Source organism: Lolium perenne, chromosome 4 (genome assembly GCF_019359855.2).
Source record: "Lolium perenne isolate Kyuss_39 chromosome 4, Kyuss_2.0, whole genome shotgun sequence".
Classification (NCBI taxonomy): domain Eukaryota; kingdom Viridiplantae; phylum Streptophyta; class Magnoliopsida; order Poales; family Poaceae; genus Lolium; species Lolium perenne.
The window spans coordinates 30,406,454-30,476,614 of record NC_067247.2 but is presented as its reverse complement, the minus strand read 5'-3'; the positions used below and the strand labels follow the sequence as shown (position 1 = coordinate 30,476,614).

Below are 70,161 nucleotides of genomic sequence, written 5' to 3'. Positions count from 1 at the left end.
ACAAGTTATGGTTTTCCCCTAGGTGGCACTAAGGATCATACAAGTATTAATCAAAAAAATAAAGACATGAAATGATCATATTATGTGAATTGGTTTTATTTTAGCGGATCATGAGCATGCATTCATTGGTTGCTTATTATGGTTGTACAGGTAAAGGAAATTCACATGATCACATGTGATAAACAATTAGGGTTTTAGGGTAAAAACAATTTGGGAAGAGCACATAAAATAATGGGATCAAGTTCTTACTTATAATAGAACTAGGGTTTCTAAATTATGCTGCAATTCTTAAAGTTTATAATTGATACTAGAGTTGAAGTTATTGATCACTTTAAAGTAATATTAATGATGGTCTTAACACTTTATAATTTTAAAAGATTTAATAATTAAGATAAATACGATTTAGGGTTTAACTCAGGAATTAGGGTTTTATAGTTGTTATTAGATTTTAAATAATAACTTGTTAACTAAAAATGTTTAAGTAAATAATTTTTGAGCTATCAAAATAATATTAACCTTTAGTATTTTCTTTCTTTATTATTATTTAAAGAAAGTAGTAAATGGTAATTTGCAAATTAGGGTTTATTGAAATTCTACTAATACTTTAGTTAATGAAAACATGATTAAGAAAATAGGGATTTCTATTTTCGTGCCCCTGGCTCCTTAGTTGTGCTCAGTTTTCCCCGGCCCCTTAGTTTTTCCTCAGTTTTCCCCAAGCCTTTGTCTGAAACCCGCAGAAGGAGCTCAGACGGAAGGAATCCGTTTATTTGAACATTCTGTGCTGACGTGTGGGGCCGCATCGTCTGTGGGGCCGCGTCGTGTGGGGTTGTGATACGTCTCAAACGTATCTATAATTTCTTATGTTCCATGCTACTTTTATGACAATACTTGAATGTTTTATACATACTTTACATCATTATTATACATTTTCCGGCACTAACCTATTAACGAGATGCCGAAGTGCCAGTTGCCGTTTTCTGCTGTTTTTGGTTTCAGAAATCCTACAAAGGAAATATTCTCGGAATTGGACGAAATCAACGCCCAGGGTCTTATTTTTCCACGAAGCTTCCGGAAGACCGAAGGGATAACGAAGTGGGGCGACGAGGCGCCGACACCACAGGGACGCGCGGCCTGGGTGTGGCCCGCGCCGCCCTATGGTGTGGGTCCCTCGCGCCGCCTCCTGACGTACCCTTCCGCCTACTTAAAGCCTTCGTCGCGAAAGTCCCTGTACCGAGAGCCACGATACGGAAAACCTTACTGTGACGCCGCCGCCACCAATCCCATCTCGGGGGATTCAGGAGATCGCCTCCGGCACCCTGCCGGAGAGGGGAATCATCACCGGAGGGCTCTACATCATCATGCCCGCCTCCGGATTGATGCGTGAGTAGTTCATCCTTGGACTATGGGTCCATAGCAGTAGCTAGATGGTTGTCTTCTCCGCTTGTGATATCATTGTTTAGATCTTGTGAGCTGCCTAACATGATCAAGATCATCTATTTGTAATGCTACATGTTGTGTTTGGCGGGATCCGATGGATATAGAATATTATGTCAAGTTGATTATCAATCTATCATATATGTGTTGTTTATGTTCTTGCATGCTCTCCCTTGCTAGTAGAGGCTCTGGCCAAGTTGATACTTGTAACTCCAAGAGGGAGTATTTATGCTCGATAGTGGGTTCATGCCTCCATTTAATCTGGGACAGTGACAGAAAGTTCTAAGGTTGTGGATGTGCTGTTGCTACTAGGGATAAAACATCGATGCTTTGTCTAAGGATATTTGTGTTGATTACATTACGCACCATACTTAATGCAATTATCTGTTGTTTACAACTTAATACTAGAGGGGGTGCGGATGCTAACCCGAAGGTGGATTATTTAGGCATAGATGCATGCTGGATAGCGGTCTATGTACTTTGTCGTAATGCCCTGATTAAATCTCATAGTAATCATCATTGATATGTATTGAATCTTTATTTGTCAATTGCCCGCCTGTAATTTGTTCACCCAGCATGTTAGTTATCTTATTGGAGAGACACCACTAGTGAACTGTGGACCCCGGTCCATTCTTTTACATCTGAATACAATCTACTGCAATCATTGTTCTTACTGTTCTTTGCAAACAAACATCATCTTCCACTCAATACGTTTAATCCTTTGTTTTCAGCAAGCCGGTGAGATTGACAACCTCACTGTTACGTTGGGGCAAAGTATCTTGATTGTGTTGTGCAGGTTCCACGTTGGCGCTGGTTTCACTGGTGTTGCGCCGCACTACATTCCTCCACCAACAACCTTCACGTGCTTCTTGGCTCCTACTGCTTCGATAACCTCGGTTTCTTTCTGAGGGAAAACTTGCTCCTGTACGCATCACACCTTCCTCTTGGGGTTCCCAACGGACGTGTGCTTCACGCGTTATCAAGCTCTTTTTCTGGCGCCGTTGCCGGGGAGATTAAGACACGCTGCAAGGGGAGTCTCCACATCCAATCTCTTTACTTTGTTTTTGTCTTGCTTTACTTTATTTTATTTACTGCTTTGTTTGCTTCCTACATCAAAAATACAAAAAAATTAGTTGCTAGTTTTACTTTATTTACTATCTTGTTTGCGTTCTCTACATCAAAAACACAAAAAAATTAGTTACTTGTCTTTATTTTATTCTATTTGCTTAGTTTACTTTTATTACTGTTAAAATGAGTAATCCTGAAGTTGAAGTTCGTTCTTTTAAGCAACAAGGTGGAGAAAGTTTTAAAGATGCTTGGTACAGAATTAGTAATGCTCATCATAGGTGCATTAAGAAACACTCCACTATTATCCTTCTTAAGAACTTTTATGTTGGCCTATCTAGCTGGAATAGGTATGTTCTTGATACTCTTTCGGGAGGTAATTTTCTAGGTACTCCCGCTTTAGAAGCTAGTTGCATCATTGAGAGTCTAGTAGGAATACCACCTGTTAATGAAGTTAAAATTGAAATCTCTCTTGAGGATGTCATGAAAAAGTTGGAGGCAATAGAGAAAAATTTTCCAAGTGTTGAAACTAAATTGGGAGTGCTACTTGATAATACTGATAAACTTGATAAATCCTTAGGAAGAATTGATGAAAGAATTGGTGTTCTAGAAACTTGCGTTGTCCATGATAATCAAACCAATAGGATTAATGAACTTGAAAAAGCTATGGGAACCTTGGGTTCAACTTTTTCTTCTCTTAAGTTTAAGGAGAAAGCTTATGTGGGTAAAGAGCAAAAGTTCATGTATGTCTCTAAGGTGCCTAAACCAAAGAATTATTATAGGCCTAAAATTGATAAAACCCCTAGCACCACCATGGGAAATTCGGATAATGGAGCATCTAAGGTACCCTCTGCAACAAGTTGTGTTTGTAAGAAAAATGATGATGTTGATGCTTCATCTCTTGATAATACTTGATTTGCACTTTCTGCGCCTAGCTGAAAGGCGTTAAAGAAAAGCACTTCTTGGGAGATAACCCATGTTTTTATTTTACTACTGTATTGTTGAGTCTTGGAAGTTGTTACTACTGTAGCAACCTCTCCTTATCATGTTTTTGTGCCAAGTAAAGTCTCTATGGTAAAGTTGATGCTAGATTTGGATTGCTGCGTAGAAACAGAATTGCTGTCTGTCACGAATTTGCGCAGAACTCTCTGTAAAAAATCAAAAAAATCTGCCAATTTACGTGCGTGATTCTCAGATATGTACGCAACTTTCATTAGTTTTGAGTTTTTCCGTTTGAGCAAGTTAAGTGCCTCTGTAAAATTCATCTTTACGGACTGTTCTGTTTTAACAGATTCTGCCTTTTATTTCGCATTGCCGTTTTTGCTATGTTGAATGGGTTTCATTGTTCCATTAACTTTCAGAAGATTTGTGCAATGTCCAGAGGTGTTAAGAATGATTATGTCACCTCTGAATATGTGAATTTTTGATTGTGCACTAACCCTCTAATGAGTTTGCTTGAAGTTTGGTGTGGAGGAAGTTTTCAAGGGTCAAGAGAAGAGGATGATACAATATGATCAAGAAGAGTGGAAGGTCTAAGCTTGGGGATGCCCCGGTGGTACATCCCTGCATATTTTAAGAAGACTCAAGCATCTAAGCTTGGGGATGCCCAAGGCATCCCCTTCTTCATCGACAACTTATCAGGTCACTTCTAGTGAAACTATATTTTTATTCCATCACATCTTATGTTCTTTACTTGGAGCGTCAGTTTGTTTTTATTTTTGTTTTGGTTTGAATAAAGTTGGATCCCACCATCCTTATATTGGAGATATTACGCTCCTCTTTTTCATATGGAACACTTGTGTTCTTAGTTGTGCTTTAATGTTCATGGCGAAGGCTGAAAATTGCTTCGTTGATTACTATTTGGTTGGAATCAGAAAATGCTTCATATGGTTTGGAATAACTGGGCAATTGTTTTGAGCTCTCATAGATCATGTTTAAGCTCTTGCATCATGTAGTTTAATCTATTAGTGGAGAACTACCGTAAAGCTTGTTAAAATTTGGTTTGCATGATTGGTCTCTCTAAGTCTAGATATTTTCTGGTAAAGTGTTTGAACAACAAGGAAGACAGTGTAGAGTCTTATAATGCTTGCAATATGTTCTTGTGTAAGTTTTGCTGTACCTGTTCATACTTGTGTTTGCTTCAAACAACCTTGCTAGCCCAAACTTTGTACTGAGAGGAAATGCTTCTCGTGCATCCAAACACCTTAAGCCAAAACCCATGCCATTTGTGTCCACCATATCTACCTACTACATGGTATTTTTCTGCCATTCCAAAGTAAATTACTTGAGTGCTACCTTTAAAATTTCATTCCTCTATCTTTGCAATATATAGCTCATGGGACAAATAGCTTGAAAACTATTGTGGTGATGAATATGTAGTTATGTGTCTTAGTTCTTATAATTTGCTTGTTGAGCGGTAACCATGTTTCTCGGGACGCCATCAACTTTTTACCTTTGTTGGATATCATGTGAGATGCTATGCATGTTCGTCTTGTCTGAAGTAAGGGAGATTTTCATGATCAAATGGTTTGAGTATGCATATTGTTAGAGAGGAACATTGGGCCGCTAACCAAAGCCATGTATCATGGTGGAAGTTTTCAGTTTGAACATACAACCTCAATCTCTTATGAGAATATTATCTGTTGTTAAATGCTTAAGCATTAAAAAGAGGAGTCCATTATCTGTTGTCTATGTTGTCCCGATATGGGTGTCTAAGTTGAGAATGATCAAAAGCGAGAAATCCAATGCGAACTTTCTCCTTAGACCCTTGTACAGGCGGCATAGAGGTAACCCTTTGTGACACTTGGTTGAAACATATGTCATGCAATGATAATCCGTGTTAATCCAAGCTAATTAGGACAAGGTGCGAGCACTATTAGTACTCTATGCATGAGGCTTGCAACTTGTAGGAAGTATTATGCATAGCACATATGAATTATTACTACCGTTGACAAAATTGTTTCTATGTTTTCAAAATGAAAAGCTCTAGCACAAAAATAGTAATCCATGCTTCCCTCTGCGAAGGGCCATTCTTTTACTTTATGTTGAGTCAGTTTACCTACTTCTTTCTATCTTAGAAGCAAACACTTGTGTTAACTGTGTGCATTGATTCTTACATGTTTACTTATTGCAGTTATTATATTACTCTATGTTGACAATTATCCATGAGATATACATGTTACAAGTTGAAAGCAACTGCTGAAACTTAATCATCCTTTGTGTTGCTTCAATACATTCTACTTTGAATTTATTGCTTATGAGTTAGCTCTTATGCAAGTCTTGTTGATACTTGTCTTGTAAGTACTATTCATGAAAAGTTTTGCTATATGATTCATTTGTTTAGTCATCATCTTTTGTTAGCAATATTTTGCTTCAGATCACTCCATTCATCTCATATGCTTTACAATAATGTTGATCAAGGTTATGTTGGTAGCATGTCACTTAAGAAATTATTTGTTGTTATCGTTTACCTACTCGAGGGCGAGTAGGAACTAAGCTTGGGGATGCTTGATACGTCTCAAACGTATCTATAATTTCTTATGTTCCATGCTACTTTTATGACAATACTTCAATGTTTTATACATACTTTACATCATTATTATACATTTTCCGGCACTAACCTATTAACGAGATGCCGAAGTGCCAGTTGCTGTTTTCTGCTGTTTTTGGTTTCAGAAATCCTTCAAAGGAAATATTCTCGGAATTGGACGAAATCAACGCCCAGGGTCTTATTTTTCCACGAAGCTTCCGGAAGACCGAAGGGATAACGAAGTGGGGCGACGAGGCGCCGACACCACATGGCCGCACGGCCTGGGTGGGGCCCGCGCCGCCCTATGGTGTGGGGCCCTCGCGCCGCCTCCTGACCTACCCTTTCGCCTACTTAAAGCCTTCGTCGCGAAACCCCCTGTACCGAGAGCCACGATACGGAAAACCTTACTGTGACGCCGCCGCCGCCAATCCCATCTCGGGGGATTCAGGAGATCGCCTCCGGCACCCTGCCGGAGAGGGGAATCATCACCGGAGGGCTCTACATCATCATGCCCGCCTCCGGATTGATGCGTGAGTAGTTCATCCTTGGACTATGGGTCCATAGCAGTAGCTAGATGGTTGTCTTCTCCGCTTGTGCTATCATTGTTTAGATCTTGTGAGCTGCCTAACATGATCAAGATCATCTATTTGTAATGCTACATGTTGTGTTTGGCAGGATCCGATGGATATAGAATATTATGTCAAGTTGATTATCAATCTATCATATATGTGTTGTTTATGTTCTTGCATGCTCTCCGTTGCTAGTAGAGGCTCTGGCCAAGTTGATACTTGTAACTCCAAGAGGGAGTATTTATGCTCGATAGTGGGTTCATGCCTCCATTTAATCTGGGACAGTGACAGAAAGTTCTAAGGTTGTGGATGTGCTGTTGCTACTAGGGATAAAACATCGATGCTTTGTCTAAGGATATTTGTGTTGATTACATTACGCACCATACTTAATGCAATTATCTGTTGTTTACAACTTAATACTGGAGGGGGTGCGGATGCTAACCCGAAGGTGGATTATTTAGGCATAGATGCATGCTGGATAGCGGTCTATGTACTTTGTCGTAATGCCCTGATTAAATCTCATAGTAATCATCATTGATATGTATTGAATCTTTATTTGTCAATTGCCCGCCTGTAATTTGTTCACCCAGCATGTTAGTTATCTTATTGGAGAGACACCACTAGTGAACTGTGGACCCCGGTCCATTCTTTTACATCTGAATACAATCTACTGCAATCATTGTTCTTACTGTTCTTTGCAAACAAACATGATCTTCCACTCGATACGTTTAATCCTTTGTTTTCAGCAAGCCGGTGAGATTGACAACCTCACTGTTACGTTGGGGCAAAGTATCTTGATTGTGTTGTGCAGGTTCCACGTTGGCGCCGGTTTCACTGGTGTTGCGCCGCACTACACTCCTCCACCAACAACCTTCACGTGCTTCTTGGCTCCTACTGGTTCGATAACCTCGGTTTCTTTCTGAGGGAAAACTTGCTGCTGTACGCATCACACCTTCCTCTTGGGGTTCCCAACGGACGTGTGCTTCACGCGTTATCAGTCGTCTGCGGGGAAGAAGAAGAAACTTCTTTTCTTCCTCGCCGAAACGGTACGGTGGACTGGGTGGCTTTGTTGTTGGGCTGGGCCTCGACTTGGGCTGCTCCGTGGGCTGCTGTGGTCGATGAGGTGGTGCTGGTGCTGGGTTGGTTTTGGGCCACTGCTGGACTGCACGGCCAGGTAAGCCTCTCTCTCTCTCTTTTTGTTATTTTCTTTTCTATTTTATTTCCTGGTTTGAATTTGGTGAATTTAAATTCAAATTGAATTCTGTTTTATTTGGCAGGTTCTAAATTATTTGAATATCAATACACTTTGATAATCATGCTCACTGCTTAGTTTGGTTGTTTAAACAAGTATTGGAATTTTGATTATATTGATATTTGTTGAGGTTTGAGTAAAATGGAAATGGGTTTAAATATTTTATCTCAATTCCCTTTTTAGTTTAGGAACCAGATTTATTTAAATGATTTGAAATTTATAACTAGTGCATAGTGAACACATGATTAGATTTTGCTAATACCTAGCAATATAGATTGTTCACACATATTTTCATTATGGCTAAAGTTTAAATTAAATGGTATTGAGATTGGGGTGAGTTTATGATTTTATGTGGATGATGGTTCTTAGGGTTTAAGAAGAGTGGTGAGATAAAGTCTACAATCACCAACCTCCATTAACCAACTTAAGCTTAAATTATTTAGGATAGTGAAAGTTCAGAGACGGTAAACCTAGAGGGGGGGTGAATAGGTTTCTACAGATTTTAATTCTTTCTTTGCAATATTAGGCTTTGCGGAATATAAAGTGAGCCCAATGCAAACTAGGTGAAACAACCTATATGAGGATACAACTAACTCGAGCACGAAGGCTCTCACAGGCAGTTAAATCACAAGTAAGGAGTTCGGTTAGAGATAACCGATAGCACGCGGAGACGAGGATGTATTCCCGTGTTCCCTTCCTTTGCAAGAAGGTACGTCACGTTTGGAGGAGTGGAGGTCCCACGAAGGATTCCCCGCGCCACGAAGGCTCACCCTATTCTCCGGAGCCTATCCCACGAAGGAATAGATCACTCACTTGTGGTAGACTTTGAGGTAGCCTCCAAACCTTCACAATCTTGTCAGGAGCAAATCCACAGCCCGGATGCTTCCGGACCACTCTTGCCCACCTAGGGTTTCCAAGGAACCCTAGAGAGCAAGCTTCTTGATGAATACAAGGGGGAATGGGATTTGGCTTGGTAGAACAGTAGATCGGGTCCTCCTCTATCGTTTCCCCGGAGGGATTTGAGTTTGGGTGGAGGAGGAGGGAGATCTGAGGCTTTTGGTGTTTCTAGCAATGGAGTATGAGAGAGAGAGCTCAAGAACAGTTTGTAATGTAGTGCCTAAGCTTTCAGAGGTAGGAGAAGGGCTATTTATAGTGTCACTTGAAATATGGCCGTTGCTCACTTGCCACATCAGCTTCCTCCCGAGAATCCAGGTCAACCGGACCACAGACCGGACAGCCCGGCGCAGGGGCCGGTCGGACCGGACCAGGGACCGGACGCGCCGGTCCAAACCGGGCGGCAGACCAGACCATGACCGAACCCTCGAAATGTCTCGCAGTACTCCCTCCGGTTGGCGTCAGCGCAGAGGCCGGTTGGCGCCGGGGCGCCCGGTCGGGAGCCCGGTCAGACCGAGCCAGGGACCAGACCCGCCGGTCCAAACCGGGCGGCAGACCGGACCCCGACCGGGGGCAGCTCTGTGTCTTCCAGTAACTCATCCGGTTGCCATCAGCGCAGAGGCCGGTTGGCACCGGAGCGCCCAGCCCAGCACTCGGCCCAGCGCCCGGTCCACCGGGCGGCAGACCGGAGGCTGCCGGCGCCAGGGCCGGTCCGGCCGGGCCTATGACCGGCTGCCTTCTGGAGAACCCCTTTTGATTGTTGTCGAAGTGGGGGGTCTCCTTTAGCCTTCTTGTTCCTTGATACACCATTTATGCCTCTTTGGCTAATACCTGGGATTATCCTTACAAACATGTATTAGGCCAAATACTCTAGCACGGTGTCATTGTAACCAAAATAATGGATAAGGGTAAAATACCCTTACAGATAGATCCTATATTCATCATGGTTAAATCTGATGATTATATTTTATAAAATACTATTTCATTTGGTTCACTAAGCAAGGTATTGGGAAAACAAAGTAGAATTTTGGATATTGGTTTCACTCTACTCACCAAATGGCATTTAGTCCTTAAGCATATATGGCTTGGTTTATACTTGTGATCCATGATACACAAGTTAGGACAATATTTTATGTGGAGTGGATCACATGGGAAAGGGTTTAGGGATTTGATGATGCTTCACTAATTGGAGTATAAAATAGGCATGAGGCATGGCAGGGTTCTACTGATCCCTCCAAGTGGTACTTGGATTAGAATTCAAATGTAGCCTAGGGTTTTAGTAGTGATCACCCATGTGATACACAAGCTAGAATTGGGTATAAGCATTAGCTAAAGTTATGTTTAATTGGCTAGGGTTACTCCTCCTCACTTAGCTAGAATTCCTGTATCAAGGCAATGCTAGGGTTGTCCCTAGTAGTTGGATAAACAAAGGTTGAGTTTATGACATTACTCCTCCATTCAAGATATGAGAAAGGTTTAGGTTTAGTTGCTAGGGATCTATCATTTTATGTGGTGGATGATCTCTGATTATCTCACAAGCTTGTCTTATCATCTAACTCTACAAAGTAAGATCATGCAGTAGGCATGATCCACTTATTCCTCACTAATCTCTCTTCTCTATTACTTCTCTCATCATACTCACTTTGATTCTTAGGATTTATGATCATCACCCAATTTGTAATGATCAAATTATTGGCCTCAAAATGGTTTATTAATGAATCATGGTTCTCCTCCCCAAGAGCAAATGTTGATCTTATGATTGGGTATACATCTTTAGTTTGAGCTCTCTTGAATAGGTAGAATCTTTCTAGGGTTTATGATCATTACCAAGGTGTAATGATCACAACACTTGCTTCTCTTGGATCTCTAGTAAAGTAGGTTCTTACTTACCATCAAGTATTGTCCAGGTCAAGTAGGGTTTAGTACTTGACTTGTACTTCTTATAGCATTAGTTGATATCAAGGACTTGTCTCACAAGGATAGGATTTTAATATTAACCTAGAGTTCTACTCAATGAATGGTGTAAACATATATAGTTAATCCTCTCCCTTCTATGAGGTTTAATAGGAATAGGTTTGAATGAACAAGTTTGAATAGTCAAGGGTTGATGAAGAATGAATATGAATGTCCTTCACGTGGATTCAAGTATGTAGTTGAAGAGATATACCATGTGAATCATGGTAGGAACATTTATTTAGTAAAAGACATGGAAAATATAAGTTAAGAATAGTTTCTTAATTAATTGCGTTCTTGGATTTATAGTTGAACAAGTATTCAGGTGTTGTAAGGAATGTCATGTTGAAATCTTTTATAAGATCTTATAATTGACCCTTACTTAAGGTGGTGTTTGTTGTAATACTAATTCCATTTGATCTAGCTCATAGATCAAATCATCTCTACCCAAAACAAGGTTTTATCAAAGATCACAGTGAAGTTTATAGCGCTTGACTTGATGATCTACTTCAATTCCAGCAAGTCAAGTGAAACTTCAGTTACTGTGGTAAGTTTTATTTGAAAGCGCGAAAATTCCCCGGATTTTCTATGCATGAATGCAATGCACACTTTGGTGTTCTCTCATTTTGTAGCCTCTAAACCTGGGATAATACAGCGCCTGGGGTGCCTCCAGCGGCCCGACGCATTTGCGCGTCGGCATGAATTGGGATGTTTCAAAACAACAAAATAAATAGTTTCAACGAAGTCATAGTTATTACATCCAAATTTTTAAAAGTCTAAATGAAAATAAGACGGTATTCCTCTAGGCAATGTCTTCGTGGCCAGCCAATGCCCACTGATGCTCAATCAGATCTGTCTGCAGGCGTTTGCACACGGCCTCGTCAGTGACTTCTACATTCATATGTAGATAGTCATTCCAAGATACTGCCCCAGGGTTTGGCGCAACCAGCTCACCTTCGAAATTCCAGTGGTGTCCATTGCGGCCATCAGGATGCTCGTTCTCAACGATCATGTTGTGCATGATCACGCAGCATGTCATCACCTCATGCATGATCTTGAACGACCATGTTCTTGCTGGGTGACCGAGCGGGAAGTTTGATCACGAGTAAACTAATTTGACTAGATATAAGTGTAGTTAGAGATACGATTGTTGCGGGTACTGTTAGAAGATCGTGGAGACGATTTGATATTTCATAGAAGTATTAGAAGTAACACATATATTTCTCTAATGATACAGATTGTGTCCACCACAATTATTAGGGGAACTATTGGAAGACACGAAGATTGGATTTCATATTTCATATGTTTGGAGTACCACGTGATATTTCTCTAAATTGGGCGATTTAGCAAATTTCACATAGCATAAACAAAGATCCGACCAACAATGGAAGGGTTTCTACAAAATCAAATTACACCAATAAATTTGATGAAATATGAAATGCACCAGCGATATTTATGTATGCATGTTAGATGAAACTCCTATGGCCTAATAAAATCTGAAAACACCAACAGCCCCACGATTCTGCCTTGGATGGAGACGAAAATAGCAACAGTCCTAGCAAACGTGATAAGAAATTCCAACCTAGCAAAAAAAAATAGAACGAATCAGACAACAACTTTCTAGTGGAAAAAATGACGGATATCATCTCAGCAGAACAACGATGGTAAATAGCGCAAGAGTAGGCATCGTTCAGTAAAATAAGAAACCAACATATTTTTTTTTGAATAACAGCAGGAGAGCTGCTGTGTTCATTGCATTAGGGGGGCAAAAATTTACAAGGAAGGAAGGCCCATAAAACGGGTGACTTCCAAAGGGGAAAAAAGACGATCACAAATCAGCCGGGGTCAAAGGGTGTTCCTCCCATCTGATCAACTAGTGGGATAGGTGCTCCTGCTGTCCTCCAAACGTCTATCTCCTCTAAAATCTTTGTGATCATCGCATTCGCAGACCTGTCCTTTTTCTCGAAGATTCGTTGGTTTCGTTCCTTCCATAGCTCCCAACAGACAAGGTTGACCAGAGGGAAGATGATCTTGCGTCTTTCTTTTGTCTGCTCCTCCAGCAGGCTGCGGTACCAACATTGGAAGTTGTTGTTTGCATTAGACCAAGAGGCCGGATGTAGTGCATTTTGATTGAACGTAGTGGCGATGGATGACCAGACATTCCGACTATATGGACATTCGGCGTAGAGGTGTGTTGTCGTCTCTAAGTTCCTTCGGCAAAAAGGGCAGAAATACTCATTCTCCCAGCCACGCAGCATCAGTTTGTCTGCCGTTAGTACCCGGTCAAGCATTAGGGTCCACATACAAAACTTGCACCTAGCTGGTGCCCAACCCTGCCAAATCAACTTCTTGTGTTCGGTAGTCACGGCACCGATGAATTGTAGTAGGTACGCGGACTTGGCAGTGTAGAAGTTTTTCCCACCAAAAGTCCATGTGATGTCATCCGGAGCCTGTGTGAGTTGTACATTGTTAAGCAAGATTTCCAAGCGAAGTAGCTCATCGGAGTGGCCAATGTCGAGGGAGAAACGCAGGTCCGACAACCATTTTTTATCTGTGAGCGCTTCTTTGACCGTGCGGTTCTTTCGGACAGAGATTTTATAGAGCTGCGGCGCAATCACTTTTGGAGACATCTCATGTAGCCACTTATCATTCCAGAAGTTTGCCGTTTGGCCATTGCCAATGGTAATTTTGGTTGCAGCATCAAATAAAGCGCGGTCTTGGGTGGTCACAGGTGTTTTCAAGTGTGCCCATGGCTTATTTGGGTGCTTCCATTTTTGCCACATCCATCTTAGGCGTAGCGCCCTACCGAAGGAGTCAATGCAGTGAACACCGAGCCCGCCTAGTTTCTTTGGACGGCACACGGTCTTCCAATTAACCCTACATTTCCCTCCATTGCACGAGGAATCTCCGGCCCACAGCCAAGCTCTACGACGTCTGTCGAATTCTTTCTTGACCCATGCCGGCATTTCGCTGATGCTCATCATGTATACCGCAAGAGATGTTAAAACAGAGTTTAGCATCTCCAGCCTACCGGCTTTGCTCATGAGTCGTGCCTTCCATGTAGCTAAGTGTCTGTCCATTTTGTCGAGGAGTATCTGCCAATCTGCTTTGGTAAGCCTTTTGATGGATAGGGGCATACCCAAATACATGCAAGGGAAGGGGGAGGTGCCAATTCCGGCAATATTAGCTAACTCTTGGACATTGATGTGTTGGCAACTGATCGGGGTTATTGAGCTTTTGGAGAAACTCGTGATGAGACCTGTGGCACGACCAAAGGTGGAGAGGATCTCTCCAAGGCCGGTGATGTCTTGTTGCGTTGGTTTGAGGAAAAGGGCGACATCGTCGGCGTAGAAGGAAGCTCGGAAAGAGCACTGTTTGCCACTGAGCTTAGATATGACCCCGGCCTCTGTTGCTATTTCAAGGAGGCGGTGTAAAGGTTCCAAGGCGAGGTCAAAGAGGAAAGGAGACAGGGAGTCTCCTTGCCTAAGACCACGTAGGTGCTGTATTCTTCTGTCGGGGACCCCGTTTATGAGCACTCTGGATGAGGCCGAACGGAAAAGCAACGAGATCCAGTTTCTCCATCTCAGCGGAAATCCTCTAGCTTCCAGCATGTCAATGATGTATGTCCAGGAGACTGTGTCAAAGGCTTTGGCAATGTCCAGCTTCAGAAGTAACGTTGGAGTTCTTGTCTTGTGGAAATGTTTGGCCACGTTTTGCACATACAAGAAGTTGTCTTGAATGTTCCTCCCCCTAATAAACGCGCTTTGGCAAGGCGAGATAAGCTCGTCCAGATGTGGTTGTAGCCGTGTAGCCAGAATCTTGGAGACTAGTTTTCCAAAGGCATGAATCAGGCTAATGGGACGATAATGACTCATCTGTGCTGGCTGATCATTCTTGGGTAAGAGGATGAGGAAGGCCTTGTTTAGACTGTCAAAGGAGGGGTCGTTGAGGTTGTAAAACTTGTTTAAAGCATTTAGGAGGTCATCCTTGATGATGTTCCATGAGGTTCGAAAGAAAACTCCCGAGAACCCGTCAGGGCCCGGCGCCTTGTCAGTTGGTGTATCGAATACAGCCTTCTTTAGCTCTTCTAAAGTGAATGGTACGTCGAGGTCAGACAGGTCAGGAGTTGGCAGGTTTAGCTGAGCCCAGTCGAAGCGCTCTGTATTTCGAGCTGATGTACCCATGATAGCGTTGAGGTGATGAAAAACTGCCTCCTCAAGTTCACCTGGAGTTGTGGCGATGCCCGACTCAGAATGTAGGAATTGGATTCTGTTTTTTTGCCTACGGTGTGCTGCGCGGGCATGGAAAAATTTGGTGTTGGCATCTCCCAACTGCAGCCACTTGATTCTGGCCCTTTGTTTGGCTTTGATCCTATTAATGACAGCCAGCCCAACTGCCCTAGATTTCAGTGTGGATCTCAGCTCGTGTTCTTCCAAAGATAGCGGTCTTGTTTCCTGCGCAGTATCGAGCCTCAGCATTATTTCTTGACCTAGCAGCATTTGCTTTCTGATATCCCCAATATAGTTTTTTGCCCAAATCTTAAGATCCTTGGCTAATCTTCTCAACTTGAAGTCGAGCACCGCAAAGTGGTTTGTAAGCCTACAAGGGGTATTCCAGGATTGCTGTACTACTGAGCTATATCCTTCGAGCAACGGCCAGTAGCTCTCGAAACGAAATCTAGGCGGCACCCTTGTTACAACGTCTTGAACAAGAAGAAGAGGACAGTGATCGGACATGGAGGATGCTTGTGGCAGTAGTTTGGCGGCTTGGAATATATCATCCCAGCTGTCATTGCAGAAGGCGCGGTCAAGGCGGACCAAAGTTGGATCGGTTTGTTCATTGCTCCATGTGTACCGCCTTCCGATCAGCTTTATCTCTTTCAGGAAGCCAGTATCCACCGCGTGCCTGAATCTTCGCATCCAGGTTCTGTTAACCCTCCTTTTATTCTTGTCATGATCATGTAGGATGAGATTGAAATCTCCGATGACCATCCATGGCCCAGCTATTTGGGCGTGCAACTGAGTCAGCTCTTGTAGGAAGGAGAGCTTGCGCTCATCGTCGGCAGGTCCGTAGACCGTTGTCAACGTCCAAGATGTATTGGTCGCGCGGTCTGTGAACTTAGCAGTGATGGAGAAGGTGGCGATTTGCACGGAGGTTACAGCAAAAATATCCTCATTCCAGAAAAGCAGGACTCCGCCACGAGTTCCGTCGGCCGGGAGCTGCGCACACCCTTTTAGCGCTTGCCCAGCGATTTCGGCAACCTCGCCGTCCCTGACTGAGGCCAGTTTAGATTCCTGGACGCATAGAATGGAGCACTCCGAGGTAACAGCTAGATCTCGCAGCACTGACCGTCGGGCGCGGTCGTTCAATCCTCTCACGTTCCAATTCAGAAGTTTAAGTTGTGCTAACATGGAGAACAAGACGACATGAAAGGAACAGACACAAGGTGTGCACCTCAGACCAGAGGATACCCCACCCACAGACTAATAGCATGAAATGGCTGCTTCGCCGGCTACAGGTAAGGGCGATGCAGGGCCGGCATGGCATTACATAGTTCTGACGAGGACTTTGCTTGAGATGGCGGTTTCGCCGACTACAGGTAAAGGCGATCACGACCCTTCTCAGCACTAAGGAAACACAAACAGGGACCGGACTTTGCTTGAGATGGCGGTTTCGCCGGCTACAGGTAAAGGCGATCACGACCCTTCTCAGCACTAAGAAAACACAAACAGGGACAGGACAGCAGCTACTACATCGGGTACATGTGGTTTCACAATCCATTGGAGTTGATCGTCGTGCGGCAGACCATGGAGATCTCAAGTCGCGTAAGGCGACTCCGACAGAAGCTCTGCCATGTCTCCCTCAGGTAGGACAAAACTGGGCCGTCCCGACATGTCAGCAAGAGCGGCCAGGCCCTGTAGGTTGGTGGATGACAGTGGCTGGCGGAAGAGGGCGAGATACTGGGCCAGGACCTCATCCGTGAACTCCTCCTCGCGCTGAATCAGGCCCAGTTGCTTGCAGGCCGCCATTTGGGCCCTCCTTGTGGTCATCATGGTGGATGTCCTGGTTGCTGGACGCTCGCTGCGGCGAGATGAGATGGCCATCTTCTTTGATTCAGTCTTCTTTTTCCTTGAGCTGTTTGTTGGGAAACCAAGCAGCGAGGGGGAGAACATCCCCATTAGCTTACTCATGATCCTGGTCTTCGGGTCCACGTGCATCTCCGCGACCCTGGTCGTCACATCCTCCATGAGAGCTGGTCCTTGTAGCTCGAAACCCTCTGCTTCTGCTCCATCTTGCTCCTGGATCGCACGCTCTGGTCCACACAAATCCGCTTCTCTAAGCGCCCTCAGCGCATTAGACTTCAGGGTTACCTCTAAGAGCTGGTCGTCATCAAGGTCGGAGGACAGCTCTGGTGGTGATGAGTGTTGCTGCTGTGTGTCATAGCCGGGCTGTGGATCAATTCGCTGTTGTGGCGTGGCAAAGATGTCCTGGAGTTGCCATCCAGCCGACACCGGCTCTAGGAGAGCGCAGAACTCGCTGATCTCGTACACAGTCCGCTCCTTGACAGGAGTCCCGATCGTTTGATCCATCAGCCTCTCGCTCTGCTCTTCGCAGCCTGGTCCGAACAGACGGTCAACATGTGGATCCGCTTCCCAGGTGCCGTGCCAGGTCTGCAGGGAGTGCAACGACGGGTTGTGCTCGCCAGAGTGCTCCACCTCCAGCTCGGGCCATCCTTCCGTGTGCATCAGACCAGGTGCAGCCTGAGGCACCAAAGTTGGCTGGCAGATGTCGACGATGTTGGCTGACCAGCAGTCTTCATAGGCATTTGCTTCTCCGGCTGGCGGCTGAGCGTCCACAAGAGCTGCCCAAGGAATCTGCGGTGAGGGAGGCGCTGGCACGCCATTGGTGCTTGCATCGAAATGCTCCGTGTTTGGGGAGCACAGCATGTAGTTGCAGTTGTCAAGTCTTGGTGGTGGAGAGGTTTGCATCGGGCTGGCCATGCACATGCGGCGATCGGTCCCTGAAGGAGGCGAAGGAGTGGCTCCCATTGCGTCCCTTCCCTCTGGCGTGCGCGGCAGGCTTCTGCGGCGGCGAGGGGTGTGTTCCAGCACCGGCGGGAGGATGAGCGGGCTCAGGTGCTGTGCCGCCTCGTCCGCGCCAGCTGCGACAGAGGTCGCCCTTGCTGCATGCGCAGCAGGCGGGCTTCGGGAGCGGTGACGGGAGGAGCCCCGGCGATGACGATAGTCAGGTGATCGCGAGGCGCGCCTGTCCTGGTGGTCTCCGCCGTGGCGTGAGTGCTGGCCGCCAGCATTCCAACGTGAGCTCTCGCCGTTGCCGCCGCGGTCACCGCCATGGCGGCTGCTGCGGCGCTCTCTGCGACGGCCATCGCGGTCGTCCCGCCGGTCTTCTCTGTCGTCGTGGCGATGGTTCGAAGGGCCCAAACGGTCCCGGCCTGGTCGCCGCCTTGAGCCAAGAGCATTGTCCTTGGTGCCAAACTCCCACTCGCGCCTTATCTTGTTTGGCCATTCATACCCGTGCTTGCGGCGGCTTTCATCAATCGGGGAGTAGTCGATGACCGTGTCCAGATGGATGAGGACACGATACAACGGCCCATCTCTTCCCTCCTCCGCAGGTGTGCCCTCCGGCAGGTCCGCACGCCCCACGGCCGGCCTGTCAAGAATTGAATGTGGCTTGACGCAGGGGATCAGGTCGGGATCCAGTGACCAGACCCAGGCGAAGAGTGCGGCGGTGTTGTCCTGCAGCACCGAGCGTTGCTCGATCCTATCCAGCTCGCAGCCGCCGCCGAGGACGGCCTTGACAGTGTCTTCGTCCTTCCAAGCATTGAGAGGCAGGCTCTCGAGGGCAACTCGACAGTAGTAGCGCCAAGTTTGTGGCCGGCCCCGCGCCGTCGGCGACCAGGTGGTGAGGGCCATCGTGCCTCTGCGCAGCTTCACGGAGCCCAGCTCCAGGGCCCTGTCACGCTGCCAGGGATGCGTGAATCTGACGAGGAAGTCGTCGGGGAACGAAGCTGAGACGTGGATGTCATCCCACTCGAAGCCGAGCTCATCTTGGAGAGCCTTGGCGATGGACTTCGTGCTGATGTTGAGTCTTGGGTCGGAGATGAGGATGGCGAGGTGGGTGCGCCTCATCTCAGTGGCCGCCCGTTCCATGGCGGGAGTGCTGACGGAGATGCTGAAGACTTCGTCCGGCCTGTTGGACGGGTGCCCCGGCGACAGCGCCATTGTTGGTGCGGCAGCGCGTCGAAGCACCGGCCAAACCGCGGCGCTTGCCGGCGACTGACCGGCGTGGCGTGGTGGTGGTGGAGGCGGCGGAGGAGCTGCCTGTGGGAAGGGCTGCTTGTTGGTGCAGTTGCGGCCGATGTGGCCCGGTCTCTTGCACTCGATGCAGTGCACACGCCCTGTGCAGTTGCGGACGAAATGAAATGCTGAGAGACAGCGAAAACAGAGCCCTTTGTAGCGATCCAGGTTTGGAGATGGCTCAAGCTTCCTTGAATGCCTCTGCCAATTTCCAGCTCGCCGTTCTCCCGAAGAGGGAGGATTAATTTTGCGCCACCAATATTTGGGGAGTACATCTTGCCACTTTCCTTCAGTATCTGAGACGGTCTTCAGCTCTGAATCCGTCGAATCCTTCAAAGGGGCAACGATAATGGACCTCAGCCGAACTGGAGGGCGACTGACCTGGCCGCTGCCGGCAATCTTGAGATTCGCGACATCGGCAGCGCGGACCGGTCGCTCCCCTGCCTTGAGAACGGGCGGAGGCGGCAGGACCTCGGGGGAAGCGAGGCCCGTCAGATCCACCAAGCTAGGCTCGCGGAGGGGCGTAGTAGCTGCCACCGGCGCCGCAGGCGTCCTTGAAGGCGAGACAGGCACCAGCCGCGTGACCCGGATCTCCCGGCTTTGGCAGCCTCCAGCGGACGCCGCGGCAATCTCAGGAGTAATGGAACCGAAGCGGAGATCGAGGCCTACGGGGGAGGAAGCACCGTAGCCTGTCACCGGAGGGATGGGCTGCCCGGAGATGGGGGAGGCGGGATTTGGGGTGGCCGCCCCGGCCTGGAGCAGCCGAGGCGCTCTGGTGGGGGTGGGTGGCTCTCTCTCACTCATGGTTAAACCAACATATTAGTTGCACCTCACTCTGTTCTACCAATTCGGAGTTGAACGCCTGCAAAAATACAGCAAGCAGAGAGAAAAATATGTTGCACATGAGGGAGAGAAAGCATCCAGACATCCAACTCAGCAAGATGCCACATCATTAATTCATATTTCATTTATTATTATTTTCTGATTCCTTGATGTTCCTCCGTAATTTTTTCATTTGGTTCCTGTAATTAATAATGACCAGCACACACAATAGATCCACCAGTTCCTACCGATCCGTTCAGTTTTTTGTTGTTGTTGTCCGCCGTCTCGTCTAACTAAACGCTCACCAAATCGCAGCCCACCTGTCGATGCAAAGTTCAAGCGTCAGGCTTTGTCTCCTCCGCTCATCTCCCCGTCTCCACCATGTCTCTGTCTAGCTTTATATACTCCCTTCCCAATCTATCTATAGGCCATCGGCAGCGCAACCGCTTTCCCATGAAACAAAAGCCTCAATCTACGACGGCGGCGAGATGCAGATGGTAGTCGACAACGTATGTCTGTTCCTCTCTTCCATGTCTCTCTCCTCGATGCCACTAATGGATGGTGGTCGAACGACTAATGGATGTGCTCGGTCCGTCGTCTCCAAACAGCTCCTACGAATATGTGCTACTGCTGGTGTTCCGTAGATGGATACAAACATCGTGCAAGGAGCAACACGGCAATTGGTTCACAACTGCAGGTTTGCGCTATCTAGCTCTGGTAAGATTAGTTTTCACGTTTCACCTCTATAAAGGTTCCCCTTCTCCGGTTTGTGTTGTTAATCTCCCGAACTATTTCTCTTGAATGCAGTGGTTGCTAGGTTTCCAATGTTTCCCATGCGAGCTGATGTCCAACAAACAATGTAGATGGAGGTATTTCCAGTTTTGGATTCTCTTTGTGCGTGTACAGAAAATGCATACATAATATGCTCTTAATTTTGGCTTGCAATCTGAAGTCATTCATCGTCTTGCAGTCCGTTACAGTCTCTTCTAGATAACAGTCTGTTAGTCTGAAGCCTATCTCTCACTATGTACGTCCGTTAACCTGGATGCTGAAGCCAAACAGATCGTGTCCTAATTTTACCAAGCTAACTGAATGACTCCAGTCATTGTCGGACAATGAAATCCAGTTGCTTCTCTTAATATACGTACTTTTTTTTCTCTTGCATGTTATACTCATAGGGGCTGATAAAAAATCAATAGCGTTGTCACCATCGTGAGCTGTTTCGGTATCCTTCAGTATCTAGCACGACTATCTGTGTTCTTGCACAACTCTATTCAGGTACTTCGTACTAACTTAGTATCTTTTTTTACATTTAATTGATTATATTTTAGTTTGATTTCATTTGCATGTTGTTATGATCTCTTCCGTGATGACTGTAAATATGTTCACCTTATAGATCTGCTCGATTTATTGCAGGGCTCTTACTTACTATTTATTCTTCTGAGACGCTGGCATATATGTTCTCCAGAAGGGACACATGGCGTGCAGCAGCATTTTTTAAACCGTGTATTAAGCTTTTAACATGTTTTGGATTATTGAAATTTCTGTGGGCTATGTACCAATGTATAAATATGAAAATTGGTAAAATATAGTTAACTCCAAGTACGACATAAGTGTCCCGCTGCAACGCGCGGGGTATTATCTAGTTTCATATGTTTGGAGTACCACGTGATATTTCTCTAAATTGGGCGATTTAGCAAATTTCACATAGCATAAACAAAGATCCGACCAACAATGGAAGGGTTTCTACAAAATCAAATTACACCAATAAATTTGATGAAATATGAAATGCACCAGCGATATTTATGTATGCATGTTAGATGAAACTCCTATGGCCTAATAAAATCTGAAAACACCAACAGCCCCACGATTCTGCCTTGGATGGAGACGAAAATAGCAACAGTCCTAGCAAACGTGATAAGAAATTCCAACCTAGCAAAAAAAAATAGAACGAATCAGACAACAACTTTCTAGTGGAAAAAATGACGGATATCATCTCAGCAGAACAACGATGGTAAATAGCGCAAGAGTAGGCATCGTTCAGTAAAATAAGAAACCAACATATTAGTTGCACCTCACTCTGTTCTACCAATTCGGAGTTGAACACCTGCAAAAATACAGCAAGCAGAGAGAAAAATATGTTGCACATGAGGGAGAGAAAGCATCCAAACCTGAGAGAAAGAGAGCAGGCCTAGATAGGAGTTCTCAGCGGGAGCACATGTCTAGAGTGTCCATGACAAAGAGGATGGAAGCATTAGGGTGACTCTCAAACAACATAAAAATCATGGGTAGTGTGAGACACCTGAAGTTGTTGAACATTGTATACCTGCATATATCCAATAGTGCCGAGTCTCAGTTAATCTGCAAACTGGCGCGCACCAAAACTGTAAAAGTAACACATGCATGAGGGTCTGCAGGAAGAAAGACGAACCTCTTAACATTTGCTGACACCACATTCAGAGTAATAAGGGAGCAATGCATATTCAAAATGTCTAGTAAATAACTGAAAAATAAGGCACAGCAAGAATTTCAGCCTCGTCTCGGAGTGGAAATATGAAGTAATATTGCCCTATTGTGGATCGAGATATATAACCCTCTTACCCTCCATAGCAGTAAACCAGGCAAACAGTTGGGCCACAATGTAATTTGTGACTGAATGACTTGTGTATCGTTTGGTCACCAACAGGTGACATATACTGCAATTATTGGGGTCTGCGCATCCAAGTTTGTTTCTAAGATGTACGCCTCCAAGGATTGAAGCTACAGATAATGAGTTGGTTTATGACTTCATGTTCTGATTCATGCATTCGTTTGCAGACCAGAGCCAAATGTGTTCTTGGAGACTCGTTCCCTACTTGAACAACAATAATCACTATACCTACCTGTGTCAGGTAACAGGAAGAATGCAAACAGAAGATGCTTAGTCCAATGAAACATGCCACACGAATGACATTGCTCAATCGGATCATCTCATGTATATTGTAAAGTTCAGAAATAGAACAAAATGGTAGAAAAAAAACAACAATAAACAGAGTAAAAAATAAGCAACAGAGACATGGCGGGAGATTACTTCAAACCCATGAGCTATAATCACCCGAGGCTTTTCATGTAGAAGTATGAAACTATCCAATTCTTCAGATAACCTATCTGGCAAAAAATAATTCAATTCTTAACCTGAAAAAAAGAATGAAAATGTTATCCAATCTAGAGGAATCTTAAATAAGACAAATTTGTGCCTGAAGGATTGCATGGAACATGTACTGGTCACTTTTCTTTCATGTGTATTCATCGATCTTGTGGATTGATAATTTTAGAGGCAACATATGGAACCATCTCACAATGATACACTGCATTCTTGGCCGTTCAGGTTATTTCTCAGCTATGTTCAATGAAGTTAACAGATCGGCATGACCAACAAATCGTCAAACTCAAACACATGTAGGGTAAGAGATAGACGACAGAAAAGAAAGGAAGAGGAAAAGAAGAACTGTCGGCGGAGGCGGCCGCGGCGAGGAAATCGTGGTGAGGGACCACCTCATCCAAATCAGCGCCTGCCCCGTCCGGTCTTGAATCTTGCGGAGGACAGAGATCTCGCGGAAGACAGTACCTGCTGAAATATAGAAGAAAAAAATGTATAGAGGGGTCACCAAAAAGAGGTATAGACGATGGTATCTTGATTCTTGACTACCAACGTTGTGACGGGCTGCCTTGTGGGACTGCTCACCAGCTGTTGCCTGGATCCATGGATGCTTCCGCTTCGGGAATCTGCAGCCCGACGTTGTGAGAGACAATCTGCAGCGCGGCGTCTTTTTAAAAGGAGGAGAAGAGGAAGAGTTAAGTGAATCCATCAATACATTTTAATTACTCCATAGTTGCGTTAGTGGAAGCCGAGAAGCTGAATTGTGATAATCAGCCTAGAAGACGAAGGACGCGCGGCGCCCAGATGACCTGCTCGCGGAATTTTAAAAGTGGATGAAACGGTGAATGACGTGGTCTACTATGGATGATGTGGAGGGCTGCATGGTTCGACACATAGAAAAGTGATGTGGCATAGCTGCATGTCAAGAGAATTCCTTGTAGTTTAATTACTCCATAGTTGCGTTAGTGGAAGCCGAGAAGCTGAATTGTGATAATCAGCCTAGAAGACGAAGGACGCGCGGCGCCCAGATGACCTGCTCGCGGAATTTTAAAAGTGGATGAAACGGTGAATGACGTGGTCTACTATGGATGATGTGGAGGGCTGCATGGTTCGACACATAGAAAAGTGATGTGGCATAGCTGCATGTCAAGAGAATTCCTTGTAGTGGGTTGTTCCTATTTAGAGATAAAAGATTCATGAGCACTACGTTATCCATTCTACGAACCGATTTCTTTCAACTTCTGCCACAACCCATGTGGAGTACTTATATTTACATATATCCCTTTGTTTAGTATCAAATTATTTAGAAAACACACGAAGGATGGGTGAATAATCTAGCTACCACTACTAGAAAAAAGGTACCGTGTTGTGATGCATCTAAAATGCATACATGAATTTTGTAATTTATTGCCACATATTCCTTCATATTTGCATCTCATATAAGGGAATATCAATGCTTTGTATTGATTTTGAATTTTTCAATGATCCCCTTTATTTTGGTTATAACTCTGCAGAACATGATTCTTCTATTTTGTGTATTTTTTTATTTTAGAAACTTATACGGAGTCAAATGGATCTTGAATTTTTCGAGGATCAATATTTTATGAATAATGATGATATGAAGCATTGAAATCATGCAAACGAAGCTCGGAAGGTAGAAAGCCAATGGGTGGCGTGGGCCACACCCCTAGCCACCCCACCTAGGCATTCCGCCTCCCCAAGCATCTTCAATTGTCCATCAAGAGCCCCAAATGATGTTTTTGACCTAAAAACCCCTATATAACTGACCTCTATCGTGTATCGGAAAGGTGGCGGAGCGTAGATCAGAAACACCGAAATAGAGTCAGCACCAGCAACGATTGGAGTGGAAACCTCTGTCGGAACCGCCGCCACAGAGATCTCATACCCCTCCATGATCTACATCAATACCACCATGATGAGAAGGGAGTATTCCACCACCGGACTATGGGTTTATGGCAGTACCTTGTTCTATCATTGTATTGGCACCATATGAGCCACCCAACATGATTATGGTCATCTATGTAACCCCTTTCTGATTCATATCTTTTCCATGAGTTGATATTTGAAATTGGAATCCTCTTTTGTATGAGATGTATAAGTAGATGCATATTATGTACCCCTTCTTAAGTACTTGTTTTGATCCAACTTGTATGAGAGAAGATTTGTGGGAAACATGTCTATTATATGGAGTAACATGGGGGTAGTGATTAAATAATGACACAAAATTCAAGATCTACTTTGGTTTTTACCTTTTTTTTGTTGCCTCACTAGGGATTAAGTGGATACATGTGCTACAGTTTTATCTAGTGACATTCTTGGTGGTCTTGTTAAATCAAGGTAGTATATTTGAGATCAAAACATTATTTTGAATATCTTAAAGCTATGCTCTGTTAATTCTTAAATATCATATTGTTTGGAGTTTTTCCATTCTAGAGGAATATAAGAGAGATGTGTTGCATCATCTCTATGCTAGGATGTAATGCCCATATAAATACTTATTTCACAATATGAGGTTCCACCAACACAATATAACTTATGAACTGTTTAAGTCCATTTACACCTTTACGAGAGAATAGACAAGTAAAACCACGAACCCTGGTCCAATTTTAATGTTAAGAAACACCAAATCAACACTTTTATATATCAACCTCTATAATTTCAACACTTATTAATTTCAAAATTCCAAAAATAATTTTACCTTTTGCAAATCTAATCCAAAATGCAAAAATACCTTTACTTTATTGTTTTACTTTAATTGCCTCGTATAGATTGCTTTACTTTTATTTATTTACTATACTCTTCATATTAATTACACGAAACCATGTGCTTGACAACCACATGGTGGAGTAGGGGACACAATGCATTTTATTTTGTTTTGTATATTGCTTGAAGAGGAGAAGGGGATTAATTCTTCGCCCATTCACCGAGAGGTCAATATAAACATTGAGTCACCCTTGTGAGGGAAAGACGCTTGCTACAACACTCTGCACTTGTCCCAACGAGTTGGTACACAGGAAGTTGTTGCCACCATGGCGCATCATTTTTGCTACACGTGGAACTCGCTCGTGCGCCATGGCTAGCGCACTACTTCTAATAGTTACCCGGGACGCACCATTTTGTGCGCCACAGATAACTATTCACGGTGTGGCATAGGTAATTTTTTTTCAATTTTCATTTGAAACCCTAGATCAAGATTTGATGACATTTTTTTCCATCGCGTGACACTTTTTTCTATCGGGTCCTCATCACCATCAGGAGGTAGGTTGCCGACGTCTATGGCAGAGCATGGCGAAGCGGGTCAACTGTGTCCATGACAAAATAGGGCGAAGCAAGTCACCGATGTCCATGGCAGAGCAGGGCGGAGCAGGTCGCCGTCCATGGGACTATGGTAGGGCCAAACCAAGGAGGAGCACATGTGTTGTTACTCAAGGAAGCGCGGGTCAGAGGCGTCATCAGCAGGGTGCAGTTGAGGTGGGCCGGAGTCACCGGTTGTGGCCGGGCGGAGCGGAGGCGGGTCGGAGGCGCCATGGGGCTGGTGGAGGTAAGCCTCACTGCATGTGAGAGAGAGAGAGAGAGATGAAGGAGTGGCGAGGGAGGAAGAAGAGGTTGCCCTTTATATAGTTTCAAAACTTTGCCATGGCGCACCAGTACTGTCAGTGCGCCACATATATTTTTTTCAAAAAAATAATTTAGCAAAATCTAATATCTTAGAAAACTATTATTTCCCTTTCGATTTTGAGGATTCAAAAAAATCGGTAAATAGCCGTAGGCGTTGAAATCGGATGTAACTTTTTTAGTAGATACTTTTTCATATAAATAGATTTTGATGGGAGGTCGTATGCAAACTTCAGAGCCGTTTTACTAAGCAAATATATTGTTGGCATATTGTATGACTTTGTTTTTGATATCGTGTTTTATTCTTTTGTATCTATTTTATGGGTACATGTTTATTTGTGAAAAAATATCTTCATTAGGTTGTCGACTTACAGAAACTTAGATACATGAGAGATGGTACATCTTCAATTGATATCTCTACTTGTGGGAGACCATTTTCTATTCATATTTGTTCTTTGATGGCCTCGCAAATAATTTTCTTAAGAGTTCTTGTATCACTTTATTGCTTTTGCACACTCTCTCGTATTTGGTTTAGGCACAAGTTTTGATTTTTATTTGCTTCTTATTAAGCTTGTGTTCGTATTTGGTATTTATTTAATATCTCATTTGAATCTTATGTATTATGTGGTTATGCTAAGGCATATAAGTCATTTAATACTATGTTGATGCTCAATGATCATACGTATATTAGTCTTATAATATACTTTGTCATGCCTCTCACATATCATTTTGGTTGAGCCTTATGTTATATAGTCTCTTACGTATTGCTCAAGCATATGTTCGTTGCAAGTGTTAAGTTTAATTCCTTATTTATGATCTGTTACAAATATTTGTGTTTAAAATAACGTTGAGGAAGTGAAGATTCCATGTTATGCATATTTTATTCAAATGCAATATTCTAATTGATGCATGAACCTTGGGGAGCTTACTCGTTTATTTTAAAGTACTATTTTGCGGTTATCATAATATCTTATTTCACATGGTACCTTTTGTTTCGAATGATATTATGAGAGTGACGATTTCATGATTGTGAACCTTATACTTCAATGAAAATTTATATGTTTTGCATAACCTTTGTGGATCTTTCTTATTTAAAACACTATTCTTGATCTTATCATAATATCTATCTTTCATCTGATATCTTTTTTAAATTTTTTTTGGTTTGTTGGTTCATTTGATTGCTTGCTTCATTTGTTCAGGCACCTTCATCTTGTTATCTTTTTTTAATATTTGATCATCAATAAATCTTGATTTCCTCTGAGTATTGATCATTGGATACGTGCACTTGATTCCATACACATTATAATAAATGCACACCATACGAAGAACCTCTCACTATATTAACATTCTAAATTTTTCACCCATTTCGGCAATTGGTGCTAATGAGAAGAAATTTAGAGGGTTTAAGGGAGTTGATTTTATGCTTTTATTTTGTGCTTAAACATTTGCCTTTTCATGGTTTGCATCCTGTTGCTTTGCATGGTTGAATATTTTGAAGAAGAACACTAGGCTTTGATTGCCAATAAATCCAATGAAATTCAAGTTTATTTACACGTGTATACTATAGAGGAAGTTTGATCTGTGTATTCAACTTGTTTTGTTCTCTAAAATTTTTATATAAATTCTCTAAATATATTGTTATCAATTACCAAAATAGAAGAGATTGAAAGTGTCCCCATGAGATGGAGTGGAAGGCCAGACTATGTCCAACTTTAGCATCATCGGCAGCTCCTTCAACCGATGAAAGAATCTAACCGTCTGAACCAACATGAAATTATCGTGGATACACTGTTTGCAAATGATTTTCACTTATTTTATAGGAACAATCGTTTAGTGGTCATATGAAAACTCCTCCTTTTACACTAAAAAATAGTTGGAAGTGCTAATGGTTTATCACTTTAAAAAACAATTATGAAGAACAACCCGAAAATTTAAGCATGTAATCAGTCGCGGACGGCGGAACTAATGAGAGGGTCGATTCTTGCAAATGATACAGGGAATTGCTTTGGAAACTGCATACGTCGTGGTCCACTTGTGCCTGGAGAAACGATGCCAACCTTCGAAACACACTTTGGAGGAACTGGCACAGATTGATTTCCCCTGCCAGCGCGGTCATGTCCTGTTGGATGATAAGGATAGCGTCTTTGGCAAGTTCACTCGCCAAGATCTAGATTTGTGCATGAAGCTGATCAAATGGTGCTGCAAGCTTCGCATCAGTCCAAAAACTATCTTCGAACGATACATTATTTATTTCAGTCTTGCTTGATCACATATGTTGATCAGTCCCAAGTGCATATTTGAATGCGTATTCCTGGCTGGTTTTATTTTTTATGTTTCTAGAGTAAAAGTAAGCACAAGAGGTAAGAGACAGTACATTCAGATAGCAGAGGTGCCGTGGAGGCCCTTGGCCCTGCACTCACCGTTTATGTCTGGACTGTATTTCCGAAACAACAAAAAATGCCTCATCAAATAGCGACACCCCTGAAAAGACCAAGTTGGCTGCTGAAACGGTTTCTGCTAGGAGAGACCAGTCGTTGTGGCCATTTTGAATTAGCAGTGAAGGTCCTTCCTCTCTGTGATTGGCAGTTTAGAAGCTGATTGCCTGGTTATGTCATTCAGAGTAGGTCCTTTTTTCCTTAGAAATGTAAATTACCTGAAAGAAACATAGCTGATAGATTCAAAACGAGCTACGCATTTTTCACTTTATTGATGATATCCAATATACCCAATATACATTCAAAACTATGAAGACACCTCTCATTTCTCAAGACAGTTTTACACTGAGATCTGCAGGATTCAGAACTCAACTCATAGCTACAAAAAATACAGCAGGTAAAACAACAGCATTCACATCAGCAACAAGCTACTTCCCTAGAGGCGAGAATTAATCGTGTGTCATTTCATTTCTCTGGATGTTAGAAGCATCAATCAGAAGGATGGGAAGAACTTGTTGAGGTTAAACGGCAGCGAGTAGAACTCCTCGCTTCGCGGGTCTGTCTTGAAAGACCTGAACCTGTCCCAGAAATGGTCACCCCGGTCCCTTCTGGCGGTGCTGTCGTGCCTGTGCAAGGTGCTGTCCAGAAGAAGTGCGACAGCACCTCCGACAAATGCTTTTGACGAGAACACCACGTTGATCATGTCATTGAACTGGACGTGAGGAAATGAAAAAACATTACGCGTCAGTTGGTAGCTCTTTAGCATGTACAAGGGCTATAAATTCAGGAGTTAAACAACAGATAAAACAACTCCTAGATAGATACTTCGCATGAAACCTGTAAATTGAGTGTCACCACCAAGATCATGTGAATGAACATGTCACAATGTTTGGGATAACACATACTAGTCAGATTACCATCTGCCCTACTATTGAGCTATATCACTGCGCCAATTATATGTTAGCATCTGCTTACTACAGCTAATGTTTATTAACAATTAAAGTTCTGAATGTTGCATTTCACTGAGCAAAATACTATGTTGAATGGTCCTTAACACAACTGTGTCACTTGGCAGATATTAGAACAAGATATTGACAATTGATTAGTATTGTATCTTACCCATCTTGCGTGCGTGTGTACCGGGCCAAAGCCTGCAACAGAAGTGTACTCATTGAAATACTGTGGAACTGATATTCCCATAAACAAGGAGAATCCCAGGATGAATTTTGTTCGGAAGCTATTCAGATTGCAAAACTGAAGAAACCCAATCCCTGCCATACCTGTTTGCACACAAGCAATGCAATGCATTTATAATAATTCAACGAACATGAAGAAATGTAAGATCCACTGTCTAGTGTGTATGATGATGATGAGCTTCAAAATACATACCAACATATGCAAAAAGAAGGCAATATATAGCTGCAATTATCGGGGTTGGAATTGATGCAAAAACAGCTCCGAATTTCCCTGCAAACGCACCAAAGAAACATTACCATCATATCTGGTTCATGATTACTGTGAGAAGCAGTGGCGGAGCTTCAAGAAAAATATTGGGCGGGCCAAGCTAAAAGGAGACCAAAAAAAATCGAAATTATAAGGCATATATTCAATAAATGGATCACAATATAGTTAAAGATCAGCTCAGATACATGCACATATTCAATAGCGTGCGACTATACTGTGTTTGTATGGTGAAAAATGGAGCAGAGGAATGCTTGCACCAGGAAAAATGGAGCAGGCAAGAGCAGGCAAAGGAGGTATGCCGGGCTGACCGTAGCTAGGTGCCTAGCTGCTTGGCCGCCGGGGGTTGCGGACTTGGCACCATCGCCGCTCGCCGTGAAGCCATCCGTACTCGCTGCTGGATGGCCGCTGCTCACCAGATCGAGTCTGCCGTTCAATTGTTGGCTCACGGCTGCTGCCCTAAACGAGCGCATACGCCGCACAGCTGAAGTGGTGAACTGAATCGGTAGCAAATGAAGTGTGTCTCACGTGAACTGGGCTGAGATAGTGGGTTTATCATTATACGTATAATTTTTCGTTTCGCTTCAGAGCTGGGCGGGCCATGGCCCGGTTTTGACCTCACTAAGATCCGCCAGTGGTGAGAAGTGCAGGAGCTTAAATTAGTGCGAAAAAATGGAATCATGAGAAAAAACTTTACTAGTAATCTTTTTATGGTACCACGACCTAGTTTCACTTCAGTCAAATATGTTGCGTCATTATATAACCATATATCCTGCTATGTTCTAGGTCTCAAGCTAACTCCTCATGTGCTAGTTATTTATAAGATAAACTGTTTTATCTATTAATTTTGCTTACATAATATTGCAACTATGCATAAAATACAATGATACATTACACAAAATACTTGCTCAGACCATGGATAACTATCTGGACCTTCACCTTATGTGCATCTTCGAATCGTGATATTCAGTTGCATAACACAGTAGTAGTATGTTGGACAGTATGAGGTTCAAAAAGAAATGAGGCTTACCAAGAATAGAGAAGAATATCATAAACCCCGCAGAAATCTGCACTACACGCCGGCTACCAACACGTGTCAAACCTAGCAACCCAGCATTTTCTCTGTTCCAGCCAGAACAGTGTACAAAAATCTTCAGTATTCAGACCACACTACAAATGTATATATAAACACTATAAGAAACGATTGTAACTGTTCTACTTACACAGACACGGAGGATCCACTAGCTGTGCCAAATAAGCCGCCGAGCAAAATACCAACCCCCTATGGTAAGCGCGCAAACAAATGAAGGTAAGATGCTACATGTCATCTCAATATTCAGGTAGACTAACTGCAAATGCAATGGAGTGGAGATGATACCTGCCAACCAATGCCACGACTCATAATAGAAGGAGGGCATGGTGTTGCACTGGCGTACCGTGAAACCGCGATGAAAGCACCGGTAGACTGCATTACAAAAAAAAAACAGGGAGTGTTATTCAGTCGATACTCAAATGCCTTCTCGAAGTAGCAATGCTGGGTATCTATGAAATATCATCAGGTATCCACAGTACCTCCACAAGAGCAACAAAAGCAGCTGCCATCATGGCGAAACATTCACCAGCATCGAAAGTTGGTGCTCCCCACTGGAATGGGTATGGTACACTTATCCTGCAAATTGTAAATCAATAATCAAATGAATAGCTAAACTTCAGTGCGAAGTTGCAGAAACCATTCATAACATGAATATTATTACACAATGATCTTCCAGAGTAATATGAGAAAAGATGCCTGGTGTTATTACCAGGAAGCACCCCCAACAAGGCCAGATCGATCAGTGCGGCAGTGGAACTGAGTTTTTTGAGCAGCGCCCTTATACGCCCCACCAACGGTCAGGAAGAACGCGTAAAGCCACACGACGGCGACCGACATTACGACGGCGAACCGCTCGAAGGCGGTACCCAGCAAAGGCACCAGGTTGGGTATGTACTGCAGATGAAATCGCATAACAAGCATAAGGCTTCAGACATCGTTTTTAGAAGAAAACAATGGCAGAAGAGCCTTCCTGATGAGAGATGCATGTTGTAGTACCTGGGAAAGAGCCACCAGCAGTATGATCTGTGGGAGACCGATCTCGATGCATTTCGCAACCTACATTGGAAATTCGTGCAGTTTAGTTATCCTAGTGTTGTTAAAATACAGACAGACAGACGGACATAATGCAGAAGTGCAGATTTGTATGCAGAAGCATGAGTCTTACACTTGGGAATCCGAGCTCGTAGAGGCCGAATCCGGCGAGCGCGACGAGGGGCGCGGCCGACAGTGGGCTCAGCAGCCTGCAGCATCATACCAATCAGAACAAATCAGGAACTGACGACACTGATGGGATCAACAACAGTTGGAACCTGAACCCGTCCCTGGAGAGTTAGCAGGAGGAAGAGGAGACAGTGGAGGCCGTCACTGACTGACCTGACGACGATTCGCCACAGTCCGCTGAATCCCATGATGATCTGGAGCGTGGATGCGACGATGAGGGCGCCCTGCGTGCCCCTCATGGTGCGCAGGAACCTCTCGTGCGGGTCTGCGATCCCTGCGTAGCGCGCGGCGAGGACGATGGAGATGGTGGGCGCGACGAAGGTGTAGGAGGCCCCGATGACGGCGGGTAGGCGCGTGCCGAGGAAGCTCTGCAGCAGCGTGTTGATGCCCGCGACGAAGAGCAGCGTCTGCACCACCCGCGCCTTCTCCTCCTGCAACGGGCGTTGAGGGAGGGAGCGTCAGGCGAGCAGAGGAGAGGTGGAGGGGGAGAGGGAGCGGGGGAAGAGGGGAAGCGGAGCGTACGTTGCCGCCGCCCATCTGGGGCACGAGCGCGGTGGGGATGATGACGGTGGTGCCGAGCATGACGAGGTAGTGCTGGAAGCCCAGCAGGATGGCCTCCGCTGCATCGCCGGCGACATCAACGGAAACATCTCATCAGTTGCGGGGAGATCCGGAGGAGGAGTAAAATTCGAAATAAAGCAGCGGCGGCATTCGAATTAAGCGCAACGGCCGGCAGCCCCAGGCGAGCGGAACGGCGGAAGGCGAGCAATGCGGGGGTTGGGTGGACCGTGGACGGAGCGCTTACGCCATGGGGGAGGGCTGGTGAGGCAGTAGGAGACGGCGGGCAACTGGTCCCTGACGGCGTGCGCCTGCAGCTCCTCCTGCTTCGGCGCCGGCGCGGCCATGGCTGCGGCAACGGCACCACCACCACCGGGTCGCTCGGTGTCACGGCGTTCGCGTGTCCTTGGAAGACTGGCTGTGGGTGTGGGCGGGGGCAGCCGGCAGCAGATTTGCAGTGCAGCGCAAGGGAAGTGGAGTGGAAAAGCAAGCTCAGGTGGTGAGACTCGGGAGTCGAGATTGGTGGTGATTTGTAGGCGGCGGGCGGGCGAGCGAGAGATCGCCGGGAGTGGGAGTGGGAGTGGGCAGGCGCACGCGCAGCAGGCTGCACGAAATACAACGGTCACCCACCCAGCCAGCCACGGTCCACTGCTGCCGGTCGCAGCGCAGAGCCACAGGCACAGCCAGAAAACCATTTGAATATTTGTCGCTAATCCTCTTAAAATTGAAAATATTCGTGGGGTTTTGGCTCATTGGCCATATATACAAACTTATTATATGAAAAATCTATCAAAACAAAAACCAGAAAGTTAAAAAAATTTGAACTACAACTCGCGTGTATATCCGAACATTCTATATTTGTACACAAGTTTTCGGGAAAAAGCAAAAAAAAAAAATATGTGGCATGCGTAAAAACGACAAAACCATTTTCCGCGAATGGTCGTGTTGGACCATCGCAATTTGTGTTGTCTCCGACCATAGAATATGGATGTAGATGTACACAAAATTTTATTTCAAAATATTTTGACATTTTCGAAATGTGTTTTCACGCAATAGGTTCAGATGCACCGATGGGCCGAATTGGATTTCCCGAAATCTTCTACACAACTCAATGTTTTGATGTTTTGAAATGCACTTTTGATCTCACTGCATAAGCTTCCTCAAAAACAAAAATTTTCGAAATGTTAAAAAATTCAGATTTTTTTTTGGCATGTATATCTCCACATTCTACGCGGTCGCTTACAGTTTCGGAGAAAAATGACATTTTTCATGCATAATATGTAAAAAAATATGGAACTTCACAATATCCATTATTTGAGCAACAAAATTTATTACTCTTTGTATGCAGGCTATACAAAAAATAATGGTTCTGATTGAAAAGACTTTGTGAGCACGGGATTGTTGAATTCCTTACTACGGAAGCCGCACTCGCACGGAAGCCAGCATTAACCGTCCTCCGTGAAACCTCCAGGGAATTTCCTTGCCCAACACCGCGTACATACCAGCGGCCGGTGTGACTCTGCACCGACTCGACGACACGTCGGAAAACCCCAACAAGAGCAAGGTTTAGGCGTTAAGGTAAACCAGAAAGGGCAAAGGAGAAAAGCCTCTTTTCCCCCTCGCACATGGCGATGCCGGACACGGACACGGACACGGAGTCACCGACCGGCCGACGCGGCGGCGACGAGGAACCTGTCCTGACCGATCACACTCACTCACACACGACACACCGTCGCCGCCGCCTTAACTACGTACCCTGCCGACCTGCGGTTCGTTCGTTGGTGGCGCTCTTTAACTCCGGCCGCGCTGTTCTGTTTCACCGCAGATACATCACGTGCGTGCGTGCCAAGCTCGCTCGTACGTGCACCCAGCAGCACGACCCGTCCCTGGCACGAGTGTTCCTGGAAATTAACTATTCCATGATCCTGCGTGTCCGTTACCACGTTTGTGAAATCATTCCGTGTCCGTTTCTGCGTGCATGGGCCGGCGAACGGCCGTCTGTTTGCCGGCGGGCGGCCGGGCTGTTCGCAGGCGGCGCGGCGCCGTGCATGGTCTCGCTCTTTTCAAACACAATCATATATACTTCCCCAGAAATGCACGTATCGTTCCATGTGGGATGATTTTTCGAGAAAAGGAACCCCACAGGGGATCCCCAGTTTCAATAGAAACTGAGAGTCACTCAGAACATTTTACATGTGGGATGATCATGGTCGCCTCCCGTAAAATTCCGTCAAGTTATTACTGCTACCATTGAAGCTACGTACGGCTCGTGCGGGCATGATGTGGTAAAGTCGGGGTTTGATGCTAGATGGGTGTCCTTGATCATGTCTTGTATTTCTTCAGTGCGATACTCCATTAATTCGATTTACCTCAAACACAACGGATGCATCCACTCCGTTGAGGAGCATTCGTCAAAGAGATCCTTTATCACTTTACTTATTTCCTATTTGCGCAAAAGGACTTTTGGTGCGAGAGTGTGTAGGGAGGAATGCACCAATAATCTCGCATCTTCTACTTACAGATGACTCGCTCATTCTTATGGAGCCAACGAGTGGTAATTATGTGGAGAAACTCAAACGGATATTGGACCTATATTGTGATAGCTCAGGACAGAGTGATCATTTCCAACATCTGATTGAAAAGGTTTTGGCTAGAATCAATGGATGGAAAGAAAAATTGTTCTCAATGGGAGGTAAAGAAATTGCTCTCAAAGTGGTTGCACAAGAAATACCGATGTTTGCAATGCAGTATTCAAAGTTCCAAAAAAAATGCAAAGGAATTATTGATACTATTTTGTAACTTTGGTGGGGTGATGATTATGTCCACAAGGGAATGCATTAGCTAGCGTGGTGGAAGATGTGCATCCTGAAAGAAAAGGGAGGAATGGATTAGTTTCCGCGACTTGCGTGCTTTTAATATGGTAATGATGGCTAAACAATGTTGGAGATTACTGGGAAAACCTGACTCTATTTGTGCTAAGAGCAAGGTATTACCTAGGTTACTAAAGCTTTTCCTTTTGTTGCTAACGCAATGACGGTTGAAGCATACACTCTGCAGGCGGGATTGTGTTTATCACAACACACGGGTTGCCATCGGTTGATCATTCAATCAGATAATACCCCAGGGTCGAGACTATGAGAGAAGGAGGCTTTTCAATAACCAGTGGCGGACCCAACCGCCCCTAAACCCGCGTACGTGCCCAGGCTTCTGGCTAGCGGCGTTGCTTATCTTGATGAAAATTTGATGAAGAGTATGCCCGGGCTTGATGGAAATTTTGGGTCTGCAACTATCAATAACTGCAGCAACAACTATCTTCCACGTTTGCAACATCTTGTCAAAGGAATTTACAAAGGTTACTTATGAGCACTTCTTAAGGGAAGCCAATTCTGTGGTACATGAGCTTGCTAGAAATTGTTTTCAATCTTCTAGTTCTTGAATTTGGGACGGTAACCTCATAGCTTTATTTTACTTTTTTGATAAGCAATGTAAGGGTGTTTCATAATGAATAAAGCTAGTCAAAAGGCATTTCCTAAAAAAACATGGTAGTTTACTAGTTTCGGGGCAAAGGACGGACGGTCAATTATGTGTGAGTCAGCGGGGACCCACACGGCGACTTGGACCCCCATCGAAATGATCCCCTCCCCCACATGGGGTAGATTAACCAAAAAGTAAGGTACACGCACGGTGCAAGCAAAGGATCTAGGGAACCTCATCTTGGAATTTCTCTCTCCTTTATTCAATCTGCATCTCTCCAGGATGAACTTTCGCCGCAAAGAATCATCAACCGACCGACACATACGTACTTAATAATTACATACATAATCTTGTTTAATTTAGAACTTGGTTTAGTTTATGGTGATTCGGCGAGATCAGATCTCATGGCACGAATGTTGCACTCATGGTGGAGTGGCCGCGCACGCACTCGTCGTCGTCAGGGAATAAAGACGTTGGTACCTGCAAATACCACAAGGAACCACCGTCTCCTCCCTCCCTAATTTTCTATACTTGACTGGAGTTGTTTCTTGTCAGTACATGCATTCTCGGTACAAAAAATAGTCCATCTTTTACAACTTTTCCCAACGTCTCTCCAAGCATCTATTCTTTAGGAAACGTGAAAGCATGTTACGGAGGAAGTCATCATGTGCAAAAGAGCGCTTTTGGTTGAAAAAACTCTTAAACTAATGCTTTGATAACATTTCAACTTATACTCAAGACGAGACCACTCGTAGTTTCAAAAAAAAAAAAAAAAAGACGAGAACACTCGTGTGACATTGTCCACAGTTCATCGCGGTTGGCACTTTTATCCCACAGACATTTGCACGCACAACAACATGGTTAATATTGTTTTGCACACATGTATGATATGCTTTGCCATTACTTCTTTCCATAGATTTTTATGCTTTCATATTATTGCTTCATATGCACGCATATGTTGCAGGGCAATTATGTGGTAACATTAACAATACTTATAAAACAACTCGATTTTATAAGGAACAAGCTGATGATGAGTTCCACAAAAAGGAACAGGCTGATTATAGCCTTCAAAGATTGCACCACCATTCACCAATATTCATGGATTATGTGCAGATCTTTCATCATGTGCAGAACTTTATCTAATTATTTACATTTAAACTCTCGCTGACAAGATGGCTCAAGAAAGCAGCTTGCCATGGGTTCCAAGAAGACAATAATATAACCAACCACACTCGTATGTGCATGCCCTCCTCCACTTGTATATATACCACAATTTTAACTAAAAAACCACAAGCAAATGAAAACCATCATTTCCCAGGTTTATTCCGTTTGAGAGCGGCGATCCTCTTTGTGTAGAATATCCATCCTATAACATAAGATAATGTTCTCCATCCTCTGTAAGGCTTGGGCTTTGATATCGTCGCGATGAAGCCCTTCAGCGCAGCACCAAGATCTTGCGAGTCAAAAGACACGGAAGGATCTGGACAACGGTAGTAGTCTTCGCTGAATGAGGGGTGACTGGTGCTATCCTCGTAAACCAATGAATTGGGGAATTTATCTAGAGCATGTGGTTCTTGAGTTTGTCCATGGCCACCAAGTGAAGGGAGCTCCGACTGATATCTACTTCCACTGCTTTCTGCAGTTTCCAGTGAACGAGGATCTAAGGCACACGATGGTTCGGCAGAGAATATGTCACCTGATGGTATATCCAAGTCGCTTAGATCAAAATCATCAGTGCCAACTTGTGCAGGTAACTGGTAGAATTCGTTTTCATGCAAAGATGGAGATCTCATATTGCATAGCTGTGATGGATTCTTTAAAAGTGTTTCACTGTCACAGGTCGACACATTCTTCCAATTTTCATATGCCTGCTTCACAGCTGCATGTGCTTCAGCCTAAAAGGAACAGATGCTGTAAGAACAAATGGTCTAGGTCGCAACCGGTAGAAGGGAAGTACATATGAATTTGGTTCTAAGAAACTTATAAGATAAAAGAAGAGTGAATACCTTCTCCTTTTCTGTAAAATCATCAACAGAAACAAATTTCTCGGATATTAACCCTCTCACTTCACCAACAACATTGAACACAACGGCAGTTTTGCTTGGGCTGTCCGGATAGTAAATATGCACCTTGTCACTTTTTATACATGTTGTTTTAGCATGCTCAACAGCAACCTCCCAAATCTTAGTTGACATACCACCGCCCAATATCTGCACAATTTTAATGTAATAGTTGTTACGAAATCCACATATTTGCTGAACCACATCTATCATCTGGAACAACATGCCACATCTTATTTACACAATAGAGTGCCCAGGTAAGAATTTTGAAATGTGAACTCTGTTTAGCATAATGAAAACCTAGAATCAATTAACAGTCATGTTTACCACAGATAAAAAACAGCTGATCCACCCAAATGCGGAACTATGCAGTTCGTAGGCTTCAGTTTTTTCTTAATTACAAGACTAAAAAATTATGCATATCAACTTTGGACAGAATGGATCACACAGGCAAATAATGCAAACTTTGAAAGGGCTGCATATTACCTTCCGAAGCCTAGGAGCATCAAGGTGTAATCTTGTGAGAAAATCTTTGACGGTAACTATCTTCTCCTTATTCAAACGCTTGTGAAAAGCTCCTTCCTTGCCAATCTTCTCCAGGCGCCAAACCTCATCTTCAAGAACTGGTGGGTGGTGCTTCTTGTACACTGGGACAGAGGAACAAAACATAACAAGTGAGGAGTATTTCTTCAAAAAAGACAAGTGAGGAATTGAAAATTGTCCATCTTCATAGCATTTGAGAAAATTATAGGTGAATCACCAACAGTAACAACAAACTAATTTGTTCTACTTATATTAAGAAAGCAAACTGATATTAGCAGACATAAGTAATTATCATACATACTGTGCTTTAACCAATCTAAAATGCAGCACGGAATCCACATGCCTATATTTGTATGTTCAATTGTGAATTTGAAGGGCACCATACCAAAATGACATAAGCTTATCAGATGTCCAGAAGGAAGGAGTGCAAAAAACTAAAATTATTGATAGCCAATGCGTAACTCACATTCTCCACGATGATCCTTGACCACAAAACATTCAGTTTTTGCTTCACGTACTCTTACGCCATTGAAATAACCATCCTCAGTTCTTGCACCTAACCTGAACTTTCGGCTGCGTGTCCAGCTAGAGTTATCTGTGAATGATACATCTGCCACTGTACCAATGCCTCTATCAAGGCCAACAGACACGTCTCCAGAAAGCAAGGGCCGTTTACCTTCTCTTTCTCTAAGAATGTTATTATTGAACTCCTGAGCTGTCCAGTCACCGTCTTCTCCCCCTTGAAAGTCCCCTTCTAGAACTACTAGTTCAACCTTCAACTGGGACTCCTTACCCGTTACTACAACTTCTCTGGTCAAAGAGTCAACTAGAGCAATGCTTAGACTTAAGGTACCCTGGCCTTCAATCTTGGAGCCAGTGAAAATAGGAAGAGAAAGCCTAGTTGTGAACTGGAGCTGCAAATTTTTCGATGTAGATGGAACAATGTCCGCGGGGCTCCTAATGAAAAAGGTTAGAAAACCAGGTGGTTAGTAAAAGCTGTATAGTTACATACCTATACACTGACCAATACTTGCCATGTCGTTAGACAAATGTGTTATAATATCTTACCTTGTCATCATAGCAGTATGATTTGCAAGAGCCAACTCAATTTCTTCTTTAACCTAAAAAATTGACTTAGATTAAACATCAAGATAACCACTGGATAGCCTGAAACAAAAACCGTGCCTGAAAACACCCATGTCTAGGTCAAACTTTAGGATCCAGGCGGCAGCTTTGACTGAAAATAGTATCTTCTGGATACGAATGTCAAAATGGACGTATGGTTTGAATGGTTCTGACTTCTGAATATTGAAGAATACTGCAAGTCTACAAGAGCTAATTGGATACCGTGGCTTCTGAGCAGTGTGATTGAGATGGATTGAACATGAAACCCCTTGCCCTAAATGAATGCCCAGGAAGTCGTTCTATTTTCTCAATCAAAATTGCGAGTTCGCAGTTCCTATACCCTGAAAACTAATACTCCCTCCATCTCATGAAACTTGTCTTAACTTTATCGAGATTTGGATGCATCTAGCTACTATTTAGTGTCTAGACACATCCAAATCTTGACAAAGTTAAGACAAGCTTCATGAGAAGGAGGCAATACGCATCTACCAGTACAAGATGGACTCAATTGACACAAAAAACAGTTCAGGTTCTGTATGAGAGAAGGATAGGTCTCATAGAATCGTTTAGTCCCTGGGCTCCCGCGAGTCCCAGGGCGAAACCCTGAATCGCCGCCGCCGCCAGAGTTCCTCCCCCCCTCCCCCGCTTCGCCGCCGCCAGGAGGGCGGCGGCGGCGGCGAGGCACCTCTTCCCTCCTCGCGGTGTCGCCTGCGCGGGCGGTCTCGTCGCGAAGGGGCACGACGCTGGCAGGGGGCGTGGCGGCGCGGCTGCGCTTGCGGCGGCGTGGTGATTCTGTGTGCTGGGCGCACTCAGGGTGGCGGCGGCTCCCGCGGAGGCGTCTGCAGTGCTGGGCGGCGCGAGCTCGGCCGACGGCAGGATAAGGGCGACGAGCACGGCGACGCGAGTTTCGGCGGCCACGGCCGGGCAGGCCGGCAGTGGCAAGGCCTGCAGGGAAGGAGCAGGGTGCTGCGTGGGCTGGGTGGCCTCCCTGACCGCCCTGCGTGCGGGTTGGGGCAGGGGCCCGGGCCCTGCCAGGCCCACTTCGCCCCCAGATCTGGTACCCGGCGGCCATGGTGGCCGGCGGTTGCCTCTCTGGCCTTCTCTGGGGTTTGTATGTCGACCCTCGCGGTGGTGGTTCTTGTTTCCCTCGGTGCTGCAGCGGGCAGAGTTGGAACGCCGGGGCGGCGGCCCTGGAAGGGGGGGAGCTTTCTGGTTGGCGAGCGAGCCAGTAGCTCTGGTGCTGGTCGGTGCCATGGTCATGAGGGCGACGTGGTATTCGGCGAGTTGAGTGTCGTGGGGTGTAGATGGCGGTGAGGTTGCCAAAGGGAAACCTTTGCCCCTCGGGCCACGGCGGCGGCGTCCGCGGATGGTGTTCCCTTGTTGAAGGCGCCGTGAGGCCAATCTCCGTCCCTCTACTTCGTCCGGGTGAAAACCCAAGATCCTCGGATCGGGCGGTGGCGGCACCCCGGTGTCGTGTTATTCTTGAAGACACCGTCTTGGAGCCCACAGCGCGAGGCTCACCGATGGTTGTGACGGAGGTGATTCTTCGGCGATCTTCAGCAAGGCTTGCTCCGTGCCCTTCCCTTGTCGAGCTTCCTTGGCGCTGCTCTTCGGTTTTGTGAGCAACGTGGGTCGGTCCCTGGTGGTGGTTGGCTTCCGGTGGCGTTTCTGCGATGGAGGAGTTCTGTTGAGGCGCGCGTGAAAATGGCTCGCTCTCGAGTGAGCTCCGGCCCAACACTGTAGACTCCATCTCTTCTCCGAGTCCTCGTAGGCGCTTTGGCTGAGCATGTTGGTCGCGTTTCCGGTTGTAGCTTCTTCGGTAGTTCGTGTGGGTGTGTGGTGTCGTTCTGTAAGCTGGGTTCAGCACTTTGTATCGTTCTTGCCGTTGGTGGCTTTGTTAATTCAAAGTTGGGCACTTGAGTGCCTTTTATCTAAAAAAAGATGGACTCAATTTAAGTAACCTAAATTTAATTCAGAAACCATGCCAACCAACACACCAGAATCCAAATCCCAATGGGATTAGAAGGAGATTCAGATTAGAAAAGGCACGTCCTATACAATTTGCATGGTACACAGTTCAACGAGATGAGGGGAGAAACAGCTTGGATCGGCTCCTCGGTTCTCACAAGAGCTTCTCATGGGTGTGATTTGAGATCTACTGAACACCCTGTTCCTAAATGAATACCTAAAAGGCGGTTGGGATTTCAGAGTGAAAAATAAGTGAGCGCTTGGAGTTTCTGATGTGCACACTCAAAACTAATATAGGCGATACGCGTACAAAATGGATTCCTGACAGTAATACTGTTATCATATTAAGAGGTTATTAATTTTCAGAAACCATGTAGCACGACGAAATGAAAAGGGGATGGATGCAGTTCAGACGTAGAACGCATCCGACGAAATTTCCATGATATGCTCGAACGGAACGAGGATTGGGGAGGGGAACGGCGTGCATAGGATGGGCGGCTCACCACTCTCCGGATGAGGGGCTCGATGGAGGTGAAGAGCTTCTCGATGCTGCTCTTCCGCATCACCTCCGCGATGACCCTGCAGAAACGAATGCAACCGAATCAGGCCAACCCGAGGGGTTCCAGGCTCGAGGCGTACTCGCGGAGGGGGAGGGCGGGGGAAGGGATGAGGAGTCGTACTCGCGGAGGGCGGGGACCCGCTGCCGCTTGGGCTCCCCGGGGCGGAGGGGCGCGGAGGAGCTCCCGCCAGGCTCCGCCGTGCCGCATCCGCCCCACCGCGGGCGCTCGCCCTCCTCCGGCTGCCGCTTCTGCGACATCTCCGGCGAGCTCGCTCCGATGCCCGATCGCCGCCGGCCCGCTGGTCGCAACCTAACGAGAGCACCGCGCCGCACGGACGGACAGGCCACAACTAATAGAAAATGACCTCAGAGCTAGCTGCGGGGTGACTCGGCTCGGCCCACAGGGCCAGAAAAGGCAAGCTGCTCCAAGAACGACCCGGCGGCCTATCCTGCCGGCCCTAAACCAAAGTTTTGGCAGCATCGAATCCTCTTTTTGTCTCGCCTCCGCCAAGACATGGGCAGTGCTTGGAGCTTCCGATGCTTGCCATCTTCCTGGCAAGATTTTGACATTTGGCCAGGAAAGATTAATTGTGTCCCTGATATGTGGGGTAGGAATGTAGGATGATTAGGAAGTGTGGCCACAGAGATGTCATTGTCAGAGCTTTTGACTGTTACCCTGAAAAGGAGAGGCTGATAAACATCTACTACTGAGGGCATGCCCAATGCATAGCCCTAGGGGTGTTGCCTCACAGCTTTATCTTGGTTCGGGTGGTCCAAATTAGGTTCGGATGAGGAGGCAGCCTCTTCATCAGGAGGCAACCTCTTCAGTCATAAAGTGAAAACTGAGTGGAATTGTGAGAGAGAAAGAGAAAAACTAAATCAGCTTTTGAGAGAAAGACATATTAATGGGACCATAACATGGCATGCATACGTCAAAAGTTTTATCCAAGCCTAGTTGGACAGCTGCCTCCATTGCTCATGCCCTGAACATCCGTTTCGGATAAGCTGAATGACTAAATAGAATGACTCTATGGTCAAAGAGACGATAATCAATCAGCATAATACCAGATGCCCAGCTGATGCGTACAGCTTGATGGGAATAATAGAATAACCAATGAGCCTCATGATGACAACAGTAGCACCCAAACGATCTCAAGCCAAGCAAAGAAGCATCCCAGTTCCAGGAACTCGATGAACCACAACTTTCTTGTGGAAACAGCAACGGCAATATCACACCTGGATTCTAAAGCAAGATTGGCATCTTCATTTGCATGGCTAATCCGTCTCTGGCGGCAAGCTATCCACCAAAATAGTTCTCACCCAACTGACAGTTCCATCCAGTCTTCATAGCAACCACTTTACTCATGAGCATGTTCCTTAAAATATCAACTTTACCATACAGGATTTTAGAGGTCACCTAAATTAAGGGATTTGCATTTTGAATTCATCCATGTAACAATCTTGTCATGGAGCAGTAGAAATTGAAACAAACCCACTTGCATTATCACTCTCGAGGAAACAAGCCAGAAACAAGTTTCAGCTTACAAAACAGAAACCATTTGGCAGAATGAGACAAGAGATCGACACGTTTGGTACTGTAGAATGTTTCAGCATACGATTGGCTGATGGAACTGAGCTCGATGAACCACAGCTTTTCTGTGAAAACAACATCACAAGCACATCCTACGTCTAAAGCAAGATTTACATCAGTCCGACTAAAGCTTTATCGACTCTTCCAGAAGCCAAGTATCAGATTTGCTCAGACTTCAAATCAGGAACATCAGTTGCCTACAGTCATCAACACCTGCTGAACAAATAACAGCAAAGTTATAATCTGGAGAAAAAGTATGGAATGACGTCCAGTAAATACTTGGTGCAGTAGAGAGATTCTGCTGGCTTACAAATTCTAACAGGACATAGATTTCACACCCAAAAAGACTAAAATTAAACCAACGTACACAATATGAGCTGCAAGGTAGTTTTGGGAATATTATTAAAAACACAGGTGGCACTTATAGTAGAGGTTGCACTTGTAGTGCTAGCACATCGATTGGAATTTTAGACACCGAATCAAATTTGTCCACGACAAGTGAGCTGCAGTAACCAATGCAAACTCACTCAACTCAGCATCAAGGCTACAATTAAGTTTAGTTGCATCATGGTTGTAAGGTTTCAATTCACCCTGAGAGTTATCAACTTCAAAATTGTACTAGAAGTTATTAATGTACAAATTCTTTTGAAAATATAGCTTCCTTGAATACAGTGCTACTGCTTGACTTAATAGATTTACCTACCATCAGGAAAACAGGATGAAATCTACTATGTGCACAACAACTTCCGTACACCACAGCTGAGGAGCAATGCTGCCCTTGTAAAGCACTTTCTCGATCATTTCATCAAGGGCAGTCAGCTAAATTGATGATATTTACTACTGTAACAAATTTCATAATCCCATAAGATATAAAGAAAACAGTAACTTAATTATGGGTGAGTTCAAATGATCAGTCCATAAATATGGTGAATCCTAGTAGTTGTTTCAACAAGTGTGCCTGATTAGGATAAGCAAGGAACATTGAGATGGCAACCACTCTACTCGTGAGCCTGTCAGTTAAAATGTAGAATTCACAATCTGTAAAATATGATGAATCTTGCTTGTTGGAACATGCCTGCCTACAGCTCAACCAATAAATAAAAAAGGATGCCTCTAGAACAAGGATCATTAACATGACAACCGCTCTACTCTTGATCAGCTTGTTCCCCGCCTGTTAAAATGTCCAATTCACAGGTATACATGTGATCCAAATTGAGAGATTTGTATTATAAATAATTATTCTACATAATCGTATATTGATATCATGCAGAGCAATGGAATTTGGCACAAACTCCATGCACATGGGGATACAAATCAGGAACTGGTTTTAGCACACAGAACAGAAACCATTTGGTAGAATGTGACAGGGTTTGACACAAACTCATTCAATTATCACTCTTCAAAGTGAACACAAGAAAATAACGGTGTCTTGTAGCAAAATTTCCCCAACATCTACGATGCGAACACCACTGGTGAGGATCAATACTGCCCTTGTAAGGCACTTTCTCGATCCTTTCATCAATGGCAATGACCTAACTTAATGATATTTTAATACTGTAATAAATTTCATAATCCCATAAGAGATAATGAAAACAATAACTTTAATTATGGGTGTTCAAATGATCCGTCCTTAAATATGATGAATTCTAGCAGTTGTTGGAACATGCGTGCCTATACCTCAACCAAACCAATGATAAATAACATCTCCTAATTAGGATGAGAAATGAACATTGAGACGGCAACCACTCTATTCGTGAGTCTGTCAGTTAAAATGCAGAATTCACAATTGTACTTCTTAATAAATGTAAAAGATAAAGAAAACTATAACTTAAGGAAGGTTGAGCTCAAATGCCCAGTCCTAAAAGATGATGAATCTTCTTGTTGGAACATACATGCCTACAACTGAACCAACAAAGAAAAGGTGGATGCCTCTCGAACAAGGAGCATTGACATGACAACCACTCTACTCATGAGCTAGTTCCCTGTCGGTTAAATGTCCAATTCACAATTATACATGTGTCCAAATTGAGAGATTTGGATTACGATTTATTCTATTTGATATCATGTGGAGCAACTGAATTTGGCACAACCTCCTTGCACATGAGGATACAAATCAGGAACTGATTTTAGCATACAGAACAGAAACATTTGGTAGAATGTGACAGGGTTTGACACAAAGTCACTGAATTATCACTCTTGAAAGTAAATACAGATCAGAATTCAATTTCAGCATACAGAACAGAACACAGGAACAAGGCCTAATTGCACACATACTACGATCAAGTGATCAAGTGGCAAGCGGTGTTATCGGAGAAGAAAGGGAACACAAACCCTAGCTAGGGCTGGCGGAAGCCGGATGGGAACAGCGAGGCGGCCGTCGGGGTCGGGGCGGAGCCGTTGGACGCGGGGGTGGCCGTCGGGGGAGCGGCGGAGGAGAGCTCGCGGACGAGGGCGGCGAGGGCCTCCGGGTTGGCGCCGCGGTCGCAGAGCGCCATGAGCAGCGAGAGGGTGTGGCGGTCGAGGCCGGTGTCGAGGATCTGGGACATCTGGAACGCCAGCTCCAGCGACTCCTTGGCCTGCCTCGCCGCAGCTCCCTCCGTTCCCATCTCCGACGGGCGCAGTAGTAGCTCTGGTTCGAGTGCCGGCGGGGGCAGAGGTGAGGAGGCGGCCGGAGTAGAGGAGCCTGGCGCGTCGGGGGTGGTGGATTGGGGATCGGGCCGTGAGGAATAGAGCGAGGGAGAAGTGGCTTGCAAAAAATTGGACGTTCTCACTACTGCAAGTCTGAGCCAGGCGAGTTGAATTTCGAATTAACACAGATGTACTCCCAAAATTGTCAAAATAATCGTGTATTACAAGATGTTTAAACTAGACCATCAAAAAAAGATGTTTACACTTTAAACACCACCAGCATAAGCGTACACACAGCACATGTATCATGCAGTTCTGCAAAACTCCTAACTTTACCTCCACCATAACGCACCAGCAACTGATATGTTTAGCTGGAACTCGCCAGGAAGGCGAGGCCGCCATGTTTTACAGGTTTGCATTGTTCAAAGGAGAATCATGCCACATCAAAGCGCGAGTGGCATACAGAGCAACTTAGCAACTATCACTAAACAACAAGTGCGTGATCTGAATCTGATCCTACCTACATTGAGCTAAAAACCTGCGATGCACCTGTAGTCCAGCACTGTCCAAGGCTTCAGGAGTTCTTGCATGCATGTACGGCTGTTTCGGACAAGATGTGTAAGATTTGCAGCCGCATCCACCGGTTGAAGCAAGCGAGGCACTGCAAATGCATGGCACGGACGTTCTCTGAATGCCCAAACCCCAAAACTGCTATTTCTGCGCCTCAACTTCCCTTGTTCAGCCAGATAATACCATATCTGCAACCCTCAGAGCTCACAGTGCAAGGAGTTCCGACTCCTTTTCTTCCACCAATGACTCGGCTGTGGCATGGGCAGAGCCGTTCTCGACCTGGGCCTCCCGAGTGTATATTTTCGAGCCAGGAGACGGCAAGCGGGAGTCCGTCATCTGGACAAAACCTGGGGTGGCCGCTCCGTTTGAGGAATCTATGGCTGCTTGCACCTTTTTCAGCTGGGACTTCAGACATATGATTCGCCCCTTGTTCCATTTTGGGTAATGGAAGGATGATGACAGTGTATCGTTGATAAAGGAGTACACAACTTTTGCGATCGGCAGTCCTCTTGTGACCGTGCTTTTCTCCATTTTCCCTCTCCTGGCAGTCATAAAACTGTCAGGTCAAAGTAGAACAAGAGAAAATTGGTGTTACATGAAAGTTAACTATTTTCTGTGAATAATGAAAATTTTAATTATGCACATGATTATCTATAAGGAATTTAAATGACATAGTCTACTACAGCAGCTTAAAATTGTGGATATAAGTTTATGCTTTATTATTTTCCTCCCAATATCTGGCTTTGAATCCTTCTAGAGCCCTGCATTCAGGTAAGAACTAACACTGCATTGCAGCAGCTTATTAAATCCGAGGAAAATGCAGGAGCATTTCCCATTCTATGAAGAAAAAAAAGCATGGTTACAGCAGCTTAAGATCAACTTCCTTTTTGTGAGCACATCAATCAAAATAAACCAATTCAAGAGCAACTAGAGGATAAAGATACGAAGTACCATAATACTGCAACCTAACAAGATAACAGAAAGGAATATTTTCAGGTTTAGGCTGAAAGCTTACAATACAACAACAGAGGCCAGTTGGGGAAGATCTTTCTCTGCTTTTAGTCTGGTATGAAGTTTATTGAGCCATACTGACACAGCCACCAATGCTCCACCAACCGACATCCTGAAATGTAAAGGAACTTAGTAAAGACCGACAGATATAAACTGGATCAAGTTAATGCAAAAATGCAGATAGGAAATAATATTACCTATGTACATCAAGAGACCAGATCAGCTTGGTGTCACGGGATAATTCAGGGAAGAGTCCATAATTTATCGCATGTTCCAGAACTCTTTCAGCCCGAGCCTTTTGTCCAAACCACCAAAGCACATCAAGGAGAGCATTAAAAAATCGTAAACTGTAGTCACATCCTTCCAAGTTACTGCTGTCGAGGACGTATTCGACCATTTGCCAATTGGAGCTATCATCGTACTCCCCTTTAATCATGGAGGCAATCACTTGATGTGTATTACTATCACGATTTGATTTCATTTCTTCCAGCAGATCATAAGCATCAGCCCACCTGAAAACACAAATTGAGAAATTGAGTACAGACCAATTCTATCACAGAAGAAGGATTTCAGAAATTATAAGTTGCATTTTCGCAAAACAAAAGAAATCATAATTTGCAAAAGAGAAGATAAATCTCAGGTAACTTCCAAGTTCTAATTAACACAAGTATGCTTGCATCAAATCATTTTACTTCTAGATATGTGTTATGTCAATGTTGCCTGTAATGCAAGTCATACCTAGTTCAATGGGCACAAATGATTTTAAGATAAATACGAGAAATAACAAACAAAAGGAAAACGAACACGAACCCCAGCCCATGTCATTCTGGAAACTCAAGGGCATGACCATGGTTAAAACATGTGATTTCTAGAAGTTAAACCAAGACATTAAATGATTATACTACTTCTGAAAAAGAAAGGACTGCAAAACCCAAGCTACAAATACCCTAGTGCAGAATTACACACATATGCCATATCATATTAACTGGAAAAAAAAAGAGGAGCAACAGATGGTTATTTTGAGGCAACTGGTAGATGGTCAATTTTGTGAGTTGTGTTCTTATTGCTAGTTCAAACATTGATCAGCCATCTTAGAAGAAGACGATTGGAATAAATCTAACTGAAGGTCCGAAGTTTGTAAATCTCATTTTCCTATTGTCCAGTGAGCAGCCTGCTTGTTTAGAGGCCAATGAGTTGATGGTCAACTTTGTGAATTATGTAACGGAAAATCCAAAGGTTGTACATCTTTTTAAACAGTGACAAGCTAGGTAGTCTGATTAGAAAAAATGTAAAACATGGTTGGTACAATTTGTCATTTCAACGCTTCCATTTGAACATGAGCAGTCATCAAGATGAGTGCAGAAGTTTGATGGACTATAAAAGCTTATAGTTGGGTTTGACCAATACTTGTCGATCTTAGCATCTAGTGACAAAGGCTGTAAATATTCAAAAAAAATTATCCCATTACAGAATTACATGCATATGCCATATGATACTAACTGAAAGAACACATGAACACCATAAAGTTGTTTGGAGGTAGCCGATTGATGATCAACTTTGAGGTTTATGTTCCCATTGCTAGTTTACACTTCGCTTAGCTATCTTAAACGAAGATTGGCAAATCTAACTGAAGGTCCAAAGTTTGTGGAATTAATTTTTCTATTTCCCAGCGAGCTAAGTCTGTTTGTTTAGAGGTGGTGAGTTGATGGCCAGCATTATGCTTTATTCAACTGAAGATCCAAAGTTTGTACTATATCTTTTTACCTATGCCTAGACAGCTAGTCTGATTTTAGAAGGAAAAAAAAGTAAAACATGATTGGTAGAATTTTTCAGTTCAGCATTTGCACTAGAACAATGAGCAATCTTCAAGAGGAGCACACAAATTTGTAAGACCATAAAGGTGTATAGTTGTGATTGACAGTTACCTGTCGTTCCTAGCATATAGTGACAACATCATGCAGTAAGCAATAATGCTAGGCACGGTCATGTCAGATCTGATCTCCTCAAACTGCTCTTTGCTCTCATCTATAACCCCCGCTATGCAGTAGGCATTGAGTACCCCCTCAAGGGAGCGTTCATCAGGATTAAACCTGGACTTGCGCATCTCCATGTATGCCTTCACCGCGTCATCTAACTGTGCACCCTGGCAGTACGCTTCGATGAGGGCATCAAACGAATCTTTGTTTTTCTGAATGCCAGCGCTGTTGGTCATCCGAGAAAATACGGCCTCCGCCTCCTGGAAAAGCCCACCCTTGGCAAACACATTTGCAAGAGAATTGTAGGTCTCTATTGTGGGCAAGCTACCAATTTCAGTCATCATGTTGAATGCAACGTAGGCCTCCTGGATACCACCAAATAGAGAATCAATGAAATGTAGCATTTGCATCACATCACAAAAGGGCTATCTGAACAACAGTCATAGTATGATATAGCGGTGTTTTGTTTGTAGACTGACCTCATACTTGGCAGCATGACCGAGCGCCTCAATTAGGCCAGTGTAGGCCTTTGCAGTAGGCACCATTCCTTCTTTCGATATATAGTCAAGAACTTCTCTGGCATCCTCGTGGAGACCACCCTGGCCACACGCAGCCAAGACACCTTCGCAGGTCTCCATGTCCGGTTCTATCCCCGTACGAAGCATATCGTGGAAGAGCTCCACCACCTCCTTGAAGAATCCGCCGTCCCCGAACACGTTGAAGAGCACATTGTAGGTTGCCGTGTCTGGAGGCACCGCGGTCCTCATCTCACGGAAGAGCTCACGCACGCCATCGAACCGCCCTTGCTTTCCGTATTGGTCGAGCAGGACACGGTAGGTCGCGGCGGTGGGCGCGCATCCATCGGCCTGCATCTGCCGCAGCACCGCCACGGCTTCGGCTGTGGCGCCAATCCGCGTGTGGGCCTCCATGAGCCCGAGATATGCGGAGGGGTCTGGCGTGTGTCCTGTGTCGGCCATTTCGCCGAACAGCTCGGCGACACGGGAGAGGTTTCCAGCGCCGGCGAAGGCAGCGACGATGTGGCGGTAGGAGGTGTTGTCCGGCGAGACGCCGGCCTCCAGCATGGTGCGCAGCAGCATCTCGGACTGGTCGCTGAGCGCGCGCACGGCTGCGGCGGCGAGGAGGGTGTTGTAGGTGGTGAGGTCGGGGCGCACGGCCGGGGACGCGTCGTGGCGCATCTCGGCGAAGAGGCCGAGGAGCGCGTGGAAGGGGACGGGCGGGTCGGCGGCGCGCGCGCAGGCGGCGAGCACGGTGTTGTAGGTGGCGGCGGTGGGGGCGACCCCGGCGGCCTTCATCTGGTCGAGCAGCGCGCGGGCCTCCTCGTGGAGCGCGTTGCGCGCGTAGGCGGCGATGAGGGAGGTGTAGGAGAGCGCGGTGCGGGCGTCGGCGGGGAGGTCGTGGAAGACCTCGAGGCACTTGTCGAGGAGCGCGGGGCCCTGGCGGCCCAGCACGCCGATGACGATGGCGTGGATGTGCTCGTCGGGGCGGCACCAGGACTGGCGCTGCATGTACTTGAAGAGGCGCGTGGAGCGCTGCCAGTCGCCGCGGCGGGAGAACTCGCGGTACACGGCGGCGAAGTCCTGCAGGGTCAGCCGGTGCCGCGCCGTCTCGAGGCATTTCGCGATGGAGCCCCGCGGGGCCAGGTTGCTGAGCCGGTCGATCAGGGAGTCCACCTCGTAGGAGTACCTGTCCCGCTCCCCCGCGGAGGCGGAGGAGGCGGAGGCGGAGGCGGATGATGGCGCGCTCAGCCTCGCGGATGGTACGGAGAGCCTGGCGCGGTGGCGGCCGCCGCCGCCGCGGCTCCTGGGGCGGCACCAGCTCCGGGCGGCGGATGGGAAGAGCGGGTCGCAGTGGTAGGAGGACGACGAGGCGACGGTGGTGGTGGAGACGAGCGCCATGGCAGCATGCAGCGGCGGCGGCAGGAGCTGGAGCTGGGGTTTTGGATTTCACCACGCTGCTCGCCTAGATTTTTGGGTGCTGCCGAAGTGGATAGAGTCAGCGAGCGAGCGAGCGAAGGGGAAGACTGGTTGAGCGACTCCGACCCGGCAGGGAAGAAATGGCTAAACCTAACCAGCTTCCCTTGACGCCGCATAGTATCCTTCGTTGCCACGAGGCCTGGGCCAGACGCCCAAGCAACATGACGGCTACTCCCAGTCCCCTCCCTCCTCCCAGCGCCGCCGCCCTCCTCCACTAGCGCCGCCGCCGCTTCTCGCCCTCCCTCCAGTCTCAGATCCGCCGGCCCCTCCTCCCCACTGCGCCTCCAACTGAGACTCCTCTTCCTGGCAAGTTCAGTTCAGTCCTGTTTTCCCCTCTTGTTGTTTTATACAGCTTATTATTACCTAGATGTGTTTCTGATCGGTTACTGCTTGTGCTTTGCGCAGCATCTGACGGCGATCTTGCGGCGGTAGCTTCCACGCCGCTCGGGCCGGTCCATGTCGGCGGGCGACGGCGCGGCGGTGTCGGCCGTGGAGGGGAAGCTCGCGGAGCTCTCCACCAGCTGCGACCTCAGGACTCTCCCCAGGAGGGGCAAGGTCAACCTCTCCTCTCGCCCTCCCGTCTTACCTTACTTTCCTTAGGATCGGCCGATACTGCATGGGTGTCAGATGACATCGAATCCGGTGTGGGGAATTACCGGAAAGATCAACCTGAATGCGGATTCAGAATCTCGCTCTACTGTGTGTACTAGTAGTCAGTATCAGATTCGTTTGCGTGATTACAGGGAAATTGGATAATATCGAAATATAAAACGGGAATCCTAGATGACAGACCGTTCCCTACATAGTCTTCCGGGACTCGCAACTCACTAGTCCACACCCTTTGATTGGCTCGCCATGCGTGCTGTTGTTGTGGATGTATGACGGGAGCATCACAATGTGGAAACACGCCCGGCAGCGTCGCTCCATACCGCGTCACGCCATAACCCATCTCGATAGATCTTTTTGGAGCTATTTTTGGTCATGAGCCCGCACCGCATCCTCCACCTAGTTTTCCGTCATCGTGTTATGCTGTGGAATCTTGTTTGTTTTGGGAATATTGCTAAATTTAGCAAGCCTTACATGCTGTTATGTCTAGAAGATAATTGTTAGATAAATGCTGTATTCGGAAGTGGGGATCTCGTAGTACCATAAATCACAGTGATGACAAATGGAACCTTACACAGTTCGTCGCATTGTGATAGCCTACTCCAGTCCTGTTGGAACTGCTTCTGAATATGACGCTTACCCTGGTTGAACTTGGTACTTAACCCCATTGGGAACATGTTGTACTGGAACTATCAAAATTTTCTATTCTCAGTGTTGTTAGGTACTTGTTTCATGTAGTATAGTTAGGCCTCGTAATACTTAAATTTACCATAATGAAAAATGAAACCTTAGATATTTGGTCGTTTTGTGATAGCCTACTCGAGTCCGGTTGGAACTGCTTCTGAATCTGGCACTTATCTTTGGATTTGCCCTGGTTGAACTTGATACTTAACCCCGTTGGGAACAAGTTCTACTGGAACTACCAAAGGTAGTGTTGTTAGGTACTTGATTTGTGTAGTGTCAGATATGTTTTACTGTTTTTCTTGCTTCCCCTAATCAATCTGGACTTGCCATTGAAATTTCCTTAGTAAATTTAGCATTTATTGTGTCATATTGGGTGGATGTGCGGAATTATCGCAAGGGAGCTATGTTCCTAAAGGAAAATATTGTCCATAGGTGTTTCAAAGTATGAGCTGTTAATATTGTATGAACATGAGGTGTAATAATAGAGTAAACAATGTGCCTCTCCAGTTTATGGAAATAAAATATCTCTATAAATAAGCTTTGAAATCAGGCATCACTTTATAAGAAATGCATTTTTATTCTTTCCAGTCATTATAGTTTTTAAGAAAATTACCCATTTTTGTGTTGTGTCAAGTTATATTTTCCTCCATTCTTTTACTGACTGAATATTCTTTCAATAGATCAAAATGGAAATATGTCAGCAGTATTTCTTTCAGAGAATCTGTCCTATCATTTGATGTTAACATTAGAGGAACTTACTTTTTCAGACTGTATCAGCAATGACATTAAACACTGCCCAGATTCCGCTTGTTGCAAGACATCTGGAGGTTTATGAACCATGTGATGATTCATTTGCACTCGTTAATATGGAAATAGAAAACGGAATCCTAGATGACAACTGTTCCCTTTATTTTCTTCCAAGACTCGCTAGTTCACACCTTTTGATTGGCCGGCGGATCGTACACGCTACCGTTGCGGATGTGTGATGGCAGCATGACAATGTGGGAACAGCCAGCAGCGTCGTGCAATACCCGTCGCACCATAGTCCATCTCAATAGAACTAAATTTGGAGCAATATGAAATGGCAGTAGTGGCTAGCCATGAAGCTGCCTAGCTATTTTTGGTCACCGGCTCTCACCGCGCCTCCCACATAGTTTGCACTTGTCCTGTTGTGCTGTGCAATCTAGTTGGTTTTGGAAATATTACCAAATCTAGCAACTCTTCTATGCTGTTATGTCTAAAAGAAAATTGTTAGCTAAATGCTGTAATCAGAAGTGGAGATATCATAGTACTTAAAATCACAGTGATGACAAATGCAACCTTAGATTGTTCATCGTGTTGTGATAGCCTACTCTAGTCCGGTTGGATCTGCTTCTGAATATGATACTAACCCTTGTTGAACTTGATACTTAACCCCATTGGGAACGACTTGTACTGGAACTATCAAAAGTTTCTATTCCCAGTGTAGTTAGGTACTTGTTTCGTGTAGTGTCACCTATGTTTTACCTTTTTTTCTTGCTTCCACTTATCAATCTGTACCTGCCACTGAAATTTCCTTAGTAAAATTAGCATTTATTGTGCCATATTGGAGGGATGTTTTGGGGGCAATGTTCTTCAAGGAAAATATTGTCCATAAGAGTTTTAAAGCATGAGCTCTTAATATTGGATGAACATGAGGTGTAATTGTCTCAGTGTGCCCCTTCAGTTTGTGGAAATAAAATAAAATTTGGCACCACTTTGTAAGAAATGCATTTTTTATGTTTTCAGTCATAATAAACTTCTAAAATAAAATTACCCATTTTGTGATGTGTCAAGTTCTATTTTCTTCATTCTTTTACTGATTGGGCATTCTTTCAATAGATCAAATTGAAATACGTCACCAGTATTTAAGAAAATTACCCATTTTTGTGTTGTGTCAAGTTATATTTTCCTCCATTCTTTTACTGACTGAATATTCTTTCAATAGATCAAAATGGAAATACGTCAGCAGTATTTCTTTCAGAGAATCTGTCCTATCATTTGATGTTAGCATTAGAGGAACTTACTTTTTCAGACTGTATCAGCAATGACATTAAACACTGCCCAGATTCCGCTTGTTGCAAGACATCTGGAGGGTTTATGAACCATGTGATGCTTCCTTTGCCCTCGTTAATATGGAAATAGAAAACGGAATCCTAGATGACAACTGTTCCCTTTATTTTCTTCCAAGACTCGCGACTCGCTAGTTCACACCTTTTGATTGGCCGGCGGATCGTACACGCTACCGTTGCGGATGTGTGATGGCAGCATGACAATGTGGGAACAGCCAGCAGCGTCGTGCAATACCCGTCGCACCATAGTCCATCTCAATAGAACTAAATTTGGAGCAATATGTTATGGCAGTAGTGGCTAGCTGTGAACCTGCCTAGCTATTTTTGGTCACCGGCTCTCACCACACCTCCCACATAGTTTGCGCTTGTCGTGTTGTGCTGTGGAATCTAGTTAGTTTTGGGAATATTACTAAATCTAGCAACTCTTCTATGCTGTTATGTCTAAAAGATAATTGTTAGCTAAATGCTGTATTCAGAAGTGGAGATATCATAGTACTTCGTCGTGTTGTGATAGGCTACTCTAGTCTGGTTGGAGATGGTCATATTTAGATAATTGTTAGCTAAATGCTATATTGTTAGCTAAATCACAGTGATGACAAATGCAACCTTAGGTAGTTCGTCTGATTGTAATAGCCTAGTCTAGTCCGGTTGGAACTGCTTCTGAATATGACACCTACCCTGGTTGAACTTGATACTTAACCCCATTGTGAACGACTTGTACTGGAACTATCAAATGTTTCTATTCTCAGTGTAGTTAGGTACTTGTTTCGTGTAGTGTCACCTATGTTTTACCTTTTTTCTTGCTTCTCCAAATCAATCTGTACTTGCCACTGAAATTTCCTTAGTAAAATTAGCGTTTATTGTGCCATATTGGAGGGATCTGTGGATTTATTGCAAGGGGGCAATGTTCTTCATGGAAAATATTGTCCAGGAGAGTTTTAACGCATGAGCTCTTAATATTGAATGAACATGAGGTGTAATTGTCTCAGTGTGCCCCTTCAGTTTGTGGCAATAAAATATCTTAATAAATAAGCTTTGAAATTAGGCACCACTTTATAAGAAATGCATTTTTTTTATCTTTTTAGTCATAATAAACTTTTAAAAGAAAATTAAGTTCTATTTTCTCCATTTTTGTACTGATTGGGCATTCTTTCAATAGATCAAATTGAAATATGTCACCAGTATTTGTTTCACAGAGTGTGGGCTATTATTTAATGTTAACATTATGTCAACTTACTTTTTTCAGCCTGCATCTGCAAGGACATTGAACACCGCCCAGATTCCGCTTGTGGCAAGCCATCCGGAGGTTTATGAACCATGTGATGATTCCTTTGCCCTCGTAGATGCTCTGCTCTCTGACAAAGCTCAACTTCTGGCACTACAGCCAAGTTTATGCCTGGAGGTAGGTTGTGGCAGTGGTTATGTCATCACATCTCTAGCCATCATGCTCAGGCAATTAGGCTCCGGAACCCAGTACCTAGCAACAGACATCAACCAGCATGCTGTGGAGACAACTCAAGCCACACTTGGAGCCCATGGTATTCATGCAGATGTTATTGCTACTGATATTGTGTCAGGTCTTGAGAAACGTTTGGCTGGTATGGTTGACGTGGTTGTCGTGAACCCTCCATATGTGCCAACACCTGAGGAAGAAATCGGAATCAAGGGCATCGCTGCATCTTGGGCTGGAGGGTTGAACGGGCGCCAAGTGATCGACCGGATTCTTCCTGCTGTGCGTGAGCTGCTATCAGAAAAAGGGTGCCTGTACATGATTGCCCTCGAAGATAATGATCCTCTGGGTATATGCCATTTGATGAACGAGAAGGGGTTTGCATCTCGTGTTCTCTTGAAGAGGTGTACAGAAGAGGAGAGCCTCTATGTTCTCAAGTTTTGGCAAGATGCTGCTGTTAGCACAAATGCCTCTCAATCTGGCAAATCTCCAGGATCCGATTCCTCGTGGCTTTCTCCGTTCAGATCCTTTTGGCATAAGAATGGTAGCAGTTCTTGACTTCATCAGTTTGGCTTTTACCATCTGCAAATTTCATATGGTGGTGGTATATGTAGACATGTCTGAATGCAGTGTTACTGTCCAGTTCTCACCTGCCTCAGAAAACAAGAACTAGATTGACATGGTGAGCTTAATTAGCTATCGTCCTATGAGCAATATATTGAACCAATTCTAGACTATTAGTACCAAACTTTTATTTATCGGTAAAATCAGCTTCTTATGTTAGCATCATGTGTGTATATGTGCTAGTATAATGAATCTATTGTCTTCCTGAATGCGATGGTATGCAGTTGATTCTACCTTGTTATTTATCTTGCTGGGAGAAGTTGGAAATGTACAAAATTAGCTACAAGACTGTACCAGTGTATGATATATATCTATTTAATATGAGGGTCTGTTTGTTCCTGTGCCTCCATTTGAGTATATCCTATGCTTGTAGTATGTCAAAAAAGATGCATTTGGGTTTGTTCTCAAGTCTTGTGGTGCATTTAGTTGTCGAGTTGCAAAGATACAGAATAAATTTAGGGGATAAATAAAACAGCCAGTACAGAACACGTAAATGCAAGGCAGATAACCTGGAATTATTCTTGGAACTAAATTGGTTGGGTCGTTCGTAACATAGGAGTAGCCTGTAGGTCACCGTGAAAAGGACGACCGGTGGCTCGAGCGGCGGATCCACTGCCGGTGTCGCCATAAGCGTGACTGCACCACCTCTGGGAAGTGATATGACTCATATCATCATAGTTGGATTCAACTAGTTAAGTACTCCCCCGAAATAGCAAAAAGAAAAGAATATAGAACAATCCATGTTTCCTCTCAACCCGCCCCCTCCTAAAAACCTAGCGCAGCCTCCACCTTCACTTCCTCTAGGTTCCTTCTCGGGCTGGCCTCGCTGGTGTCAGGAGGGATGGAGAACACTATCTATACGTGGAGTTTTTAATAAAAAGTAGTGTTTTCATAAATTAGGTTAGGATTTTGGTATCCATTTTCTTGTTGGTCTCCGCCCCAATGAAGATGACATTGTCTACAATAAGTGATCTTTGACTCTTCGTTCGACAACGAGATATCCTTCCCGACATCAATGACGGTGCTGAAAGATTACAATTCTCTAGGCATGGGCCTTCAGATCATTGCTTCGCTAGATCGATTTTGGATCTTTTCTCATGGTTGCCGCGAGGTCTAATGTCCGTGCAATATTTATCCCGGCTGCTAGATCCTCGACAATGGTGAATCGTACTCTTGACTCTGCAGCGACATCGACCAAGCTGTCCGGTTAATTTTCCATGGCATGCTAGTGTGCATGTAGTTTGTATTCCGGCTCAAATTAAAATTATGGTAGAACCTTCGTTGTTATTTACAGGTCTATGGTTTTTGTGAAATGCTATTTTGTAAAATAGCGTACTATTAGCACGTTATAATCTTCATAGCGTATTTTGGAATACCACGCTATTTTGTTTAGCATGCTATTTTTTTCTTGGTTTAAACTTGAGGGTTTCACAGTATTGTGATTCTCCTAAGCTTTCAAGTTACATTTTTTCTCAGGTAAATATATGGACAAGATGCATAACAGCAGCGCATATGGGCGATTCATCATCTATTCTCTGGTTTTTACACCATTGCACCAATTCTGTGTTAAAATCCTTATGTCATTTAATATTTTCTTATATGTTTCCTCTGAAAATCAATTTTCGGGATAACTAGCATATGACCTGAAAGACCCAACCAACTCTTATGTGATCTTACAAGCGCTAGATGGATTCAATGCTCATTCAGAAAATATCACAAAATGCATGCCTCTCTGAATTCGAAAACTCAAAGGTGGTTAATAGGTTTTTAAGCTCTCTTCTAAATTTGTTCAATATTGTCCTTAACATTGCATCCGCGGATATTAATTCAGTATATACATTGTCTTGTATATATCATAGTGTAGCTTTCTTACGATGTTCCAAGGTAAGTTTTATCTGACCGAACATTTGGTTTTGCTTGTAGCATGTCCTTACAATTTTATATAAAGGTGATGACTGATAACTAACGTACGGTACTTTTTCCTTGTGATTTGGTGTATGCTGCCTCTATGTGTTAACTACTCCTCTGGAACAGCTCGTTTGGTAAATTCATCCCAAGGGTTGCTGCGAGGATTGTGCACGGCATCTCGAGCCCAGCTTTTCCAACTAGAACTTGGTCTAGAAACCACCTCTGGTCTCTCTTTTTCTGAACGTGTTTTGCTATATTTGTCTTTTTTTTTTGCTTGGAATGTTATATTTGTCTACAGCTTTCCTTCCACCAATTTATCTGGGTTCAAACTTTGCTGGCAAGGGACACTATTTGGATGTTGAGTTTCCATTGGTCATAGAAGCCGCCAAAGCTGAGTTAGCTGAATTCGATGGAAAGGGACAATAGTATTACAAGCTGGCAATCAGAGATCCAACACCAACCTTTTCAGTGTGAGTATATTATTCAAGCAATGCTTTGCCTTTCGGCGAAGCTGCCTGCATGGCCTTTCGCCGTAATCTTCTGGGTAGGGAACTAGATGAAGGAAACCATGATGCCCTCAGTACATAGATGCAGGAACATAAGCATTCCTGTAAAGAAGGGGAATAGTCGCGTGCTGATTCCCCGTTTCCATTTCTTTTTCCCGCTTGAAGAAATAAGGAAAAACTGATGATATGCCGGGACGGCAGATGAGAGGTTTGTACTGGAATTTTCTTTTGTCTTAGCCTGCAATGGTATTAAATCCTTCTTTATGTACCTGTTGTCTTCATGTTACGGCATTAGCACAATACCTTGTGATGTTGGCATTCCTGTTACGGCATGAGCACAATACTTTGTGATGCTGGCATATGCGAATGGGTGTCTTAATTGGGGCGATGATTTGAGCGCAGATGACCGGCTAGGAGGCGCCCTAGGAGGCGTCCCATGGGGCGCCCCAACCACTAGTATGTAATACAAAAACAAGTGGAAGCCGGATATGAAAGTCTCAAAGTTTTAACCCACAATAAACCAAACGAGTAACTCTACGTTTCTATCACAACCACAATTGATAGCACAAAAAAATAGGTTAGTCTCAAAACCAAAATAGCTGTAAAGCTAGCTAGCTGGAGATTCTTTTCTTCCAAACTCTATGTCTCTACATCACAACCACAAGTGATAGCACAGAGAAGCATATTCTTAAAACTAAATAGGTGTAGAGATGGACGGCAACATAGATTTGTTAGCTAGCTAGATGGATTTTCGTTTCTTCCAAACTTCAACAAGAACGGGTTGGCTATGGTAGCAGGTATCTGCCTTCATAGGGCCCATGGCACCCAGCGCACTGCTTCTCTGCCGGGTCGTCGTGGCTAGCGTCGTCGCAGGCGTCGCAGAAACACGCGTGGAGGAGCGGCATCCCCCTCACCCTCACCGGCCGGAGGTTGCAAGCCCCGCACTTCCTGTAACTGTCGCTGGGACAATTCTCCGGGATATCAGCGTACCCCTTGATGATGAAGTCACACCGGAGTGTGAGGCGATCACCCTTGAGATGCTTTGAGTTCTCCAACGCCTCCCTTGCGATGAATCTGCGGTAACCCACGCCATAGTTGCCATATAGGTCGAGCACCTGCCTCGTTCGGACATGTGCACGGTTCTGCTTGTCGACCTCATCGATAAAGCTGAGCTCAACCTGCAGGCTCACGCGCCTCCGTTCGAAACACTTGTAGAGGCAAATGAAGATTGAGATGAAGCCCGAGCTTTCCGGACGGTCGCCGTTGGGGAAGAGGTGGAGCATCCAGCGGTAGCCTCCCACCGTGAAAGGGCAGGACTTGAGGCTGGTGCCGTTGGGTGCGTGCTTGGTGATTGAGTACCCGTCAATCTGGAGAAGGTGAGATCCGGACGCCGTGTACTTGACGTAGAAGGGGCCGCCGCCGGCCGACGTCGTTGTCGCCATGTCAAGCGTGATCCCCATCTTAACTGATCAATCATTTGCGTTCAGCAGCTAGCGCACGCGCGTGAGCTTTGCTGTTTAGTTTGTTTTTATGAGATAGGGAGAGAAAGATTTGCGGAGAGAGAGGAGTCGGACGTTCGGTACCTCGCCTGACCGGATAGGCCGCCAGGCCCTCCCGTCAAAAAACTTACGCACACATCTCCTCCCGGGCTTGCCCATTAAAGGTTTTTTTTTTTCAAAATCTATTTCTTGCCGGGGAACGTTTTTGTCTTCCACGGTGTCCACCTCTCGCGTGCGTCCAATCACGATCGAATCGAGCGGGCAGAATGAAGCGGCTCTCATTCCGGGAAATGCACTTTGGCTCATAAGAGCATATGCTCCCATTATGTGAATCCACATTTCAAAGTGTCAAAAAATTCTAAACTAAATTTTTACATGTACATCTAGACATTTTATATTGGTACACAAGTTTTCAAAAAAAACTAAAAATAATTGTGGCTCCTGTAAAAAAGACAAGTTTTGATGCTATAACACGACTACGTACAGGATATTTTTTTTGTCTTTTTTGTACACGCCATATAAAATGTTGTTTCTCCACGAAAATTTGTGCACTAACATAGAATGTCAAGATGTACACCAACAAATTTATATCAGAATTTTTTAACATTTTTAAAATTGTTTTTTAATTATTTTATATAATGAGAGCATTTGCTCCTATGAGCCAAATTGCCACCTCCCTCTCATTCCTCCTTTTCTTCCTCCACTATTTGCGGTAGACGAGCTCGTTCGTTTCCCCTCTTCTCTCGCTCGCATCGAGCTCTGCTCGATCTCCACCTCGACGGCGCACTAGTAGGAAAAGCCTTATTAGTGGCGCACGAAAATGGGCTTCTGTGGCGCACGGGTGGTGCGCCACAGAAACGTCGCCACAAAAATAAGGTTTCTGTGGCGCATCTGGCTGTGCGCCACAGAATTAAGGTTTCTGTAGCGCACTGGGTCCTGTGCGCCACAGAAATAGGTAGTTCTGTGGCGCATGAGATGTAGCTGCGCCACAGAAATAGGTGCGCCACAGAATTATGTTTTGGTGCGCCACAGAACAATCTACAGGTATACTCGATTTTATGCTCCCTGGTGTATTATACAGGTTTTATACTGGTTTTATACACCGTATATAGGTTATATACTGATATAATATAGACAGATATAATATGGACATATATAATCATCACATCATCATCACATTACTTAGAGCCCGATCGAGTTATACATATAGCTCCATACAACTCATAATCGATGCAAATTAAGAAAGTTCTCATCATCTCAAGATACAAACGAAGTGACACCGGCCGCCGCCTACACTAGGATGAAATAGAGTACCGCCGCGACGATGGTGAGCAAGAGCGAGAGCACAAGGAAGGTCTTCATCTTGCTCTTGTTCGCTTGGTGCGCCCTCCACTTGGCAACCGCCTCGTGTCTAGTCGGGTACCCTTTGTAACAGTTGCCGCTGAACTTGTGCACCTGTTTCTTGCACTCCTCCCACTCCTCGTACACTCCTGGAACCCGCCCCTCGAACACGACGTAGTACGTCATCTCTATGGACACAAGGCATATTAGTATATAACGCAATGGAAAGAGTTAGAGGGTTCACATGCATACATATTCACAAGAATTAAAGCAAGGAAATAATAATAAACCTAAAAGACATATAGCATACGTATCACATAAGTAATATGGTTCAACGATAACGACTACAATAGTAATTGAAGTCCAACAACGACGACCACCGTTTCGAGCAAATTAAGCAAGTTTAGTTTACAACACTGTACAAATTGTCCATCGATTCAAAGTAATGCTAGGCACACCGGCCTCGGTCAACGAGACGTCTTCTTGAGCGGCTCCGGGAACGGCTTGTACAAGTCCTTCGTCGTCCACGTCCTTCCATCACCCTGCCTATGTAGGCGTTCTTCGATATCCCTCTTAGACAACCCTCTGAGTTGGTGTAAGAGCCCCGATGAGTTGGATACATCTTGTAAGATAATTTCCGAGAGCTTTACTTGGATGCGATGGAAGTCTTCTCTAAGATCATCATCATTGATTTTCCTCGACATTTTAATGGGGTCTCGCTTACTAGGTGGCAAAGACATCATCTCTGCATCCTCGACAAACCCTTTAAGGTGATGGAGGACATAGAAGGCCTCCTTAATGCTGCCAGCTGGCTGCTTGACACAAGGGAAGTCGATCACGTGCTTGAACCCGGGCTTTTTAGTGTCCGGCCTGATATGTTGCCCATTTTTGTCGAAGGTGCCTCCATTTTTGGAGTAGCCAAGGATAGCCTCATCGAGAACACCCCTTATTCTCTTGTAGTCTTTCTTCGTCGTCGTACTCGACGAGTCGAAATACTGGGCTAGTGACCACTTCGGATCTAGGATGATGAGTGTGCAGTATTTGTCCCTGCTCAACACATGCAATTGAAATGGAATGTTGGAAATGATCAGCAATGGAAGAAATATATAAGAAAGCATAAGTTACGACGGCCGTGAGCGGATGTGTACTTACTCGGGAAAGACAGGCAGATGAATGGTGTTGCTCTCTTTGTACATGAGCATGAAGTTCTGGAGGTATCGCACCGCCTTGGTCCGTGTCCTTGAGCCGTCCTGGAGCTGGCTATCGTGCATGTAGTAGGGATCCGCTACCGCGATGTGGCGGGGTCTCTCTCTGTTGATCTTCATCTGAAGATTGATCGCGTATAGGTGGACCAAGTTATAGTCGAGTCGTTTCGAGTGAAATAGGTTGAAGACGTCCTCGAACGCTATGAAGAAGATATCCGCAGGGTCTTCATTGACGAAGTTCTGGTCGGACGGCACCTTGACCGTGAACACCGGCTAATTTGGATCCTTTTCTTTAAGAAGGACGCTCTCTAGATAAATAATAGTGTTCTGCAAAGGGAGCATTGGTCCACTTGCGAGGTGTTCCATGTCCGGAGGCAGTATCAGTTTACCAGCTTCATGACACCGGGGCAAGCCATCCGGTGTAGGTGGTACCATGTCGTCGGCCCGGATCCTCTTAGGAGCAGGCTGGCTCGAAGATGCGCCCTTCTTGGCTCCTCTCTTCCTTGCCTTCTTCACCTGACCTACTGGGGGGTGCTGGTGGTGCAGATGGTGGTGCTTCGGGTGGTGGTGGTGCAGATGGTGGTGCTTCGGGTGCTGGTGGTGCTTCTGAGGTCGCTGGGGTTGATTTGAGTGGCTCCCCGATGATCGTCTTACGCAGCGTGTTAGGGCTGAAAACGGTAGCAGGCTTGACTTGAGCTGGATTGCCAGCCTCCGGAGGAGTGTCTTGAGAAAGACCCGTGAAGACCAGGCGCTGCTTCGTCACTGTAGGGGGACGACCAAGTTGATCGCCGTGTGTGCGGAAGGCTTGTTCATCCATAGGAGGCATGTACATATCTTGGCTGCAGGCGCCAGTGTTGATGTAGGCATCGATGTCATCATCATCTGCATCGTTGCCATCAAGTGGCGCCATGTCCTGGACCTTAGGTGGTGGCGGTTGCGATGCCGCCGCTTGGCGTACCGTGCGTCTAGTTGACGGTCGTTGCGGTAGCGCTCCCAACAACTGTTTGTGGCGTGTGGTGGTGGCGGCGATCGTCGGTTCCTTCCGGGTGGCGGCGACGACCGCCGGTTCCTTCAGGGTAGTGGGGGCGGCGACCGCCGGTTCCTTAAGGGTGTCGTCGGCGCTGGCGATCTTGGGCCGGATGATAGGGGAGGTGGCGCCGGTGCTTTTCTTAGCACTCGGAAGACCCCCCCCCCCCAGACGAATCTGGTTCTTCGGCCATTTCATAACCCATGAGGTGCAATCCCCAAGGGTCAAAACGTCGCCTTCGTCTGTGCCCGGAGGTTGAAAGGGGGGCATGGCGTAGCGGTACTCCGGCACTACCATTACCAACTTGACCTTCGCCACGTCTTCCGCCAATCTAGCGCCGTGCATAATGCGGGAAGCCATGACATGGCCGCTAGCAACTTCCACCAACTTGTCGCCGGGCTCCACCGCTTGCAGAAATATGCATGGTTCATCCTGAGTCAGGGGCGCCATGTTGGGCATCGTGAGATGGCAGTCACGAAAGGCATATATAGTTAAATAAGATGACGCGAAGGAGTAACTAATGAGTTTACCTCCTTGATGGCGTCGATCTCGGCTACTGTCGATACAAGGGCGGCGGTTGGGGGCGTCGATGCGACCAGTTGGAGCTGCGGCGGCAGTTGGAGTTGCGGCGTCGGGTGGAGCGGCGGCGTCTGGTGGAGCCCCGACGCCGGCGTCGGGTGGAGCGGCACCGTCGGCGACACGTGGAAGCTTGAGTTGCTGCCGCTGATGCTAGGCACATGTATCGGCCCCACTTGACCTCCCGCATTCCAAGCAGCTAACCCCTCCATCAACCCAGGGGGATGATCTGTCGGATCTTCTCGTCCAATAACTTGTTCATCATCTCCGTGTTCTCCACAGGCTTTTCGGCCACCAGCTTCTCTAGTGACTCCACCTTCTTCTTCAGCTCCTGAACCTCGGATTTATCCTTAGCCGACGACCTCCTCTCCAGCTTTCTCGTCTTGGCATCCGATCCGTAGTACTCGGATAGCTTCATACTTGTGCCAAAGCCGGACACACGGCCACCCGACGTCGGTGGCTTGTCCAGCTCCCTCTCCTTGTATTTGTTCATCGCCCTGTTGAAAGGCGTGTCCCACGGTTCCGTCGACCCCTGGATCGACGGGCCAGCCTTCGTCAACTCTTCATCCTTCAGACAAAGGAACTTAAGGTTAGCCCATTTGGCTTCATTGCCTGATAAGATGAGCGAAATAATATAGAACTATCCTTACCAGGTACTTCTCGAAATCCCTCACGTCTTCGTGATCCGTAATAAATTCCCCCGTCTTCCAGTCTAAGTAGTAGCGGGACCGGACAAAGTTCCTAGCCTGTTCATCCTGGATTTTGTGCCAGGGGTTTTCTTTCCCCAGACGTACCATCTCGGCATCCTCCTTATCCCAAGTGGGCTGTTTTCCTCGGTAACCGCCGCTTCCGCAATGGTGGGTCCCTAAGTTCAAATCCCGCATTTTCTTACCCCAGGCGGTCCATTTTTTAACACTGTCACTCTCTAAGTAAGACTTGAATGCATTAAAGTCTTCTAAGGAGATCGACGGGTCTTTGGTACTTATCCTCTCCCAGCTTTCACCGGCATCGATCTTTTTCTTCAGTCGGTTCTTCCAGCTGCTCAAGGCGGTGCTCATCTTCGTGAGAGCTAAAGAGTCCACCTTCTTATTGAACGGCTCCGGGAACGTGTATCGTTGGTGAAGCTTCTGGAGGAGGGATTGGGCGAGAGCCTCGTTCTCCTTGCTTCTGAGGTCCTGAGTTAGGATCGACACGGTTTCACGGACGATGCACCCTAGTTGCATGCTGTACCCTTTGGCAACCCACGAAGGCTCCAAGGGTAGGCCACTTTCGGAGACTACCGTGAAATGATCGGTGACGTTGGCGAGCACTTGCGGCCTCCGATCCCTCCTTGGCCTCCTCGTCGTCCTCTTCTTCTTACCCTCCTGAGGGTTGCCGCCGCTATCACCTTCCGTGCGGTTGGCCGCATTCTCTTCACCGGTCGTCTCTTCACCGGTCTCGGCGGCGGCGTCCCAGTTATCGTCATCGTCGCCGGTGTCGGCGGCGCCCCCCCGGCCCTCTCCCTCGGAGGCGGCGTCCCGGCCCTCGTCGGTGTCGTCGGCGGCCTCCTGGCCCTCTCCCTCGGAGGCGGCGTCCCGGCCCTCTTCCTCATCGCCGGGCGACTCGGCGGCGGCCTTCCGGGGCTGCTCGTAGCCCTCCCAGAAGTCCTTGTTGGCCTCTCTCTCTTCTTCGTTCTGGCTCCTGTGCTTAGAAGTGCTGCCCGACATGTTTATTTGCACTTCATTAAAAAGAGGCAACAAGTTAGTACAAAAGTCAACAAAAAAATTCGGCATGACTTTTGCTAATTTTTTTACGTAGGAGTGCCCATTTCTTAACCGAAATGGAAGTTAATCAACGCTTCGGGAGAAATGGGCAACTCAATGAAATCCCTGCAAAAATATCCACCATATACACCATATATCCAACATATCCACCATATATCGACCATACAAAGTTGCATCAACACAGAGGAAATAGGGTTTGCAAGGAGCACAACCTGGAGCACTACAACCTGGAGCACAACTTCATATATATTGTATCAAATGGAACCTGGAGCACTACAACCTGGAGCACAACAAAAATCTGGAGCACTATATTGTATCAAATGGAACCTGGAGCACAACTTCACCACAACCTGGAGCACTACAACCTGGAGCATGATGCGTGTGGTTGGCACGTCCGTTGGGAACCCCAAGAGGAAGGTGTGATGCGCACAGCGGCAAGTTTCCCTCAGTAAGAAACCAAGGTTTAATCGGACCAGTAGGAGTCAAGAAGCACGTTGAAGGTTGATGGCGGCGGGATGTAGTGCGGCGCAACACCAGGGATTCCGGCGCCAACGTGGAACCTGCACAACACAACCAAAGTACTTTGCCCCAACGAAACAGTGAGGTTGTCAATCTCACCGGCTTGCTGTAACAAAGGATTAACCGTATTGTGTGGAAGATGATTGTTTGCAGAAAACAGTAAAACAAGTATTGCAGTAGATTGTATTTCAGTAAAGAGAATTGGACCGGGGTCCACAGTTCACTAGAGGTGTCTCTCCCATAAGACAAGCAGCATGTTGGGTGAACAAATTACAGTTGGGCAATTGACAAATAAAGAGGGCATGACCATGCACATACATATCATGATGAGTATAGTGAGATTTAATTGGGCATTACGACAAAGTACATAGACCGCCATCCAACTGCATCTATGCCTAAAAAGTCCACCTTCAGGTTATCATCCGAACCCCCTCCAGTATTAAGTTGCAAAGCAACAGACAATTGCATTAAGTATGGTGCGTAATGTAATCAACAACTACATCCTTAGACATAGCATCAATGTTTTATCCCTAGTGGCAACAGTACAACACAACCTTAGAACTTTCTATCACTGTCCCAGGTGTCAATGCAGGCATGAACCCACTATCGAGCATAAGTACTCCCTCTTGGAGTTACAAGCATCTACTTGGCCAGAGCATCTACTAGTAACGGAAAGCATGCAAGATCATAAACAACACGTAGATATAACTTTGATAATCAACATAACAAGTATTCTCTATTCATCGGATCCCAACAAACGCAACATATAGAATTACAGATAGATGATCTTGATCATGTTAGGCAGCTCACAAGATCCGACAATGATAGCACAATGGGGAGAAGACAACCATCTAGCTACTGCTATGGACCCATAGTCCAGGGGTAGACTACTCACACATCACACCGGAGGCGACCATGGCGGCGTAGAGTCCTCCGGGAGATGATTCCCCTCTCCGGCAGGGTGCCGGAGGCGATCTCCTGGATCCCCCGAGATGGGATCGGCGTTGGCGGCGTCTCTAGAAGGTTTTTCGTATCGTGGCTCTCGGTACTGGGGGTTTCGTCACGGAGGCTTTAAGTAGGCGGAAGGGTAGGTCAAGAGGCGGCGCGAGGGGCCCAGACCATAGGGCCGCGCGGCCAGGGCAGGGGCCGCGCCGCCCTATGCTCTGGCTGCCTCGTGGCCCCTCTTCGTTTCGTCTTCGGACTTCTGGAAGCTTCGTGGAAAAATAGGCCCCTGGGCTTTGATTTCGTCCAATTCCGAGAATATTTCCTTACTAGGATTTCTGAAACCAAAAACAGCAGAAAACAGCAACTGGCACTTCGGCATCTTGTTAATAGGTTAGTTCCAGAAAATGCACGAATATGATATAAAGTGTGCATAAAATATGTAGATAACATCAATAATGTGGCATGGATCATAAGAAATTATCGATACGTCGGAGACGTATCAGAGCACTACAAAAATCCTAAAGCACTACAACCTGGAGC

General features: G+C 45.4%; 5 protein-coding genes across 9 annotated transcripts; 1 reads left to right on the top strand and 4 right to left on the bottom strand.

The window, feature by feature from the left end:
- Positions 1-29,342: 29,342 nt before the first annotated feature.
- LOC127292064 (nucleobase-ascorbate transporter 6) lies at positions 29,343-33,789 on the bottom strand. Its single transcript, XM_051321417.2, has 13 exons — positions 33,627-33,789; positions 33,344-33,441; positions 32,975-33,252; positions 32,766-32,841; positions 32,597-32,656; positions 32,310-32,494; positions 32,080-32,176; positions 31,886-31,972; positions 31,731-31,789; positions 31,538-31,629; positions 30,436-30,513; positions 30,166-30,326; positions 29,343-29,758 (listed from the first exon to the last, which is right to left on the bottom strand). The coding sequence occupies exons 1-13, from the start codon at positions 33,724-33,726 to the stop codon at positions 29,540-29,542; spliced, it is 1,590 nt and encodes a 529-aa protein (XP_051177377.1). The 5' UTR covers positions 33,727-33,789; the 3' UTR covers positions 29,343-29,539.
- A 4,022-nt stretch (positions 33,790-37,811) lies between these two features.
- LOC127292063 (calmodulin-binding protein 60 A) lies at positions 37,812-43,477 on the bottom strand. Its single transcript, XM_051321416.1, has 7 exons — positions 43,230-43,477; positions 43,053-43,128; positions 40,525-40,577; positions 39,923-40,413; positions 39,400-39,560; positions 38,860-39,063; positions 37,812-38,748 (listed from the first exon to the last, which is right to left on the bottom strand). The coding sequence occupies exons 1-7, from the start codon at positions 43,364-43,366 to the stop codon at positions 38,161-38,163; spliced, it is 1,710 nt and encodes a 569-aa protein (XP_051177376.1). The 5' UTR covers positions 43,367-43,477; the 3' UTR covers positions 37,812-38,160.
- Positions 43,478-44,589: 1,112 nt separating this feature from the next.
- On the bottom strand, positions 44,590-47,444 carry LOC127292062 (mitotic-spindle organizing protein 1A-like). 2 transcript variants are annotated; one of them, XM_051321415.2, is made up of 2 exons: positions 47,031-47,444; positions 44,590-44,915 (listed from the first exon to the last, which is right to left on the bottom strand). In XM_051321415.2, exon 1 carries the CDS (start codon positions 47,303-47,305, stop codon positions 47,036-47,038), a length of 270 nt encoding a protein of 89 aa, XP_051177375.1. In that variant the 5' UTR covers positions 47,306-47,444; the 3' UTR covers positions 44,590-44,915; positions 47,031-47,035. The 2 variants fall into 2 exon arrangements, with proteins under 2 accessions (XP_051177375.1, XP_051177374.1); XM_051321414.2 differs by having other exon boundaries at positions 44,590-44,912; positions 47,031-47,443.
- A 186-nt stretch (positions 47,445-47,630) lies between these two features.
- Positions 47,631-52,936, bottom strand: LOC127292060 (uncharacterized). 2 transcript variants are annotated; one of them, XM_051321408.1, is made up of 5 exons: positions 51,364-52,936; positions 50,834-51,249; positions 49,106-49,420; positions 48,913-49,020; positions 47,631-48,453 (listed from the first exon to the last, which is right to left on the bottom strand). In XM_051321408.1, exons 1-5 carry the CDS (start codon positions 52,798-52,800, stop codon positions 48,102-48,104), a joined length of 2,628 nt encoding a protein of 875 aa, XP_051177368.1. In that variant the 5' UTR covers positions 52,801-52,936; the 3' UTR covers positions 47,631-48,101. The 2 variants fall into 2 exon arrangements, with proteins under 2 accessions (XP_051177368.1, XP_051177369.1); XM_051321409.2 differs by having other exon boundaries at positions 47,631-48,438; positions 51,364-52,935.
- A 105-nt stretch (positions 52,937-53,041) lies between these two features.
- Positions 53,042-58,677, top strand: LOC127292061 (uncharacterized). 3 transcript variants are annotated; one of them, XM_051321411.2, is made up of 3 exons: positions 53,042-53,184; positions 53,284-53,433; positions 57,505-58,677. In XM_051321411.2, exons 2-3 carry the CDS (start codon positions 53,335-53,337, stop codon positions 58,264-58,266), a joined length of 861 nt encoding a protein of 286 aa, XP_051177371.1. In that variant the 5' UTR covers positions 53,042-53,184; positions 53,284-53,334; the 3' UTR covers positions 58,267-58,677. The 3 variants fall into 3 exon arrangements, with proteins under 3 accessions (XP_051177371.1, XP_051177373.1, XP_051177370.1); XM_051321413.2 differs by having other exon boundaries at positions 53,049-53,188; XM_051321410.2 differs by having other exon boundaries at positions 53,056-53,193.
- Positions 58,678-70,161: the final 11,484 nt, after the last annotated feature.

Bases quoted from the DNA above. Each gene is read 5' to 3' on its own strand.
- LOC127292064 (XM_051321417.2), bottom strand. From the start codon at position 33,726: ATGGCCGCGCCGGCGCCGAAGCAGGAGGAGCTGCAGGCGCACGCCGTC. The intron at 32,495-32,596 runs GTACTACAACAT...TTTCATCTGCAG, and splicing joins TGCTGGTGGCTCTTTCCCAG to TACATACCCAACCTGGTGCC. The intron at 32,177-32,309 runs GTAATAACACCA...TACAATTTGCAG, and splicing joins CTTGTTGGGGGTGCTTCCTG to GATAAGTGTACCATACCCAT.
- LOC127292063 (XM_051321416.1), bottom strand. From the start codon at position 43,366: ATGTCGCAGAAGCGGCAGCCGGAGGAGGGCGAGCGCCCGCGGTGGGGC. The intron at 40,578-43,052 runs GTGAGCCGCCCA...TCAATTTTTTAG, and splicing joins AGCCCCTCATCCGGAGAGTG to GTTAAAGAAGAAATTGAGTT. The intron at 38,749-38,859 runs GTATTCACTCTT...TGTTCCTTTTAG, and splicing joins ATTTTACAGAAAAGGAGAAG to GCTGAAGCACATGCAGCTGT.
- LOC127292062 (XM_051321415.2), bottom strand. From the start codon at position 47,305: ATGGGAACGGAGGGAGCTGCGGCGAGGCAGGCCAAGGAGTCGCTGGAG.
- LOC127292060 (XM_051321408.1), bottom strand. From the start codon at position 52,800: ATGGCGCTCGTCTCCACCACCACCGTCGCCTCGTCGTCCTCCTACCAC. The intron at 51,250-51,363 runs GTCAGTCTACAA...GGTGGTATCCAG, and splicing joins GTCATGCTGCCAAGTATGAG to GAGGCCTACGTTGCATTCAA. The intron at 48,454-48,912 runs GTAAGCTTTCAG...TTGACCTGACAG, and splicing joins CTGGCCTCTGTTGTTGTATT to TTTTATGACTGCCAGGAGAG.
- LOC127292061 (XM_051321411.2), top strand. From the start codon at position 53,335: ATGTCGGCGGGCGACGGCGCGGCGGTGTCGGCCGTGGAGGGGAAGCTC. The intron at 53,434-57,504 runs GTCAACCTCTCC...TACTTTTTTCAG, and splicing joins CTCTCCCCAGGAGGGGCAAG to CCTGCATCTGCAAGGACATT.